Below are 67300 nucleotides of genomic sequence, written 5' to 3'. Positions count from 1 at the left end.
AATCAGATGAAACATATGTCCAAATAGATGTTATGTATAATTACATGGTTAGGAATGTAATACTTTCAATACTGCACATGAATTCATACAGTCACTCAGATCTGTAAAGGGGCTAATAAAAATAATAGATTCAATAAAACTTACAACTATGTTAATCATTGTTCAAACCTTTGACAAATACTGGAGAAAACAATAAAGAAAATTTATTTAATTAGAAATTAATACATTTTATGTTTGTAACCAAAAACAATGTGGCAGCAACATTATTAACAAAGACATTATGATCATTTTCGGACACAATTTTGTTTTACATATGGACCTTCTTGATTTTCAAACATTTAAAGAGCTGTACAGGTAATATAAACGCCCATTTAATTGTTGGTTTTTAGTTACTAATTACAAACCTTTCCAAGTAGAGATTCTGTCGTTTATGTATAGGAAATATCACATAGATACTTGTTCATCATAGATTTTCTATTCAAACAGTACATAGCAATTTACTCGGAATCTATTCAATTCAAGGAGGAGATCATAATCGTGCGATTCAGTGGGTGAGGCTGGGTCTGGTGACCGACGGCGGAGAGTGAGGATACTTAAAAACAAGGAATTGAATTAACTTGAAAGAAAATGAAATACAGGGGCTGAGAGTTTAGGGAATGGGGTATGTGTGTATATGAGGATACTAAGATGCAATATTAAGAGGCTGGGCTGAACATGAAGTAAAATCAGGGCCAGAAAGGTAGGGAATGCGAGGAGTGGATGCGGAATATTAAGATACAAAATAAAAAATTTACTGAAAGTAAATATCAAATACAAAGCCGGGAGGGATGGTGATATGTGCTTTTGGGAAATGGGTGGGGTGGAATGGGATATGGATGAGGGATATTGAGGTTAAATATCAAAAAAATGAACACAAGGTAAAACAATACAGGTAAGTAGAGGGGTAAGGAAGAAAATATATAGGAGGTGCGGAATGCGGATAAGCGATACCGACTTAAATACAATACAAAAAAAGCTGAACTGAAAGTGAAAAACATAAAATTATGCGTATTTCTGCGACGTTGACCTTTGACCGCAAAAGTAATAGATCCTTCTCAGTCTGAAAGCTGATGCTATCTACGAACTTTCTGACTAAGAACCCAGAAACGCAAATTACCAGTGGCTTCATTATAGAAACACTGCAAAAAACGTCTTATTTTAGATCTCAGAATAGTAAACAAATGGATTTGGAAAGATGGTTTCTCTTTCGAAGATTGGAAAGTAGATTTAGAGTATTTTGATAAGAATTGCTTTTGCTTCAAGTTTGACCTTAGCAAAGGTTACTATCATTTGGATACTTTACCCAGCCATCAAACTTATTTCGGTTTTTCAATAAAGGGGAAGTACTACGTGTTCACAGCTTTAGTTTTTGGCTTGAGTTCTGCCCCTTTTGTTTTTACTAAACTTATGAGGGAAATGGTAAAATTCTGGAGAAATAACGGAATTAAAATCGTGATGTTTTTAGATGATGGCTGGGGTACAAATAAGAATTATGATACAAGTTTAGAAGATTCGCATTTTGTACAAAATAGTTTACAGAAAGCTGGTTTTGTTATAAATCAAGAAAAATCCGTTTGGTTACCCGTACAGTGTTTAGAGTGGATAGGTATTTACTTGCATAGTATAGAATTTTACATCGGTATACCTGACAGACGCATAAACAAATGCATTTCTTCTTTGCAAGCCATTTTGAATGATTTGCCTTTCGTTTCCGCTAGAATACTTGCTCAGTGCACGGGGAAGATTATTTCGATGTCCGCTGTTATCGGAAATCTTACAAGATTAATGACCAGGTATTTGTACATGGAAATAGAAAACAGAAAGTCCTGGGATTTTAGATACAAGATTTCAGTAAATCATCAATGTATCGATGATATAAAATTCTGGATCGATAACTTAGTGAAAAGAAACAAAAGGTTTCTTAAAGATTACTCTCATACAAAGACTAAAAAAAACAAAGACAAATATCAAACAGGGAATGCCACGCATCAAAAACGCAGCCTCCCCAAAACGAAACCCACAGCAAGCAGACGTGCACACCACAAACACACACGCACAAACACACACGCGCGCGCGCGCACACAAAGCCAACACACCAGGACAAAACGAACAAACAAAGGAACACAGTGGGGCACCGCCTTGGAACGGTCAGTGGCAAAATCATCACTGGGGAGCTTAAACCGGTTTATGATGCGCACCCAACCTCACTCTTACCCGAACCATGTTCCAAAGACACGGGACAGTGTAAATAAAAGTAATCCCCTCCAGGTGATTCTCTAACACACGTAATGGAAACAAAAAGGCATGACATGTAAAACACAAAAATGCTCGTGTATAAATATATAAGCAAAATTTAAGAACCAAAAACGTTTGTACTCAATGCCTTTTCAGAAGACAGAGCAACAAGAGAAACACCCTTAAGGGTCCGACGAAACAGGCCAGAAAACAGATGTCAAAACAGTTCAGTCCTGGAAGGATTTAAAAACTGCTTATCATAGTCCTTCCCCTCTTCCGTCAGACACAATCAAAGAGGGAACCATAGTGTCCAACTGTAAACGGGTTGAACACTAAACATGCGGTATGTCTCAAAACAATAGGGTCGTAACCTCTTTTAATAAAATGTTTTATAATTTTACCAAATACATTTGGAAAATTACCATGGCCCAAGATCTTACTTTGTAAACCACATCCCCATAAAAAACGGGTTTAGAAATACCTTCTCACAGAAGTGTCTTTAAATTACTATTGAATTTTAAAACTAAATCAGAATTGCGATAGTAAAATTTAGCAAAATATTTACGCAATTTGTAATAACGGTAGCCTTGCTGAAGAAGTTTACTTGTAATATATTGGTTACGTTCATTGAAATGCCTGACATGACTTGACACGCTCTGGCAAACCGGATTAATTGAGAAATATATACCCCATAAGATGTAGCCTGAGGTACATCCCCATTCAAATGGGGAAAATTTACAATACTAAAATTAAAATCATCCCTCTTGTCATAAATTTTGGTATGTATAATATTGTCATAAATAGAGAGATGTAAATCTAAAAATGAAGCACCATCCGAATTGTTAGTTTTAATTAACTGAAGCTCCCAATGATAAATAGTACCTACCAATTGACCAAAAAACGGATTATCCATATTAAGAATATCATCCAGATAGCGTGATATATTATTAAATGCAGTTATAATATCTGCCTGCGTATCTGGAGAAAGGCTCAACATAAAGTCTCTTTCATAACAATATAAAAACGAATCTGCGACAAGGGGTGCACAATTTGTTCCCATGGGAATACCAACAACTTGTCTAAAAACTGCATTCCCAAACCTGATGTAAATGTTGTTCAATAAAAAGGAAAGGGCTTTACAAACTTCGTCACAGGTCCACATAGTATAATGTTTAATAATATTGCTAGTAAAACAAGCTTTATCAAAATTGCAAGCGATAAATGTAGCATTCTCTCTGGCAAAAGTCTTTTGAATTAGGGCAGTTAGTTTGTAATTTATTAAGTTATGTGGTAAAGTGTTATACAAAGTAGAAAAATCGTATGTACTGACTGTAGATACCTTGTAATTATTAATTTTAAACTTATTCAGGATTTCGCCAGAAAGTCTATTCAGTCGCATCTCACGTTGCAGCAGGCTCATATAAAGTTAGCTGTAAAGATAGCGTTTTTCATTGCATGTGGTCAGATTTCGAAAAAACTACAAGCTCAACTTTCAGAGAACTACGCGCAGTCAAATTAGCTTTAATGGCCTACGGACAAACTTTGAAAGATCAGTCCGTAAAGTGGCTCTCAGATTCCCAGTCATGTGTACAAATAGTTCAGTCAGGTAGCACTAAGTTCGAGCTTCAGAAGGAGTCCCGAGTTATATTCTCAGTTTAATATAGATTTGCACATTCAAATTTGCACATTCAATGGGTACCCAGGGAACTCAACCTAGTTGCTGACGATATTAGCAAGTTGAGTTGTACAGACGAGTGGGAAGTTTCAGAATTTTTCCAATTTCTTGATAAAATGTGGGGTCCGCACGACGTAGTTAGATTTGCCACTTTCAGAAATAGGAAAATTGAGAGATACAACTCCAAGTTCATTGATTTTCAAACCGAGGCAGTTGATGCTTTTACACAGTCGTGGGGATAACTGCAATAATTGGCTAGTGCCACCTATTAAGTTGGTGCCTAAAGTTTGTCACATTTACTTTATTTCAAAGCCGCAGGTACGCTAGTTGTTCCCAAATGGCCTAGTTCGGCATTTTGGCCGCTTCTTTTCCATAAAAATCAAGTGAAAAGAGACTTTATCAAGGAAATTATTCTAGAATTTTCTGAAAGTCATCGCATTTTCGTAAATTCAGGAGTTAAAAAATGTGATTTTGATTCAATGAGGTTCAGAAGCAAAGTATTGGCTGTTAGGATTGAACATCTATAGTACATAACTGTTTATAGTACTATTTGTTCTTCCGGGGAACTTCTTTTTGTAGATTTATATATGACAGTGTACATTGTATGTAGTGAAGGGGACGTATTTAGTCCCGAGAGGCTATGGTTCATTACACAATGTTTTGTTCCTCCGAGGAATATGTTGTTTGATAACCTTTTATGATTGTTCATATTGTATGTAGCGGAGTGAACGCACTAAGTTGTATGAGGCTACTGTATATATATATATATATATATATATATATATATATATACACACAATGTCTGTTCCTCTGGGGAACTTGTTTTTCATGTGTTTTGTTACAACAATGGCATCGGACTACAGTTAAGGAGCATTCTAGTACGGTATGGTGGTTTATATTTAAACGACAGTTAAGAGACTGTTCGTTAATGTTAAAATTATTTTCTTTCGTTTTTATACATTTAACAGATGTGTTTAAGTTGGTATATGGAGACAGGTCAACTCGTGTCCAGTTCATTCAGATCTGCGTGAAGCACACGATAGAATCAAAGAATTGTCTTTGAAATCCAAAGCCAAGAATACGGTTAAGTCTTACAACACGTATTTTAAGCACTTTTGTACATGGTGTAAAAAATGTGATTTCCCTTCTCTTCCGACTTCAGACTACCACGTAGCATTGTATCTGTCTTTTTTACAAAAGGATTTGCACTCAGATTCTAAAATTAACAATATTGTTTACGGGATTTCTTTTGGACGTAAGTTAGCAAATTTACTAGATCCAAGCTGTTCAAATTTAATCAAAAATGTGAAAGACGGTCTTATCAGATCAGTGGGCAAACAGCATAACGCGAAAGACCCGATTTCTATAAAATAGCTAGATTTAATAGTAAAACATTTTGGGACTACTGATTCTCTTATCAACATGAGATTCGAAGTTGTTTCACTGAGAAGAAGTATTAAAAAGGATCATGTCGAGTTATCCGTTGTTAAATCAAAGACAGATCAGATAGCAAAAGGGTCATTTGTCATTGTTAGTCGTACAGGACAGAATACTTGTCCGGTCACAGCTTTAGAAAAATATTTGACGATGGCAAAAATTCCAGATAATTCATCTGATTACATTTTTAGAATAATTTCATTTTTAAAAAGTCTGGTATTTTCAAACTGAGACAGGGATCTCATTTATCTTACACACGAGCTAGGGAAATATTTCTTCAAAATATTTCAATGTTAGGATTAGACAAGTCCAAATTCGGACTGCATTCATTTCGGTCTAGGGGCGCTACGAGCGCTAGTAACAGTGGAGTTTCTGATAGACTGATAAAGAATCACGGCCGTTGGAAAACGGATATTACTTAAGATTGTTATGTTAGAGAAAATCTAGAGACTAGACAGTCTGTGACTTTAAATCTGGGAATATAAAGTTAATTAGAGTTTTACCTTTACGGTTAAATGTTATGTTTTATTGTACGTTCGAAAGCAGGGTTGTATTACATGTATAAGTCGATTTCGTGCATTGGGCCGTGACTGCACTTTTATTTTTGGAAATAATTTGATAAAGACCGAGGAGAACGTGTAAGTCACGGCTCATTGTTCGAAATTCAGTAGTAGTAATTTACATCTTCCCGGACTTTTTCAGTCGATAAAACTATTGCCCGTTTCACCACTCCTAGTCAGTCGTTTGTTTTATGTATTTTCCCGTTTACTATAAATGGTAAAAAATTAATAAATTAAATAATTTATATTTGGCTGAATGAAATGAAAGAAAATATAAATTTATTTATTTTCGCTTCAGTAACATGTTACTTTTTGATATAATAGTTTACTTAATAGGAAACGTTCTTATATACAGAAATTTTATGGCCCGATTGATTGGGGGTAAGAGTGAGGTTGGGTGTGCACTATAAACCGGTTTAAGCTCCCCAATGGTGTTTTTGCCACTGACCGTTCCAAGGCAGTGCCCCACTGTGTTCCTTTGTTTGTTCGTTTTGTCCTCTTGTGTAGGCTTTGTTTATGTGTGTGTGTTCTTTTGTTTGTTCGTTTTGTCCTCCTGTGTTGGCTTTGTGTGTGTGCACGTGTATGTGTATATGTGTGTGTGTTTGTGGTGTGCACGTCTGCGTGCTGTAGGTTTCGTTTTGGGGAGGCTGCGATTTTGGTACGTGGCATTCCCTGTTTGATATTTGTCTTTGTTTTTTATATAAAAGCCGTTCCGCACGGGAATTACGTTATTCGAGGTCTAACGGGTATAGTGACAACAAGATTACCCTCCCTCCCACCCAGTTTTCTAACGTATGCTATAACAAAACAGTTTTCACTCTGTGTTAGTTTTCCAGTGTCTGACTTTGTTATATATTTCAGATAGTAACGATTTTCTGTCGTTATCCGCCGATTGACAATGTAAAAATTCAGAAATTGTTCTGTATTCATGGATGTGAAATGTTGGTTCCAAAGACAGTTAATATTGCAACACTAGTTTCTTCAGTTGCAATCAGTGTTTTCAATTTATCGATGTTATAAGTGCTTAGACACTCTAATAAGCCATGTTATAAAATGGCAATCATTTTTTCTTTTTGTTTGGAACCACGGTGTGTTTGAGTATGAATGAGAAATGAAATAAAACTATTGCCCGTTTCACCATTCCTATTCAGTCGTTTGTTTTATGTATTTTTCCCGTTTACTATAAATGTTAAAAAAAAAATAGTAAATTAAATAAATTATATTTGGCTGAATGAAATGAAAGAAAATATAATTAAAGATCATACGGGTTGAATTATTACATGGTGGTGGCTTGGGGTCCCAAAAAGTAACACATAGTGGCCATTGTTCGCATGATAAACCTCTTTAACTTTCTATTCCCTACTTTTAAAGAAATAAATTTGTTTCTAATCTTGATGAGAGTCAGAAAATAGCTATAAAAATGTATTAACTATTTCTTGCTAATACATAGTGATTAATGCGTGAAAATGCTCAAATATGGTATAATCTACATGTTTGTCTTATTCATAAACTTTCACGTTCAAGTATGGTGCCGTTCTTGTTAAAGCTCTCTCTCTCTCCCTCCCTCCCTCCCTCTCTCTCTGAGACAATCTGTAGTTACCGACTACTGGAACTTGTAAAACTATTCAAAACCTATCAATGTTGGACTCAGTATGGAAGTTCAGGACTGGCCTCTGCTCAGGATGCTAAAATTTAATGGATCTGCGATATAAAAAATATAATAAAATTATTCACATGACGGCCTAGGATCTTTAGATAGTTCATTCATGTACTTCTACAAGTCATTTAGCACTATTCCATCGATTTAGATACAAACCCAGTTAACACCAAAACAGTATCACACGAACCGAATATTTCCATTTGCATCTTCGGCCTGTATTATTATGTCTCTCACTGCTGTCCGTTTGTCCGTCTGTCTGTCTGTCACAGTTTGTCTGCTCAACTCCTCTAACGCCACAAGCCGGATTAACACCAGATTTCGAAGAAAAGTGAATATTGATAATCTTAGTTGTGCAAATCGTCGGCATGATTCAGTGGGGTTATTGTCCTTGATTCGTCAAATGTTATGAAATTTTAGTTTTTTCTCTTATCATGTTGGGCTGATTTCCAGCTAACCGTACAGGAGTGATCAGTGCAAAGCCTAACTTTGCATATTAGTTCCATGCTCCGGTTCATTGATTGTCATAGACACAGTAAAATCGAGACTGACGTAGTTGTGTTTAGATGTTTGTTATATGTTCCCAAAGGATTTATTTATTTAACTACATATAAAAACAAACCATAACACATTAACAGATTTTAATCACAAACATTTTTCGATATAAAAGAACTTTCAATTTCTGAATTGAAAGAACATATAGAGTATATGATATTACTACTATACCTTTCACACAATTTTGAAACGTATTCAAATTATATGCAAATAATACTGTAACAGTAGTTTTATATGTAAAAACCATCTATTAGACATGATAGTAGCGATGATAATGCAATAGAACTGACTGTTTCTCATTAATATAATGTACATTCATCACCATGTTGGCATGCATTTTTATAATACCAATGATACTTCACAGATAGAATTAAACATATGTATACATAGAACTACAGCACATCAGCATATTACACAAGTAAGGAAGGCAGTAGAACAAACGAGAACTTATATAGTTCACCGCCCTGAGTAAAAATAATATATTAAATGAATGACATATAATTATTTCAGTCAATTAATACAGTATAAAAATAGTTTTAAGAACAAAAAATATATAAAATAACAACAGATTTTACAGATTAAAATGTTACATGAACAAAACGTCTATATAGTATAACTACAAAACCTAAAGAATAATTTGGCTGTCAAAAAGTACGTGTAGCAAATATACTTAATTACAATGTAAATTTTGTCAGAAGAATTCTGTTCAAAACAAACAAACCGCATTTTGGTAGCCAGTCTATACTGGTCTATTCAATTTGCTCCTCCTCTGAAGAGAATAGGTCTAAGACTTGTGATATGAAAACTTTTCATCATTAGCGCTCACGTTCATTTTTTTAAGCTTTTATAACAAAAAATACAAATGTTTACATTTCGATAAAATAAAACATAAAGAAATACGACAAAAATGTTTGAGTTAATTAGTTCTTAAGAAAATAGTTTCCTCTGATTTACTCTGCTGTTTTCTCGGAAAAGCCGAAGTTACTAGTATTCCGTTTATAAAAATGGCAAAAAACAACAACTAAACAAAACAAAAGATCCGGTTAAGAAAGGTCTATGATCGTGAAATTATCTTAAGGTTGATTATTGCGCATTGGATATTACCTCAAAGTTATAGATCATTTATTGACAATCTAATGAAATTGAGTTTCGAAGTAATGGAACGCAGCAATAACTTAATTCATTAGATCAGTAAATAGTTCATATAGAGTCTCTTCTAGTAGAGATTTTCAGCTTACTTCGACGCGTACTGCGGACCACGGACTGCGAACTTACTATAGGGGTTTTCTCAAACTGTATATAAGCTTTTTATGCATAACGGAACATTGGCATATTTAGCATCCGGTTCTAATGCCGTAATACTGTTTCCATTTAACGTATCCGATAAAAGACAGTTATAAGATTTATTAATATCCGTTGTATTGTATATATGAATTACCGCTATACATACATTTTGTCTTACAAGCATTCTTAACAGCGTGGGCGCATTTTTAAAAAAATATCCTTTTACCTTTTATACCCTTTTTTATTAATGTATCTATACAAAACTTTCGACTACCATATTTATAAACAAGACATCCGCAAACTTATTCTTTTTTATCTGAAGTGTACCAACTTATTTATACGCTTGTAGTCAATTTCGCGAGGTCTAATTCCCTTATTTCCTTTGTTGTATATTATTCATGTAATGACTTATAAATAAAATATGTTTAAACCAATTTCGCGAGGTTCTAGCCAGTAATCGCTAGCAGTGAAAACGGCTTTTAATTCAATGATCAAAGATTTGAAACAATGACCACCTGGTAAGGAGACAGACACTCTTCCCCTGTGCCGCAAGAGGTTCGCCTATTTTTAATCAGGTAATCAAAACAACATATGTTACAAGTTAGTTGAATATTTGCTGAAGCAATGATATTACTATTTTCTTCCCAGATAGTTGGTATCAAAGAATGTATATAGTGATTTTGGAAACATAGTTTCGTACTATTGCACCCGGGTCGCTGAAATGCTACTGTACGACGCACAATTTTGAATATGCACGATACGATGTGTGACAATTTAATGCACCGCGGTAAAAAATGTCTTACTTGGTATTATACATGTATATTCTGAACTATTTCAAACCCTACAAATTAATTTTTATACGGTACTGAATTCATTCAGTTTTCCCGGTCACGTTATCAGGATATAAAAGATGGCTACATTATAAATTTTTAAACCAATATATACCGCGAGTTTCCTGAGATTAAATCTTTGTCCAAGTTCTCCAAAGCCGAATATCTACACATACCATATGTATGCATGATGATCGGAATTTGACCTTGGACGCGTCCCATGCCTACTGTTCACAAAACAATTTTTGGTCTCCGCTGGGTTTTAGACTGACATTTTGACAGGCGTTTTAATGTACTTAAAGATTAAACTAGAAAATGCTTTTGTAAAAAAACTCATGTCTCCCCCAATGCAAAGTCCTGTAGGCACGAAGTCAACAGGGGTCAGGAGCGAAAGTCAAAGAGACACTGATGGTTGGCTGCAATAGGGATCATCTACTTGGCATGTCCAGTCATCCCGCTAAATTTCAACGCTAGTGGCCTAGTGGTTCTCAAGTCACTGTTCAGGCTCCTGTGACCTTGACCTGTGACCTCAAAATAAATAGGGGTCATCTACTCTGCATGTCCAATCATCCTATTAAGTTTCAACATTGTAGGTCAAGTGGTTCTCAAGTTATTTCCAAAAAATGATTTTACATGAACAGGCCACTGTCCAGACCTTTATTAGACTGACTCCAAAATCAATAGGGGTCATCTACTCTGCATGTTCAATCATCCTATGAAGTTTCAACATTCTGGGTCAAGTGGTTCTCAAGTTATTGATCGGAACTGGTTATCAATGTTCAGGCCCCTGTGACCTTGACCTTTAACGGAGTGACCCCAAAAACAATAAGGGTCATTTACTCTGCATGAACAATCATCCTATGAAGTTTCAACATTTTGGGTCGAGAGGTTCTCAAGTTATTGATTGGAAATGGTTTTCCATGTTCAGGCCCCTGTGGCCTTGACCTTTAACAGAGTGACCCTAAAATCGTTAGGGTTCATCTACTCTGCATGACCAATAATCCTACGAAGTTTCATCATTCTGGGTCAAGTGGTTCTCAAGTTACTGACCGGAAATGGTTTTCAATGTTCGGGCCCCTGTGACCTTGACCTTTCACAGAGTGACCCCAAAATCGTTAGGGGTCATCTACTCTTTATGATCAATCATCCTATTAAGTTTCAACATTCTGGGTCAAGTGGTTCTCAAGTTACTGACCGGAAATGGTTTTCAATGTTCAGGCCCCTGTGACCTTGACCTTTAATGGAGTGACTTCAAAATCGATAGGGGTCATCTACTTTGCATGTACAATCATCCTATGAAGTTTCAACATTCTGGGTCAAGTGGTTCTCTAGTTATTGATCAGAAATGGTTTTCAATGTTCAGGCCCCTGTGACCTTGACCTTTGACGGAGTGACCCCAAAAACAATAGGGGTCGTCTACTCTTTATGACCAATCATCCTATGAAGTTTCAACATTCTGGGTCAGGTGGTTCTCTAGTTATTGATTGGAAATGGTTTTCAATGTTCGGGCCCCTGTGACCTTGACCTTTGACGGAGTGACCCCAAAATCAATAGGGGTCATCTACTCTTCATGTCCAATCATCCTATGAAGTTTCAACATTCTGGGTCAAGTGGTTCTTTAGTTATTGATCGGAAATGGTTTTCAATGTTCAGGCCCCTGTGACCTTGACCTTTGACGGAGTGACCCCAAAATCAATAGGGGTCATTTACTCTTCATGACCAATCATCCTATGAAGTTTCAACATTCTGGGTCAAGTGGTTCTCTAGTTATTGATCGGAAATGGTTTTCAATGTTCAGGCCCCTGTGACCTTGACCTTTGATGGAGTGACCCCAAAAACAATAGGGGTCGTCTACTCCAGCAGCCCTACAACTCTATGAAGTTTGAAGGTTCTAGGTCAAATGGTTCTCCAGTTATTGCTCGGAAATGAAGTGTGACGTACGGACGGACGGACGGACGGAAGGACGGACGGACGGACAGGGCAAAAACAATATGTCTCCTGGGGGAGACATAATTCCGGTTGAGACTGATAATCCATACTGATTAGTCACTTTAAGACAGTAAATTTAAAACTTACCCTTTAACATGCAATTCTGATATCAGATTTAATCATTATGAAAATTCGAAGTGGCTATTTCCTTTTTTTTTATTTCCAGACATGCTGATATATAACTAATTCAGGATGATTTAGTTAAAATGTGGTAACCGTAATGTATCGGATCTCGTTTCGACGGGTTGAAAGATACATGTATGAGAACTTCCTGTATGTTTATACAAAGTGTTGAACTAAATCATTCAAGATATTTCAGTAAAACTTCTATTTTATCGAACATTAAATACAGTTATCAAAATTAATGAAAAACAATGACCTTTTTCGTACAGAAGTCTACGAGAACACGGTATTTATACTATGCAACAAAAATTAAACGGACTTTCTTTTCAGTCAGAATGTTTTATTATTTTTTTCACAATAATATTTTGTACTGCGTTTTTTTTTTTCTTATTTTTTGCTAGGAAAAGCTAGTCTAGGAATTGTATTGACGGACACATATTAAAACCAGGAATCGCCGTTATCTTCAAATCCATGTTTCAAGTTGTATTTTTAATGCATGAACATATTAAGGTAAAGTATTATCGTAGAACAGTGGGTTCGAAACTTCACATGTCATGTCGTTCGATTCGCGGGGAGGTTAAGTAACGCCAGAAATGTCTCTAAATATAAAAACAAAATGTTAAAGCATACGGATAATTGAAGAACCTGCTTAACGCAAGTAAAGTGCGACAGAGTATTTAGATGACATCTGAAAATTGCGACTACGTGTTTTAAATGTAGCCTGTTCACTATCCATATATTTTCAAACGTATGTATTGTATTATAACAGATAATTATATCACAATACACAACTTTGTACAATGAAGGCAAAAGTTACTACACGTATAGGTAAAAGAAACATATATACCCTAAGTATGTTTTCTTTTTTGCGAACCTTTAAATATTTTGAGAAAACCCCTACTGTAAGTACGCAGTCCGCGTCGAAGTAAGTTGAAAATCTCTAGTAGGACACGCTTTTTTCTCAGACAAATGCCATACATGTGAAACGATATATGTATACATACTTTACTGGGTTAACTAACTTTTCAAGGACATAGGGTAAGTATGTTGGAGATGGGGTAATAAAAACAATTAAAATTATCTGCCTGATACATAATAGCTGCTTTTAAAAGTCAAAGTTTTGTACATGTAACTGTCAAAAATGTTTCCACTCTGTATTGCAATTCGTTAAAAAATACCCAAAATTGATAATGTAATGATAACGCTTTTAAATTGACAAAACAATACGACACGTTCCTGAAATCAGTTCCCAGCTGGACAACAAATAGCTTTGTGGATCAGGCATGTAGCTTTCAATCTTGAGGTCGGGAGTTTGAGTCTCAAGTCTTACAATATCGCAGTCATAGCCATATTCATAGCAATTTACTTGGAACATTGCAACGTTCAGCACGAATTTTGACGGGCGTTACTATTCAGCAGATGTAACTACAATGCTACCGTGCCATAGACAGTCTTTACTGATCTTTTTAATTAGTAAATCATTTTTTTTTCTCCGAAAAAATTATTGCATAACGTTACGATAACTCCCGAATAAATTGGCGGAGATTAATGAGTACCTAAATATTTGCGAAAGATAAACAATACTGATACACACGCAGATAAACACAACAAAAAATACAGTCGATGTTAACAAATAAACTGTTACAAACGATTTTATTGTATATTAAAGTCTAATCAAAGTATACAAATCAATATTAAAACATCATAAATTTCTATATACATGTACCTTGTCACTCTTTGGTAGAGTTATAAGAGATGATTAAAGACACAATGTAATATTATCACAGTTTTCAATAATTACAACACATTTAAAACCTAATTAACTTTTGTTAAAAAGTATTAAAAGCTACTTTAAAGAAAGAGGAAAAACAGCTAATAAGCAGAATTAATTACCAAAAACTTCTTATAGAGTTTGAAAGTACTTTTTTCTTTCTTATTTGTTTTTTTCCTTTTTTGTAACCTATAATCTGAATATTTAGCATGTCATAGATATTACACAACATAGTGAGTCCAAATCTATATTGTTTAAAATTATTAAATATTATGGGGTTATTTAACAGTGTTAAGTACAAAACTGACTATTACTGGACGTGTACAAAGCAGTAACAACTAATATTTGGACGAGGCGAATGCAGAGTCCAAATATGGGTTATTACTACTGTGTACGAGTCCAACTGAATCCAGTATTGTACTCAACACTGTTAAATAACCTCTTTATTTCATACCATAATAATAATAAACAATGACAAATATTCACACATTTCTAGATAATGACTGGAATCATTTCCAAATACAACACACATTAGAAATTGATATTCTTCTCTCATAATATGTAAGTTTTAATATCATGCCTTTACTGCAGCGCCAAACATAAAAACAATTCTTCATCAATGATTTAACCGAAACCATAATCATCGGAAAAGAAATGTTCTAACTTAGGAACTGACTCGTCACACTTATATGTTTCGGTCAGAAATAAGAAAGTTATCCCAGTGTTTATTTTTAATTTTACTGGTATCTACAGATGAAATGCATTATACAAGGGAAGTATTCCCTATCAACTCCTTGCATTAAAGAAGATTTGTCCTGTCCAATATGAAAAAATATGGATAATTTATACTCTAGTCCAATACGGGAATATTATGACCTTTCTAGACTGTAGGTTTCGGACATAGTTATGCATGCTTAAAATACCGCGAATACATTTAAATTACACAGTACAATATGTACTAATTTCTATTGTATCGTCACGTGACAGAAATTTAAGCAATCCAAAGCAAAGAGTTGAGTCACTTATTTGATTATTGAAAAGTATTTAAATAGTATATCTTAATTAACTACACTAAATACTACCATCCCCTTAATTTAAGCCAAACTAATTTTCACACTAGAATTAGTACTGCTTTACAAGCAACATTTATGTACTTTAAACACATTATGTATACATCTTGTTATAAATAAATTGATTCACATAAAATACATACATTTTTAGCCTACACGATATTCTACAAACGTATGCACATCGACCCGCAATATCGACAAATAGCCAAAAGTTAGATTTTATTCTTGGAACAGTAATGCAAATACAGAAAGATCGCGAAGGTCTCGGGCGAATGATAGATTCAAAATTGGACAGACTTCGACTCGAAATGAAAGAAACGATTGATGTGAAAGTCAGGGCCTTACGTGACGGGTTGTCAATGGATATTAACCAACAGAGCAATCGCTTAGACAACGTAGTGACAACAATTCAGTCAATGCAGTTTAGAGCAGGCAAGCTCGAATGCTCCGGGCGATAATCATAACGGTAATCAAGGGCATGATGTCGGTCATTCACGTGGTCCTATACATGGTAGGCGTCATAGTAATCCCTTAAACGATACAGACTTAACGATAACCGCAAGCGGGATACCAGCCAATGATGGAGAGGACCTTATTACCATTGCCAATAATTTAATTGCTGCATTTGGAGAAGACGTATCGCACAATGTACTGGTCACAGGGGCCTGTAGACTACCTACAAGATTTGAGAATAGACCACCATTGGTAAAAATCAGCTTCCAAAATGTTGAAGAAAAGATTCTAGTGCTCAGGAATGCACTGAATTTGAAAAATACTGTCGACTATAAAAATGTGTAACTTAAAAGTTGTAAGTCACATACTGAAAGGCTAATAGAACTAAATGCACGTGCAGTACTGAGAGAATTGCCACAAAGATGCTCATACAGAGTAAATGCAAATGGACGTATAATTCAGCGTGAGAGGCAACAAGAACACACTGCTGGGAACCAGCACAACAACATGGAATAGGAAACATCCGGTCCAAATGGGTATCTAAGAATAGCCCATTTGAACGTCTGTGGATGGACTAGGGACAACAGTGAACTTAGGTCGAAAATTATTCAATGCATTGATTCGGATATTCTTTCTCTTAGTGAAACACATTTAAGAGATCAGCAAAACTTGGGTGTTGAAGGTTACACTTGGTTTGGATTTAATCGAGTAGACATTCATAGAAATGCACCAAACGGAGCTGGCGGTGTCGGATTACTAGTTAAAAAGTGGCTTTCATCAGAGTATGAAATAAGCATATCAGACAAATCATACGATGGAATATTAATATTAAACTTTGTCGATAAGTCGAGTGAATATAACATTGTAGTCGCGTCATGTTATTTACCACCAGAAAATTCTACTCGACGCACAAGGATTCTTTGCGCATTTGTTATCCCAAATTTACTTAAACAGCGATAGTGACGCAATATTCGTGACTGGTGATTTTAATTCAGGAATTGATTCTTTGTCGGATTTTGTCAGTGAAATTGATTCTATACCAGAAAGACAAGTATTGGACAAATCTGTAAACCAACATGGCCACACATTTGTAGAATATTTTAGTGATGCAAAGTTCTGTGTGCTTAATGGAAGATTTAACGCTACAGACGACAATTTTACTTCCGTTTCACGTAAAGGTACTTCCGTAGTCGGTTACATATGCGTCCCCCACGATATATTTCAGCGTTGTACTACTTTCAAGGTACAGACTATACAGTCTATTATAATATCTGATAATGACCTAGACGGATTACTAGGGATAAGATCAAGGCCTGATTAGATCTTAAATTGACAAGGTACGCCCAAGAAAACCATTGTAGCGGCAACAGCGATCAAGAGATTAAATCACCTAGATACAATTTGAATAGAATACCGCAAGACTTCATGAGCAGTGAATTAAAGAGAATAGCTCTTACAAATATCTCAAGTATAGAAATAAATAGGGAAACACAGTTAGACATCGATACTATTAATGAAAAGCTGTGCGATTGTATTATCACAGAAATGAATAATTATATACCAAAATATAATTCTTCGACGAGAACAAGAAAGAAATACAAACACAGGAAACCCTACTGGGAGGAAAACCTGGCTAACCTGTGGAATGATATGAGAGCAAAAGAGAATTCATTTTTACGGTGCAAAGGCAATAGACACATAAAAACTACATTGCGTGAGCAATACATTACCACTAGAAACTTGTTTGATAAAACATTACACACGACGGAACGTCAGTACAGAACAGGAGTGGAAATGGAGATTGAGGATATGTCTTCTACTAATCCGCGAGACTTCTGGGACAAGATACGACGGCTGGGCCAACGGCAAAATAAATCAATACCTATACAGATCGTAAATGAACACGGACATACTGTATCAGACGAAACATTGGTTTTTTAGCGGTGGAAAAATGACTTTGAAAAGTTGTATAATCACGAGGAAAACAGTAACTTCGATGAGGAATTTTTCGATCGAAGCAAAACACATAAACAGTTACTGGAATTAAACTTGTTAGACCCTTTGTATACAGCGAATGTTCAGTTAAACTAAAATATTACGCTCAGTGAGATATCAACTATTGTTATGAGTGCAAAATCAAAATCTGCCTGAGGAATAGACGCGATACCTTGTGCTGTTCTGAAATTCCCAATAGTTATAAGTGCCCTTTAACAGTTATTTCAGTTGGTCTTCGATACTGGAATTATCCCTTCATTATCGTGCTGAAGCAAACTGTATAGTTCATTTCTTAATAAAAGAATTACAAAGTATTTGAACGACAATGAGCTTTTAGCCGATGAACATAATGGCTTCCGGTCAGACAGATCCTGTGAGGACCATGTTTTCACGCTTGACAGTATAATCAGGAACAATAACTCTGTATTTACAGCCTTATTGATCTACGTAAATGTTTCGATTTCATCGACAGAGATATGATGCTCTACAAACATCTCCTAAATGAAATTGATGGAAAAGTATACCAGTCTATTAAAACCAGCTACAGCAAATCTATATCTTGTATAAGGATAAATTGAAAACTTACTGAGTGGTTTTTGTTTGTTTGTTTTGGGTTTAACGCCGTTTTTCAACAGTATTTCAGTCCTCTAACGACGGGCAGTTAGCCTAACCAGTGTTCCTGGATTCTGTACCAGTACAAACCTGTTCTCCGCAAGTAACTGCCAACTTCCCCACATGAATCAGAGGTGGAGGACTAATGATAATCCCCGCCCGAGGATCGAACTCACGACCCCGCGATCTGTAGACCGACGCTGTACCTACTGAGCAAAGCGGGCGGGCTTACTGAGTGGTTCCAGTGTAAAACGGGCGTAAAACAGGGAGATAACTTGTCCCCGACAATATTCTCAATTTTCGTGAATGACCTTGTGAAAGAAAAAATGTTGGTAATACATCGGTATCCATGCTTCTATATGCAGACGATATCGTTCTTATTGCAAAATCAGAACAAGATCTACAACGGATGTTAACTAAAATGCATTCTTGGTGCAAAAGATGGCGTGTCCTTGTGAACACTGATAAATCAAAAGTTGTACATTTCAGAAAAGGCCGCTCCGCTAGATGTGATTTCGAATTTACTTTAGGGATTTACACCTTAGAAATAGTCGACAGGTATAAATACTTAGGTGTATTGATGCACGAAAAGCAAGATTTTAGATATAACTGTGAGCTGCTGTCAAAAAGTGCTGGTCGAGCTCTTGGGGGCATGATATCAAAAATCCATAATCTGAAACAGTGTGGTTTTAATACTTATCAGAAACTCTACTTCTCATGTGTAACATCAGTTTCAGACTACTGTTCCTCAGTTTCGAGATTTAAACAATACCAATCAGCCGACACTATTCATTATCGTGCAATGCGTTACTTTCTGGGTGTTCACAGTTTTACACCAACTTTAGCACTTATTGGTGAGACTGGGTGGCTACCAAGCAGGTACAGACAGTGGCTAATAATGATACAGTACTGGAATCGTTTAGTTAAACTTGACAATTCAAGCGTGTATTCATGGCGGATTATAGATCATTCAATACAAATACTTGGTGTTCTGAAATAAAAACGATATTATCCAATGTCAATTTAATGTCTCATTATAATAATCAGACAGCGGTAAATATAAATATAGCACGTGATAAAATGAACGAGTACTTTTCCTCCATTTGGGCACAAGATTGCGAAAACGTGTCGAAATTAAGAACATATATAACTTTTAAAACTGAATTTAGATGTGAAAATTATCTGTCATTAGACTTAAAAAGACACGAGAGATCCATGTGTGCTCAATTCAGGTGTGGAATTCTTCCACTAAGGAATTCTTCCACTAAGAGTAGAGACTGGCCGATATGTCGGAGAACCCGCAAATGAAAGACTATGTGTTATATGTAATAGTGGTGAAGTCGAAGATGAGAGACACTTCTTTTTAGTATGTCCGTTATATGATGCTACCAGGAGCGTTTTGTTTAGAGACATTATAACCAGTGTAGAATATATTAACCATGATGATAAGTTCAAATATTTGATAAACAACTACCCAAAGAAAAGCGCTAAGCTTGTTGTTAGAGCTTTCATGATAAGAAAAAGCGTGCTATATAAGTAGCATGATTTATACAAAAGGCTTATTCTGTAATATTAGTAGAACGCACTTGTTTTGAAACACTTCAGATAACAAAATTATGAAATGCATTTACATATTATTGTTATGTTCCCATGTTTATTACTTCTTATATATTAAGAAGATGATATAGCATGAAATCATGTTACTAGATCTAAATACTTATACATTTTTGTGTAAATCATATGACTTTGTAAAGACATACAGACAACAACATTTATACTATGCTTTCTTTGACTGACATCTCTACATTATTATATCAAATATATATATAAATGACGTACAATAGGTCACTAACAATTATTTGATCACTTTAAATTTGAAATGTCCATGTTCATTATTTGTTCTTTTAGTGTGTGTATCCGTGAAATATTGTTAAATAGTTCTTATAGGTGACATATAGGCCCGTTGGGCCGGGTGTTTACAATTTATATTGTTTTATATGTATATATCAATACTATACACATGTCACTATAATAAAAAATTATCTTATCTTATCTTACAATGTGGTCTAATGCTAATAAAAACAATTAAGTCTTTTTAACTATCAATATATAGTGTGAATACTATGTACTTGTTCACAATCTAGGATTAACAATTACAGATTTGTTTTCATTTAATTCTAAATATGTATACAATGATCGATCATCTCAAATGTTCAATCAGTTACTAGTACCAGTTTATATGCGCGAATTATAATTTTATGTCATATCTGCATTATTATTTTTACAATACAAAATCAACTACTGTAATCTAAAACAAAACAAATATACTGCAACATCTATATACTGCTAATTATGGAAGTAGCCTACTCCCTCAAATAATAGTGAAAATGCCATTTTCAACAATAGATGTAAGTAAATGAATATTTTCACCGAATGTCATACATTCACTTCAATCTATCCAATAATTGTCATTGGCAGTCTTTCAGTGAATGAAATGAACATTTCCTGTTTTCTATAACATCTCAGTAAAATAATATGATGGTCATTTGCGTAAACGGAACGGACTTTCTTTACACCCTTTACATTTCGAGTAATTCAGATCTGGAAAATAATACTATTTCTTAAGCTGATAATTATAAACTGGTATTTGTATTTTAACAATTTTTTGTACTCGGAATGTATGTATAAAGAGATCTGTTGTCCTCTTGAAATTGTACAGTTATTTATTCTAGTAAAATGTATAAAAGCTTATCAGGATATCTTACACTCATTCAGGTTATATAAATTTCCTTTCATTTATGTTTTAATATGTCTATACATTCCTGAATAAAAGCAAAAAGTAGGCAGTACGTTGGTGGCAAAGATTTGAAAGGTTTCAAGCCTAACATCTAAGTATAGATATTTGTACTATATATTTACGTTTACATTTGAATATTGCTATGACATTTAATATATAAACTATCCATATAAACAGTCAGTTGTATGCACTGATATCCCCAAACATACAATCATATGGAAAGACATGGCATTTGGTTATCACGGAATGTTTATGTTAGAACTTTTACAAACACACAGCTTTAACGTACTAATGGACGAAATGATTTCTTTACATAAATATGTGTATGTCAAATTTTCAATGCTGGCACAGTTGGAAACAAGTAGGCCGATAAAAGTAAAATGTAGATTTACTCAACATTTCAAACGTCACATTAAAACAAAATAGTAATGAATACAAGATATATGTGAACAAAATGTGTCTGCATTTTATACATTGCATGTCAAGTTTTTCAGTAAAAGATACTGGTTTTAGTTGTTCATTCTTTTCAATTAGTTTCTGCCTTTAGGAGAAAATTTAACATATCTTTAGTTGCATGTTTGAACCAATTTCAATAAAAAGGACATATTCCGCTTGAATTAACCTGTGCTTGCTTTATACACCTGTTCGCAATTTTCAAGCACCGAATACTCGAGTAGTCTGAGCCGAGACAAATCGACGGCGTGACCATCACATCCTTCCAGATTGCATTTAATATTGCATAATTTAAGGCGTTTTAGAGAAAAGGCTGTTGCCAAAAATGCATTAAGTTGACATCCTAGCTCATGTAAAATTACACTGTCACTGAGCGTAAACACTTCCAATACTTTTGAAGTGATATTTGTAACACATAAGTGTTTGCAAGACATTACGACAAGGCTCTGCATTACTACAAGTTTAGAAAAGCTTACTGTGTGACCCGTGCACTCATTATCAGACAAACATTTAACGCTGCATAGTTTGAGATGCTTTAAGAAAGCTGAGTCTGTCAGATTTGCTAACAGTTTTGAAAACGTTTGGTGCAAAATATCCAAGTCTTGAATAGTACACGATTCTAGGACTGTTGAATTTACCCCTGACACAGAAAAATGCTTACAAGCCACCAGTGCAAGATTCTTTAAATTTGTGTGTTTCGACAGGTCTAATGTATGACCTCCACACATATCTTCTGTACATCTGACATTGCTCAAAGTAAGCCGCTGTAAAGACACAGCTCCTGTGAGGAACGATACCAGTAACTGAAACTGTTTGTGCGTTAATTCGCAGTCACGGACTACACACGATTCTAACACGCTAAAATCAAAACCAGGAGCATGAAGATCCCAACAACCAACCAAAGTTAGACTGAGAAGTTGGGGAAGACTGGTAAGGTCAATACTATGACCACTACAGTCAGACTGGATACATTTTATATTGCGAAATTTTATTTGTCTTAAGTGTTTTGCTTGTCGTAATGATGAACATAACAATGAATATTGGTCGTGTTGCAAGACACAGTTTGTGAACGAGCACATCTCGAGTTTTGCCACATTTAATATCGGTATGCATTCACAAGCTACCATATCCACGCTCTGAAGAGACCTGCAATGTGCTAAATCCAAAGGCGCTTGATCTATTTTCGTCTGACTACTACATCGTGCACCGTTTAGCCGAAGCTGTCTTAAATGTATTGCTTCAGAAAGTGACGATAGATCCTTCAGAAAATGGTTTTGCTCACAGAAGCATATATCGGCTGAAACGCTTATAAGTCCAGAGCAGTTTATGCCCAAGAGAAACAACTGACCACAGCTTTGAAATGATAAGGTCTGGAGTTTTGTATGTTCAGTTAAATTGACTGTGTGACCTTCGCACCTATCTTGGCTACAACTGATATTCTCCAATTCTAGCTGTTTCAAACCTTTCGTTTGTGTTACAGTTGTTGTTAAAAGGGTACATTCTTCATGAGAAAGTGCGCATCCACGAACCGTAACAGATCCTAACATACTGCCATCGATGCTGGACGCACACATATGCTTACACCGAACAAACGAAATACTTTGAAGTTTGGCGTGCTTGGAGAGGTCAATGTCATGTCCGTCACATTCATTTTTGTCACACTGGACATTTGTAAGTTCTAGCTGTTCTAACAAAGTTGCTTCTTCTAAAGATGACAATAAAATTCTAAATTGCGCATGGGAAGTCAAATAGTTGCTGATCCGACATGACTGTATTGTACTGGAGCAGATATTTAAGACTGATAGCTGTTTACAATTCAATAAGTCTATGATGTGGAGTTCTTTCAGTTCTGACAAATCTGAAATATGTCCATCACATGTTGCCATCATACAATTGATGTTATTCAACTCAAGCCTTTTTAAAGACTTTGATTGCGTCAAAGATACTGCGAGACATTCATATGTTTCGTGCGGGAGTCGACAGTCGTCAAGTCTAAATGCTTCTAGGCGTAAAGGGCAATGGGATAAATAGAGATGCCTACAACGTATAATTTTGATAGATATCAATTGACCGGTTTCTGTTGTATCGATCATGTGGCCTTCACATAAATTCTCCCTACATTGGACATGACTGATCTTTAATCGCTTTATTGACACTGCGTGCTTAAATAATAATGACAACGTTAAACAATTCTGATGGCTGAGAGCTTGATTGCAAATCATCAAGTACCTTACACTTCTAAAACGAATATTTGAAAAAAATAGATCGTTGCATGCCATTAAAGTGATATTCTTTAAATGTTTTGACAAGTTCAGGGCTTTCACCTTAGTTTCACATCTGTCGAATCGAGTATTGCAAAGTTTAAGGTACCTTAAAGATACTGCCTGTTCAATAGACGACAATAAAGAATTACATTCCCCATGTGACATAGTATAGTTGTCGATCTGACAGAATGAGAGTGACTTCGAGCAGATATTTAAGATACGCAGATGAGCACAATTATGAATTTTGAGTGTCATTAAATGGGCTTTGTTTGAAAGATCGATAGAATGACCATGGCACTGATGATTTGAGCTACATCTTAAATCACTGAAACAGAAACTGGCTATTTGCAATGCAAATCGCAGTGATGATGTGAACGCTGTGTACTGCTCATGGGAAAAGGTACATCCACTTATATAACATTTAGTTAAAACTGAAGTGTTTATATTTGGCAAGCGTGGATTAGTACAGCGCATCATCACAAGCCTTCGAAGCTTCAACTGCTTCGATGGATCTGTTTGTTGTTCTTCACTGTTAGCTTTGTCAAATGCTGCATCATCAATTTCAAGTGTACTTGAAGAAATAACTTTGGACTTTGACGACAATAACTGTGTCCTAGGCTTGTCGGGAAAGATGCAATTTTTCACTACGTAAGATGATAGTTTCACTGAACACACGTGTGAAACAGATAAAGACTTGCATTTCGTTAAAGTAAATGCTTCAAGACCTGTGAACTTCGCTAGTTTGATAATATGACCATTACACATATTTTGCCCGCATCTAATATTGTGCATTTCTAGTTGCCGCAGACTTGCTGCTTCTTCTAGCTTCAGCAGTAAGGAGTCATAGAGATTATGAGAAAGATGACAATCCTTGATTGTGCACGACAAGAGACAAAAGTGGTCTACTAGTCCGGAACACACACGGTCAAAAAGTAAATAGGCAAGATTTTGTGTTTCCTTTCTAGACGAATATTCATTGTAAAACTCTTGGTTCTCATGGAGGTAGATAATTCTGTAATTGGATCTTTGGCTGGCACTTTCTGTGCCAAGTAAATTCTGTGGAGTTTTACAAGCATTCAGCTCCAGTTGACTTAAAGCAATTTTGCTATCACTACTTGATAAATACAGAAAATCTTCCACTGTACAATTTTTAAGTTTCCCAAAACAAACATTTGTGATAAATAAACGCTCACCATGATCAAGTAAAAGTGTGTCCAGTTGATCACAATGGGATAAAGCAACAGAATGACCCTCACATATCTGAGATTTGCACCGAATTCCACTCAGATCGAGTTGTCTCAAAACCGATGACTGAGAAAGTAAAGTTGAAAGTAATGCGTATTGTTCGTGTGCGAAAAGGCAATTCATTATCTTACATGACTTCAGATTACTTTGAGAGATGCTTGAAACACACAGATACTCACAGTTGCACATTGTAAGTGACTGTAGTTTCTTTGCATTTACCATACTGATAATATGACCTTCACAACATTTCTTATCACATCGTATGTGATTCAGAACAAGCCTTTCTAATCCTATAGATTTCTGCAGTGCTGATGAGAATAGTTCACACTGATTGTGTGACAATATACAATTTTCAATCACACATGACTGCAATGTAATAGAATACACATTGGAAATGCTCAAATATTTAGAGTCAGTAATTTTTAAGGCCTGTAATTCTTCATTTCCAGATAAATCTATGCTACGATGCTCGATTTCATTGCAACCAGCGTCCATACCTTTGATGTCAAGATATCTGAGATATCTAGTATCTGATAATGAACTTGACAAGGAACTTGAAAAGGAACGGGCAAAATTATCTTCATGAAACCCGATTGAATCAACTGTGAACGATTCGAGAGCATTAGAATTGATATCAGAGACACACATATGCAAACACTGGACGGAAACAGTCCCCAGTTCTTGGTTCTTTGATAGATCAAAACTATGACCATTGCACTCCTTCATCTGGCAAGTGACGCCTAGTAGATGTATGCTTCTTAAAGTGACAACATGCGACAGAAAAGATGCTAGAATATTGCAACATTCATGGGGCAGACATTTGTCATCTTCTTGGCTTATATATAATGACTGAATCTGTCTCATTTCAGATATACGCTCGATTTCACACCTCTGCAGTCCATATGCGAACATGTTCAGTGATAAAACTTTATTTGTAATGATTTTTTGCAATAGGCTAGTCTCAGTGAAGTCACATAGTTGTATATCACACAGCATCAGTGTCCTTAAATCTTGCAAACCATTCAGTTCTGCCTCAGCAGCACACTTCGAAATTAGTCGCTGAACCTGCAATACTTTGCGTGCTAAAACCATTCTATCACGGGGTGGCATCTTTCTATATTCAACTATTTGTTCATCATTCAAAACAGCTTCATATATGCGCTTAGACATCTGCGTAATTATATATGGCGAAAACCCACACACTAAAATTAGCATGTTTTCTAACTGCAGTATATCATCAACTGACCTCGTGCCTTTAAACAGCTTGTCTATGTTAGACGTCTGATTATTTTCAATTGATTGTTGGTTTTTCGGACAATGACTAGTGATACAAAGGGCAGCAAAACATTCGTGAAATGATTTGTGCGTAAAAGACAATTGTGTTTTTTCATAACTTGGGTCAAAACAATTTTCCTCACGCACAAGTCCTAATTTGAGAACTGTAGAAATGTCATCATTCGAAAGACCTTTCTTTTTCAAGTCCGATCGACTAAAGATTGCAGAAGAAAGGAGTGTTTGAAATGCTACCTCACTCAAAGGACAAATAATTGACTGACTGGATATACATCTGGGAAACCGATTAAAAAGCCTGGGCAACTGCCAGTTTTCATGTTGATCATCAGCATTTGCTCGGATGTTTATAGTCGGTTCCTCCTCGTTCTGCTTTCCATCATTCCATGCTAGCATAGTATTCACAATTCTGCTATAGACATCACTGGTAGAGTTACCTATTTTTTGTTCACAGCAGTACATCCAGAGAACTTGCTGCAGAAGCATTGGTGTTTTCTCTAGATTCTGTAATTTAGTTTCAGCAACCATATTTCGGAAAGTGTGGAGTAAATACTTCTTACCTAACTTTGCCATGTATTTTTCAACGAATATATTTAAATCCTCCAAACGTACACCTAACAAATGTATTTTCAGATCCGATTCTGAAGACTTCATGTTCAAGATACCTTTGGCTGAAGGCCGTGAAAGAAGAATAACAGTTGCGTCTTTTACCTTACTTAGGTTCGGGATTCCTTGTGTAGCATGCAGCAACACAGGTTTATTAAATTCTGCCGGACTCCATTCATCAAGGCCATCGGCAATGATGAGGCATTTTTCTGATTCTATTTGAAGTATTTTGTCAATAAGTTGTTTTGAAGCAATATCTTCTGAAACAGATGCAATCATGTCGAGAATATCATTACTGAAACCTGACATGCAATGCAGAGGTATAAAGAATAAGAACTGAAATTTCTTCATCTGTTTTTTATCCTCCAAATCTAAGTAATTATCGGAATCCATGACATCAGAATCATAACTATCGTAGTAACTATCAGAGTAACCAAAATATTCATAAGGAATATCAATAATAAACTTCCTGTCATAAGCACTGCAGTCGTAAGAGCTGATGGATGTCTGAGTGACAGTTTTCTTTGTTTCGCCATTTAAACATTTGCACCAGTTTTGAATCATCATTTTGCAAAAGGAACTCTTACCTGACCCAGCTTCGCCTAATATATAAATTCTTCTATTCTTGTGACCGTCTGTCTCAAATATATCTTCATATTGGTCAATGTGCGACCCGTACATAGTCTCTGGCCATTTCATTCTTGACGTTTTCTTAATAGTTTTGCTATATGTCGTATTCCGTTCTAACCTCATGTCTGGACGGGTGTACACCTCATTGATATCTATATCGTTCTCTTGGCTTTTCAGAGGACAAATCGAGGTTTTAACGTAATAATTCTGATAGCGTTCCACAAGTCGCTCTTGTAAATCTAAAAAACATAGTGTTAGAAAATCAACCAAATAATTATTTTTCAGATTACAGAACTAACGTAACGATTCTACGCATTTCTTTGGGATGGAAAACGAGAAAAAATATATCGATAAACAGTTATAAAAGATTATCAAGATGATGAAATAAAAACTGTTCGTGTCTGTGACTTTTGTAACATGCATGTAGAAACATTCCAGCGCTTATTCTGGATTCTACATATATTTATTCATTTTTGGTCAAAATTACGAAACTTTTTTTCACAACATAATTTGACAGTCGAGCTAAACTTCCGAAGTATTAGTTTTGGCCTTTCAAACATCACTCAAGCTCAAAAACGATGTTTGACTAATATAAAGTCTTCATTTTTAACATGAGTTGTCGGAGGACAGCAACGCTCGACTATTCAACAGTCTTGTCAATCGAATAACTATGAAAGTTGAAAAAAGGGCATAATTTTGTAAAAAATGCAAACAGGGTTATGGAACCTGTACAGTGCATATCAGTGACAGTGGACAAGCATGTGAAGTATTAATTCATTCCCGTTAGTGGGTAGTGAGATACCAGCTTACATAAAAAAACTAACCAAAAACTGCTAGGTCGAGAAAAGGGGCATAATTTTGTAAATTTGCAAAGTAGAGGTATGAAACCTGGACACTGCATGTCAGACCATGACAGTGAAGATGTGTGTAAAGTTTCAATCCATTCCCATTGTTGGGCATTGGGATACCAGCTTGCGTACAAAAGATAATAGGTAAGGGTAGATTTCTCGGAAGCACAGAGCACCAGCCTCAGGGCCGCGTATTTGCAAAGTAGGACCACAACAAAAAGAAGCTGTAACGGACAAATAGTACAGACGGGTCGCTTCAAAAATCCAACAAGTACATTTTAATTTTATGCAAAATATAGATAGAGGGAGGAGGGGTAAGGGGTAGGAAGGGGAGTGGGGAGGGGGGTGAAGGGAAGAGTAGAACAAGGATGAATATACAAAAGGGAATGTTAGCTTCCTTAATCACAGTTACACTACAACGTAAACAACAGAAGCGGAGACACTCGTGTACAAAAGACAGGCACATCCACACACAGCTAACTTACATAGATAAACAGACAAGTAAGATATAACAACACTGTAGGGCACCGCCCAAGTCACACAGACGCACAAGCACACATACGAACACATATAAGCAGGAAAAAACAACAATCGGGCACCGCCTTAGGATTCCGGCAGCCAAAAGTAAGGTGGGCACGATAACTTTCCTTTACCAAAAACTGAGCCCGTCCGCTTAGCTCAATAGGTAAGAGCGTTGGTCTACGGATCTCGGGGTCGCGAGTTCGATCCTCGGGCGGGGCGTATGTTCTCCGTGACTATTTGATAAACGACATTGTGTCTGATATCATTAGTCCTCCACCTCTGATTCATGTGGGGAAGTTGGCAGTTACTTGCGGAGAACAGGTTTGTACTGGTACAGAATCCAGGAACACTGGTTAGGTTAACTGCCCGCCGTTACATGACTGAAATACTGTTGAAAAACGGCGTTAAACCCAAAACAAACAAACAAATTTACCAAAAACTGCTAAGTTGAAAAGGTGGTATAATTTTATTAAGGAACCTGTGTATTGTAAGTCAGTTTTTCACAGTGAATAAGTGTCTGAAGTTTCATTCCAAGTGGTTACTGTGATACCAGCTAACATACCAGCTTACATACAACTGCTAAGTCGAGAAAGGGACATAATTTTGTAAAAAATGCAAAGTAGAGTTATGGAACCCGTGTATTGCATGTCAGATCATGACAATAAACAAGTGTGTGAAGTTTCAATCCCACCTTACATACTAAGCCTTAACAAAATTTTCTATGTCAAAAGGGGCATAATTTTGTAAAAGAAGTAAAATAAGGATATGACACCTGTGCAATGTAAGTCAGTGTATCATAGTGATTAAGTGTGTGCAGTTTCAATCCATTGCCACAGGTGGTTACTGAGATACCAGCTTATAAACGAAAACTTAACCAAATCAGTACGCCGGCGCCGTCGAACAGGTGATTTCAATAGATCTACATATTCTTTGAATAGTCGAGCTAAAAATAAATTAACCTTTTAACATTCCTCTAAGAAAAAAAGTAAAACAAAACCACACTGTAACTTTCCCTGGATAATCTAGAACTGTGAGAATAGATGTCGGTTTGTTGGAAAATTAATTCAATTAATTTTTTAAAACATAACCTTCATTCACATCATTCACTTTGTAACTCTTTTTTATACTAGTTTCTTTTTTTTTTTAAAAAAACTTCCACAAGCAGTACATGCTAAGTTTAAAAATACAATATGGAGTGTCTCATGATTTCCTTGTTTACATGTTGTATTGTATATTAAATTGATTACCTAATATCGCTTGATCATAAGAGGTCCGCTTAAATCTTTGCTAGTTGTTCAAAGATTGGTACACCTTCGCAATGTCAGGCAGAACGGGACCAGTTGAGCCGTGTCTGCTATTGTGTTAATTATTATGCTTCAAAAGGATATTCATTTACTTTACATAATTATTTTCATTATCCAACAATTTCATTGCTTGCAGATTACCTTCGACGCAAGACAAGGAGAAAAATATCATAGGATATGTTAACATTTTTTCACTTGACACTGATTAAGAACTATGCTATTTTGAAATTATGAATTAGGTGGGTGGGGTACATGATATGATATTTGAGGAATTTCGAAGTTACTGTAAAACAAAGTTTTTTCCAATGTGACAACACATTAAAACCATGAAGTGCTGAACTCTTACTTTAATTAAAAGACTAAAGTGGGAAAAGTTATCAGTATGTTTATGTCACAATTTTCGGTGACAGTATTCTATAACTTCAGCCTGCATAACTGCGAAAAACTATAACATACATAATAAAGCTGAACTATCCGTGTAAATGAGCTGAGAGTTATTTTTCTATTTCCATTTATTACTTTTCTAAAACAAAACACATTACACAATTTACAAGGTGTTGGCAAAATGTGTCATTTTGTGCACATGCTTTTACATATTAACGAAGTCCAAACTATAGGTATGGTGTGCGCGAAGGGCCCGTGCGCTTACGTAGTGCGCATTTACAGGGATTGTACTGCTCAGACAGATATATATAACTTTATCATAAGTCCACGAAGTGCAACAAAAGAAATATTAGTAATAATTATGTAATAATATTATTTTTTTACACGGTATGTCTTAACAAATGACATCAAGAATTCTTACTGACCTTTCAGAAAGCTGCATGCATTTTCAAGTACCTGATATTTTCCACTTTGCTTAAAAAAGCATTTTTACAATAAATAACTGACTACAGAAGGTAGTAAAAATACCCTTGATGTAGAGAATGCTACAACCTACTAAACTTCAAAGTTTAAAATTATATTGAACACGTTTGCTTTAATTTAAGGTGAAAATTAAACTAGTACTTTATGATAAAAATCGAATAGATCATTTCGGACATGTTAGACAGTGAGAAAGCAAACATATCGTACGTAGTAATTAGCATGGATGATTTGCACTGTGAATACATACTATTTACACTTAACATATAATTTAACGTGTACATAATCATGTACATATAAATGGGGGTGTTTGTCATGGGATTCGATCCGATAAGGCCGGTTCTTGAGCTGCGAGCTATATGAATGGTTACCGACTTCTATCCGCATGGCGCCTGGCATAGTGGTAGGAGTTGGGAGGTAATTGGAAAGCACAATAACGGTATCTCATAAGCCAAATTGGCTGGCCCTTTCAATAAAAGTGGCACTCTGATAAACAAGACCTTTTCTTTTACCTTTTAAACACTAGGAATATGTTTGTTTTATATATAAGATCAAAGCTTAACACTCGTGAAAATATAATGCATGTGACGTTTACTGTTGATATATAATTGTAATTATATATTTTCACATAAAACTGAAACAAACAAATACACTTTTGCATATTTATTTATATAAAAATATAAACAAACAAACAAACCAAAACGGGAACATTTGTTATTTTGTATGATGAGAGTAACACCGAAATGACACAATGAACTTTCCCCAGGTTTTGTTGGTGGGGAAAGACTCCAAGTGCCCCTCCAGACATGTTTTGGGGCTTAGACTAGTACCTAGATCGAGACACTAACCTCAGCTGGATGGCTTCCTTACGTGAAAAGTTTTACAGATCAAGTGAGGGTTCCATCCCACGTCGATAATGGGCGGGGAATTGAAGCTAGCGACCATGGCCATCACGTTTTTTTTTGCAAGTATAAAACTTAAATATTCAATTAAATTTCGTGAACATAAATGATACTCAAAATGATATTTACGGTCAGAAATTACAAATGGTTTGCCGAATACACCATACTTTTAATTACAAAAGTTTACACACCATATGGGTCGGAAAGCACGAAATTTACGTTCTTGAACGTATATGTGAACCGTCATGTTTGAAATGTAAACAAAGTAATAAAAGTTACTGTTTTCATGTTCGAGGAAAATATCGAACTGTGATTGTCAATGTTCCCGATACGGAATATATATGAATATATAAACATGAGCCGTGTCATCTTACAGAACTTACAAAAGCATTGTTAGCGATTGTTTATTTATTGTATTTATGTTCTAGTAACCTTTGACATTTTACTCGAGGACAAGCCGGGTTTGTGACATATACGTGTCTGTTGTTGGGCTGGAAAAAGATAGGTCCAAAATTTAAACTAAAAGCTTTATTGCATAAATTCCTCGTTATTTCTGTGCATACTATTCGATTGTTTAAAGGTTAGAATATCAGAAAATTGCAGAAAATAAAACATATCTTTGAAAAAGTCCCGATCTTTCATCATTTGTTTGGTTGGCTCATGATTACATATTTAATGTTAGTAGGTCGTGATGTCCATGAAGCCGTGTAAAGTGATAATTTTGATAACATGTTGGATTTATTTTATAATTGTGAGTGATCGTCAAGTGATCAGAAAGATCGGACGGTGGGATGTTATAAAAAGTGATGCTTTATTTAGATTAGAAAGTGAATCGTACTATACGATAAGGAAATCCAAGGTAAAACACTACTTTTATATCGTTCACTGAAGAAAACATGGCGGACTTATTTTTTGTAAAAAAGCGGTGCACGTGTGATTTGTATAACACAGTTTTACGACGATTATTTTAGAAAACTAACGCTCAGCTCATTTACACTGACATTTCCTTGATTTATTAATATATATATTGTATAAATATGAGAGACTTACGGTACCAAATACTTGCACCGAAAATTTCTATGCATTTTCTTCTAGTACACTGTTGGGAAATACTTTTGAGTGTTTTTGATACTTAATAATTTACTTGGAGATACATTTTCTCATTATGATTAGTTTCTCTTTGATCCCCGTGCATTTCTCGTGTTGTTACGACAATTTCAGTTTTACATAGGAATTTTACATATGTCAAAATAGCATAGGCTTTAAAACTTCCGATACATCCAACAACAAGGCAATCGGTACCACCGTTTGATCTTCCCGAAACAAATATCAGAAAGGTGGGGGTGGGGGAGGGGCAATTAAAAAAACAGGGTCATATAGATCTATGGTTCTTAGTTACTGCACTTACTCTCAAAGACCTTAATAAATGTGTTAAGTATAAAATGTATTCTCCGGACAATCTTTTATACATAAGGGAGAAAATAAAACAGGGTGATAAAAAGTTATTATTTATATGTACTGCACTCCTCCTCAATTTGTTTTATAAGGATTTGAAGTTTGGAGAAAGAATCTCTTATAGTTAAGGAGGGATGCTCTGTATAAAAATCTTAACAGAAAAGGAGACAATTAAAAATAAGGCAAGCTAGAGTTATGGTTCTTCGTTACTGCATTTCCTCTCACTGACCTCTATAAATAGATGAAGTATTGAGTCAATCATTTTAATACTTTTCAAGTAATATACCGGAACAGTTTTCATACGTAAAGGGAGATAATTCAAAAACAGGGTAAGCTAGAGTTATTGTTCTTCGACACTGAACTCCTTCTCACTGATTTCTATCAATTTTAAAGTATTAAGTTAATCGCTCATACAGATTTAAAGTTATGCTCAGGATAATTTTTTTTTCACATAAAGGGAGATTATTCAAAATGGGGTCAAATAGTGTTATATTTTTATATTTGGTTACTATTTTTCCTTTCAATGACCTCTATATTTGTTCAAAGTATTGAGTCATTCCTTCTTATAGTTTTCAAAATATGCTCTGGAAAAATATTTTTACATAAAGAGAGATAATTCAAAAAGGGACCAGCTAGAGTTATGGTTCTTTGACCCTGCATTTCCTCTCGCTGACCTCTATCAATATGTAAAGTATGAAATTAACCCCTTTCATAAATTTGGCCTGACTTAGGACTAGCTTTTTACAAAAAGGAAAATAATTAAAACAAGAGCTGTCCGTAAGACAGCCAAGCTCGACTATTCGAAATATTGTCCCAGAAGCAGGAAAATATTACCCAAAAAGGTTAAATATGAAAAGAGTTTTAAGTTCAAAAGGGGGCATAATTTGACCAAAATGCATATCAGTTATGGGACTTGCTGCTATCAACTAGTTTTATTACCCGAAAGGCACATGTGAAGTTTCAATTCAATATCTGCATTAGTTTTGGTGATAGAAACTCGCATGTAAAACTTTAACCAGAATTTTCAAAGTCCAAAAGGGGGCATAATTTGCCCAAAATACATGCCAGAGTTATGGGACTTGACCCAGTGAGGTTGGTAATTGATCTAGAAAAAGAAAAAACTAGAAAATGCTTTTGTAAAAAAGCGCATGTCTCACCCAATGCAAAGTCCTATAGGCAAGAAGTCAACAGGGGTCAGGAGCGAAAGTCAAAGAGACACTGATAGTTGGCTGCAATAGGGATCATCTACTTGGCATGTCCAGTCATCCCGCTAAATGTCAACACCCTTGGCCTAGTGGTTCTCAAGTCACTGTTCAGGCTCCTGTGACCTTAACCTTTGATCAAGTGACCTCAAAATCAATAGGGGTTATCTACTCTGCATGTCCAATCAACCTATTAGGTTTCAAGATTGTAGGTCAAGTGGTTCTCAAGTTATTTCCAAAAAATGATTTTACATGAACAGGCCACAGTGACCTTGATCTTAAATATACTGACCCTAAAATCAATAGGGGTCATCTACTCTGCATGTTCAATCATCCTATGAAGTTTCAACATTCTGGGTCAAGTGGTTCTCAAGTTATTGATCGGAACTGGTTATCAATGTTCAGGCCCCTGTGACCTTGACCTTTAACGGAGTGACCCCAAAAACAATAGGGGTCATTTACTCTGCATGAACAATCATCCTATGAAGTTTCAACATTCTGGGTCGAGAGGTTCTCAAGTTAATGACCGGAAATGGTTTTCAATGTTCAGGCCCCTGTGACCTTGACCTTTCACAGAATGACCCCAAAATCGTTAGGGGTCATTTACTCTGCATGACCAATCATCCTATGAAGTTTCAACATTCTGAGTCAAGTGGTTCTCAAGTTACTGACCGGAAATGGTTTTCAATGTTCAGGCCCCTGTGACCTTGACCTTTAATGGAGTGACTCCAAAACCGATAGGGGTCATCTAATTTGCATGTACAATCATCCTATGAAGTTTCAACATTCTGGGTCAAGTGGTTCTCTAGTTATTGATCGGAAATGGTTTTCCATGTTCAGGCCCCTGTGACCTTGACCTTTGATGGAGTGACCCCAAAATCAATAGGGGTCATCTACTCTTTATGACCAATAATCCTATTAAGTTTCAATATTCTGGGTCAAGTGGTTCTCTAGTTATTGATCGGAAATGGTTTTCAATGTTCAGGCCCCTGTGACCTTGACCTTTGACGGAGTGACCCCAAAATCAATAGGGGTCATCTACTCTTCATGACCAATCATCCTATGAAGTTTCAACATTCTGGGTCAAGTGGTTCTCTAGTTATTGATCGGAAATGGTTTTCAATGTTCAGGCCCCTGTGAACTTGACCTTTGACAGAGTGACCCCAAAAACAATATGGTTCGTCTACTCCAGCAGCCTACAACCCTATAAAGTTTGAAGGTTCTAGGTCAAATGGTTCTCCAGTTATTGCTCGGAAATGAAGTGTGACGGACGGACGGACGGACGGACGGACGGACAGAGCAAAAACAATATGTCTCATGGGGGAGACATAATAAGTTTCAAATCTATATGCCTTTTAGTAATTGCTGTATGTACTTGCACGCAAAACTTTAACCAGAATTTTCTAAGTCCAAAAAGGGGAATAATTTGCTCAAAATACATGTAAGAGTTATGGGACTTGATCCAGTGAGGTTAGTGAATGATCTAGAAAAAGAAAAAATAAGTTTCAAATCTATATGCCTTTTAGAAATAGCTGTATGTACTTGCACGCAAAACTTTAACCAGAATTTTCTAAGTCCAATTGGGGGCATAATTTGGCCAAAATGAAGGTCAGAGTTATGGGACTTGCTGCTATCAACTAGTTTTATAACCCCGAAGACGCATGTGAAGTTTCAAATCAATATCTGCATTAGTTTTGGAGATAGTAACTTGCATGTAAAACTTTAACCAAAATTTTCTAAGTCGAAAAGGGGGCATAATTTGCTCAAAATACATGTCAGAGTTATGGGACTTGACCCAGAGAGGTTGGTAATTGACCTAGAAAAAGAAAAAAAAGTTTCAAAGCTATATGCCTTTAATTGATGGCTGTATGAACTTGCATGCAAAAACTTAACCAAGGTGTGACGCCGACGCCGACGCCAGGGTGAGTAGAATAGCTAGACTATTCTTCGAATAGTCGAGCTAAAAATGGGACTACCTAGCCAGATACATGTATTATGATATTTCGACCTTGTACAGTCAGTGTACCAGGAATATGGAGCTTGATTGGAACATACATCTGTTCTAGACAATTCAAATTAGAAATATGGGAAATGGTTACTGTCAAAATAAAAATGTTCTGCTAAGTACCTTTCGACTAATTTCTGGAATATAAGATGATAACCTCAGGCTACAAGCCACAATGCTAATAAATGTGTCATATATGGAATAGGAAAAATGGTTCATAAAGATCTGGCCCGGATTAAGCGCTTTATCAAAGATAATTTTGACCTCATTTTACATTAATACATAAGCCATCAACGCGCCTTCTAAATATTCTTGTCAGTAACATTATAAATTATACATCGTTATTTTACATATATAACGGTTGATGGAAATAAGATGACATTTTTACGATTACAAATAAATACTATACCTTGCTTCTGTTTTAAGTATTCTAAATGGTCGTGTTTGAAGTCTCGAGAAGTGTTCAGTACGTCAACTTCTTTCTTTACTCCTTCTAACCTCTGAAATGAAAGTACACTTATATCAAACGACACTATGATTAATAAAGTTTTTCGAACATTAATGCTTGCAAAAAATTGATCTTCAGCAAAACCGTTAGCCACGAATAAAATGAATAATTGTTGACGATATTAAATTTTAATAGCAACAAATTGAAACATTCTTTTAATTACTCAATAGGGACAACCAATTTGAGACATGACTGTAGCCAGAAGGTTCAATACAAAATCCAAACATTTTTAGAAACCTTCGACATTATATATATAAAAATAAAATCTATCTATCCATCCATCCATACATCCGTCCATATCCACCCACTCCTCTCTCCCCCCCCCCCCCCCCCTCTCTCTCTCTCTCTCTCTCTCTCTATCTATTTATCTATTTCATAGTATAAGAGTAAAACACTAATTGAAGTAATTTTTCTCAGGTGAAATGAAATAAAAGCAGGAAATCTTAATTTACCTCCTTTAGTTCTGACATTTCTGTTTCTATCTTTCCGACACGCAATTCCAGACTTGACATACGTATATCTAGACTTTTGACCTGACTGCCTTGTTCTTGTTGCTCTTGCAAAAGATCAGCTCGTCTTGATTCAAGGTCACGTTTTGAGTTATTTATCATCGTTTGGATATCATTGGCCCTTTCATCAAGCTCTCTGGTTCTTTCATCATGGGCAGCCATTGCCTCTTTGCAAACGTCTGCTTCATTGCATGTTGTGATGTGAAAGTCCCTTTGCTTTAGCTTATCATGTACATTAAAAAGTAATTACAATGTATATAATTATGCATATGTATATCATATTCGTATATTGTATTCATAGAGTGTACAGTTTAGATAAGGTACAATCAAGGACACCGCTGTGCAGAGCAAATTACCCCTGAAGCAATATGCCTGTCAAGTTTGAAGATCAGATTTCGAAGATTCAGAGGTTATTGAGTATGGTTGTCTAGATTTTAAACTCTTTTTATTGAACTACACACTATTTATGCCACTAAGATTTAATTCGTTCATAATACGTTATTTTATTTCACGTCTTTTACTTCACTGTGTATGTTTCATACTTAGAATGATTTTTTACATTATTATGGTATAGGACCATATGTGAGACTGGCTATATCCAAATATGTTATTCGCTTTAAATCAAGTTATTAAAAAGCACAGAAGGACTGATGATCCAAAATATCAAATTTTAAGTCCATCCGAAAACTTGGACTAAGAAACTTCAACATTAGGAATAGTCCAAGGAGACCTTCAAAATTATTTGAAGTCATTCACTGCCCAAGTGTCTGCTAAGTTTGATTATAGTAGGTCATGTCATTTTCAAAATATTTATCTGAACGGTACTTATGGTCCAAATAAAATAAAAATGTGGAAAACCACAGGTCGCCCAACACGAAAATGTTGCAAACATTCTTAGGTGTTTTCAAGATACTGAGTGGAAACGATTTTTGTACTAGCAGTCACTGTGATCTTGTCATCGACCCACACCTGAGACTCAAAAAGGGTCCATCAATGTTAATTGGCAATGCGCTTGACAAAGTAGTGGGTCTTTTTGTCAAGCCGATTGTTTAGACATTGAGTGGGAACAGATTGGATTATGTACTAACAATAATTGTGCCCTTTGACCTAGTGACCTCATAAACAATGGGATCATTCACTGACCATGGACAATGTGTCTGCAAAGTTTGATGATGGTAGGTAATTGCATTCTGAAAACATTGAGCAGTGACATGAACTTTGAACCACCGATCTCAAAATCAACTAAGGTCATATATTACCAACGGAAATTATGGCTGCAAAGTTTGAGAGTTCTAGGTCAAGCATTCTCAGACTAACTGAAAGGAAAAGGTCAAAGTATTTAAGTTACTGAATGGGCAACGGAATTGCCAACAGACGGACGAAAGGACGGACGGGCGACCAGCGCCATTACTTAATTTATCACTTTGGGTGTATATGTAATAAACGAGCTACTTTAACGCATTTTTTTTTGGTATTTGAATGAGTAATTTGATCGTTATTTTTTCAAGGTACATTTGTAAAACAATTGTTCACGAGTAATGCAGTAGATCTATTATTTTAGGTGTATGATGATTTCCTGCATTCTTGCAGTTTACCAGTACATCAGAATATGTATATTAAACATAATAAGATTATAAGAATCTTTCACTGGTTGAAGAAGCGTATGTAAGCATCAGGCTCAAAGGTAACTGTTTGGGATGTAGCGAGGCTCTGCGGAATTACCGCAAAAAAAACAGTCACCCGAGAGCTGTATATTTTCATCCACACCTACAACCAATGCTAAATTCGTTTTCTTACATAAAGTATTCTTAGAAAATTAGAAGTAATAAAATAAAATGAATGCCCTTTTGAAGCACTGTTTTATCAAAGTAGCATACCATACTAAGTTACTAATTCGTTCATAAATTACAGTACATGAGTCATCTTACAACGGAGTGTAAGACGAATTTTTGGCATCGGCAAACACTTGAAAAAGCGCTGACACCAGTATGCTGTAATTTTAGTGCTGGGCAGAAATAATTCGAAGTAATTATGGATATGCAAAGGTTTGTTTTGGTAGCTGCATTCTTTGAAATATGTTTTTCTTGTTTGACATTTGTCTTAGAATTTTATACAACAGGGTTAAGTCGGATAAACTCCTCATGTGTTTAGACAATAAAAGACATTATGACATTCAAAATTGTAACATAATGCGACTTCATCGATTTCAAAACGCATTCCAATAAAAACAAGAAACTGTGAATACATTTGTCAACGTATATGCCAACATTAATGTTACCATAGTATATTGGATATCAAAATAATTAAAGGTATATTAGATCCAAATTTCATACTTAAAACGTGAACAATTACTTCATAAAGTGCATGTAAACATGTAATTAACAAGAGTATGTGTATTTACAGTAGGCCTACTATGCATTAGGTTTAAAATAGTACACACTGTATACATGTACAGATATTGTGTACTACCACTAAACTGGAAGGTTTTTTAACAATCAGCTGTTACTGCCTGGCGTTTCATTACAAATGTAGCTCTATATGCAAACTTAATTCGTATATTCAATAAAGTTAAAACATCTGATAAAGATTTTATATTTTTTAAGTAAATAACCAAAGATAAAATATTTTAGTGAAAGATTTTCATTGGATATCTTTAAGCTGTAAGTTAAAACCTGTTTGAGATTTGAGACTGCTTCTTTTGAATCCGATCTTCGCTTGAGCTCTTTTTCATCTTCAAGAATAGCAATGATATCATCAATGCATTTGTCAAGTTCGTTGTCGTCCATTTCCATCGAAGGCGAATGGAACAATGTGTTTCTTCTGATTAAAGTCTGCAAAGTGATTAAAATGCAAATAATATCAAACATCTCAACTACGTATGTAAGCTAAACAAACAAAATATCTCACTTCTCAAAACAAAAGTGTTCATCTGTTATTCAAACTCTTTAAAACCAGTAATTGTAATTAAATAATGATCGAAATATTACGACTGTTTCGTCAATTGTATAACGAAACCATTTGAATTCGTATAATAAACGAGAACATATGCTTTCACAATACTCCGGTATAGCGATACATCGTTCCTTCAACAAGTGATTTATCATGCAAGCAGACATTGATTTTACACAATGGGTTTATCTTTTTGATAACGCATGACTGCTTATGGCAAATATGTGTGCTAGTCGAAATGATTATGTTTTGTTTACATTGTTGTTAGCCTATTTGCAGTAGCCCTTTTGTTTGTCGGGGTTGCTGCCACAACACAGTAAATCTTTATCATTTTGTACCTCTTGCAACTTCAGAGCTTGCCATGGCATCTAATTACTGTTAACAAATAAAGCATACTATATTTTGTCAAGTGTTCATCCGCCAAGTTTGTAAATAAACCCAGTGTTATACATTAAATGTGATGTTACGCTTAATGCACACGAACAGTACAGCGGCACAGTACCCAGTGACCAAAAACATTAGTCTAGAACAACAATAATAAATACATATGTCGGTGGAGATAAGAAATATTTACTTTAACACTTACCCTATTAAATTTCTGTAATGAACTTGTCCATCTTTCAATTTGGACAGTAACAGTTAAAAGGGGACACCGTGCTTTCCAAAAAGATACTAAATGAATGGCGAACAGTGCAGATCATGATCAGACTGCATAAATGTGTAGGCTGATCATGATCTACACTGACCGCAAAGGTAGAATCTGTCGTGCCCAGCATGATAAGGGTTAAGTTTCAATCAAATCTATTCTTCAAGTAATTCAAACATCAACTTGCAATTCTTAGTTAAAAGCGGGAAAAAATATGAAATATCGTTGCAGGAGTTGCGGACCTTTTCATATAGGATAAAAGTTATGGCGAAGAACAATTATTTCAAGTTTGATTAAAATGTATTGCGAAATAACAACGATGTGGTGAACGTATGCCAAGACACCTGGTAACAAGGAGCATAATAATAGTACCATAGTTGCAAAGATATGTCTAATGTGATGTGGGTGACGATGAGAGACAAATGTATGAAAAAAACGCTGGCTAATGATAAAAGACTGCAAGTGCACCAAAAACCGAACCAGAATTTCAAAAGCGAACATAAGTTATGAGCTTTTTGGTGTCACAAATATGAAGTTTGTCATGATACTATGATGAGTGTGATGTGAGTGATTACACGGAGCAATAATTTTAAAGTCTGACGAGGCTTGTGGTAGACTTCATGGCAGTCTGTTCTAAATGTCACACGAAATTAGTTGATTTGATATTTATCTTCTTTCTTATTTCGTCGGGTCAATATTGGATTTTTTGGTTGTCCTTCTCCAAAATAATTGTGTGTATGGTTTGTCAGACTAATTGTTCTACTTCATTTGTATGAGCAGTTCTGTATGCGTGACTGCACACAAATACATATTCCGAAATCAAATAATAGACAACCTGGTTAGCAAACATACCACTAGTTTAAAGCAGTCGCGTAGGCCCCATCATATCCCAGAGTTACATGATAGTTTCGATACAAGGTATACCCATTGTGTAAATCCATAACATATGTAATTCTATTTGCAGAAATTGGAGGCCTCTTAAACAAATAAAAAGAATAATAAAAGACAGTAGACCTAAATGAAATACGATATTATAATTTCAGCTGGTTATATCACTATATAAATTATCATTGAAAGGGTACTGGAAAAATGAATTATAATATAAATGAAAGGTTTAAATAGTTTTAAAACGAGGAAAGGTTTGTATTGAAATCTATATGAAAACAACTGCAAAAATCTGTTCGGTCAGATAGTGTACTATTTTAAAGAAATGAAGTGAAAGCATGAATATTAAATATTACAGCACTATATGAAAGCTAATTGTCATGTCTTTTAAGGCATTTAATATTGATCATTGATTATAATGTAACAATTTCACAACAATCTTACCTTGTTGAAAATGTCATCGCCAGATATATTGCAATCAAAGTGTGATTGAAGATTAATACTGTGTATCAATATTTGCAACAGCCCTTGAACATCGATGTCGTTGATCGTTACTTTGTCTGCATAGCCTGGAGCTTTGATGTAGCATTTTGCGATCTCCAGAGGGTTTGAACACCATTTGTGTATATCTGTATTCTTCCAGTTTGGAGCCGGTGGTGTAGAACTGTGACACTTAAGTACTTCTTCAAAAATGGTATCGCATACCTTATTTGGACAAGGCTTTTTCTTTTTATCCAAACAGTTGCAATTAACTTGTCCCCAGGGACAACAATACTTGCCTGTTGTGGTGTCTGTAGAATGTTTATGTTGGGGTTTCAAATTTCTAAAATTGCAGTGAGTACATACTAAAACAGTCGTTTGTTTAACTTCTTTAATTATTCTGGTGTGCTCAAGTTTAACAATTTCATCTACAAATCCTACTATGCCATCCTTTAAATATTTCAGTGCAAGTCCGCCTTTCACCCAGTTTTTGTATTTGGACTTCTTCAGCTGGTTTTTGTGATCCATTTTACTTATTTTATCATCTAGCGTCCGAAATGTATTATATCAATATTATACGTGTAACATTAAAGACCACTGTCTTTCACCGTGCATTTCTCTGCAAATAAAAAAAAAATAAAATTATCAGTGCATATTGATTCTTGATCAAATAATTCATCAGTGAAATTTCCAAAAAAAATCTTACATAATCTGTTTTCAAAATGTAATCTTCTGCGATATGTTATTTTTATTTACTATCATTATGCTTTCACATGCAATAAAATAGTTAAAAGTTATAAAAATTTAAGAAGTAAAAAAACGCTACCATCGGCGTTGTTTAGAACTTTGGAGTTGGGAGTCAGCAAAAGTGGTTGTTCTATGTTATTGTTTCAGATGGAACAAATTTTTCTTTGTTCTTACGCCTATGCCAAGTGTGCATAATCCCTTAGGAATTCGTGTTTAATTTAATCGCACTTGTGGAAATCTCTATCATTAAATCACAATGCTGTTTTTCTTGGTTGCGAACAAAATAGCACAATTCCCAAACTATATATTTATTTAATAGAGATAACTGTTGAAGTATTCGGCGATATATGACCGTTTTGTGTCGATTCGCCGTAAAACCCAACTCACTGCTGAAGTATGCTTTTCAATGTATTAGCGAAAATGTGATAACTTCGCCTTCCATGTCATTGTCGTGAAGCTCATAGATCTAATTATTTTTTTTCAAAAGGCCAAATTAGTAAAACAGAGATAAGTTTATCTGATTACAAACTGAAAAAAGAAAAGTACAGTTGAGGAAAGACATTAGTATCCTACCTTAAATGTTTGTGTTTATCCATTTTGTAAGATAAATGTCGTTTATGTTGTCAATTCCGCATGCTGTCCTAGTCATATGATATTTATCAAGTTTTACCATAATGCATTGCGAAAATCGATAGCTTTAGAAAATGATAATAACGGGTAGTCAGATATCGGACTGACTCATATATCGTATGCAAAATACAAAGATAGATCAGTAGGTAAAATAGCATACACTTTGCGGTCAGGCTCCCCGCACAATAGTCAAGACGTATTTCTATCATTGTAATAAAATTGCTTTTTATTGCATTGATAGTAAAAGGAAAATTTCAAAACATGTTGAATTTGTAATAAACGAAACATTCGTTCGGTTTAGATATTGGCTGACGTTTAGCAGGGGCGGACATAACAGGGGGCATAGGCCTATCCGTGCACACTCTTTATATTTTCCGTATGGATAGTCACCTGAATTATCCAATTAGTTTTAATATAATTTTGAAGTAAAATTTTAAACCTTTTGGCATAATAAAAATCAGAAACAAGAGTCTTTGTGTTTTCGTTTTTCGACAAAGGCCGATTCTGATTTTACCAATTTTATCAAACTTTTATCAAATTTTACCAATCTTAACCAAATTTTAAACAAGTTAAATTAATGGTTAATAGTATAAGAACAAAGATAATAAAATCATGATAAAGGAAATATCAAATACATGTATTCTGTTTAATTAAAGTTAGGCCAGCAGTGTATATATGTAGTAGGGACCTATGGTAGCATAAACAACACCCAGTACGAGAAAACAGGTACTAGAAAGACACCACCATAGGAATATCCAGCAGTGATGATGATCAGTAAACATACGGGCGGCAACAGACAATGGTAAACAAACAACAGGTAAACAGGTAAATTTTAGGTAAAAACTCTCACGCGTAATTTTAGACGTCAGGTACACAGGATTCGCGTGTAAAACATTTATTAGTCCATAGTTCTGCTCCAAATTTTCAGTATCGCTAAAGAACATATATAACTAGAATACTAGGGCATTTTCAGTAAGATAATAACATAAAAAATAAGCAAAATTTCATAGAAACGGTCGAATTGTGATAAAACAAGCTGTTAAATTTCTGTTAGTTAATACCGGAATAATCATTAAATTTAGACTTTAGGCTAGAAAGTGCAATAAACAGATCTGAAAAAAAACACATTAAAAATGACAAATTGACAGTAATTTAAAAACATAGAATAAAACGGTATCGTTAAAGTACATTAAATGTTTAGGGTATATAGAGTAAGCATATTTATCGATATAACACAATTATGCAGTAGACGTGGCGTGTAATCTATAAATAGCCTGTGTATTGACAACAATCGGACGTATATAAATGGCTCTTTTTAAAGGTGTTTTTAAAGTTTTTAAAGTTTTAAGGTTAATAAAATAAAGCAGTAGAGTATAGATATAGTTCATGGTTAGTGGCAGTTCTTCCCTGGCGTTTCATGAGAGTAAGTAAGAAAGGTAATCGCGGTTTGAGTGAATATATTGCCTTATATTGCATTTTAGATTTACTCACCTCCGCTGATAATTAGATAAGTATATTATAGATCAAATTCGTGCACCTAAACTGGTAATCGATTGAATATTTAAGATGATTATTTTTTTGTTTTTGGGCGCTGCAGTAAAGGTATGATATTGCACACACCTAACAATAACATACAATAATAGGAGAGAAGAATAGCAAACATTATCAAATGCTTGTTTATTTGTAAATGATTCCAGGCGTTATTTTGAAATGCGTGAATGTTTGCTTTTCTGTCATTTATTATTATTATATCACGAAGGCCGTAGGCCTGAGTGATATATTGTTTCGAATAAGAACGGAAAACTTCGGTTATTCTACGATAAATCACACTCACAAACATTTGGGGCTCAAACAAGCTTATAGTTGTATATTATCATCACATATACGTATCTGACGAATATTAACAGGTTTCATAAGTTTCTACGGATATTTAAAAAATGCCCCCATATACTATCAAGCCTTAAATACTGAAGATACCAAACTTTTCCAGTGTTTTCCTCATTGTTTACATATAGTGACCTTGTTTGGGACGATTTCATTTAACTTAATCCGGCACAAACACACATACAATTGATGTCCATCCACTCAGCGCTTAATAATCTTTCCGGTCATATACATATTATTACCTGTCATGGACTTAAAACAGCTAATGTCTTCTTTATTTTCATCTCACGCAAGTAACTGTTCGTTTGCCACGTCAACTTTCCGTTGACCCGGCTGACATGCGCGTGCATGTATCGGCAACGCAGAGTGAGTGGGAACCAATAATGCATATGTGTAAACGCATTACTCAATGAATTTGCGTAAACTTTTTGCGCCAATCAGTCGAGAATAAGTTCCCATTTTTTTACCAGTCGCTGGCTGTTGCAAATGAGCAGCGTGTCACTCAAAAGAACAAAATGCTTATTTGCATTTGGAAATGCGGATAGTAGTAATGTAAAATGATGGTGCGAAAACAGTATGACCTCACTTGACCCCATATCCCTATTCTATAAGTGGACTTTAACCTTACCCTAAACTTAAAATACAAACTTGGTACCCTGAAAATCTTTAGTTAAACCGAATGAAAACCTATGATTTAACCAAATGAAGAAAACATATGTCTTTATTTAAAAATGGTTTCCACTTAAAAACTTTAAACACTACACCGAGAGATAAAATGTAGAATAGGTTTGGCCTAATATAACATACAGGTAAAATATAGTGTGGTTGAATTTAGACCACATTTATTTTCTGTTTAAATCACTCTTTTACTTCCTTGTTTTGTAATCCTTCTACATAGATAAAACAGCTGTTAAAGACATTAGAAATGACACAAAATGTACACAGTACATAGGCGTAGGAGCGGGGGGGGGGGGGGGGGGGGGCGGGGGCCAGGCCCCCCCAAAGCCAGGAGAGGGGGGGGGGGGCCAACTATAGTTTGCCCCCCCCCCCCCCCGCCAATATTTTGGAAAAGAGATATAACTTGCAGTCTAATATAATATTTACTTACTTAGTTAGCATCATATAATTCTTTTCAACCTGATTTCTGATTTGCATTTGGCCTTCCCTTGTATTCTTACTTGTCTCTTTCCGTAGTGTGAGTACTGAAATCTGTACGCGCCATGCCAAGGATTGTTTGATTATATTTTATAAAATATTATATCATTCAGCGCAATCACTACAGTTCCGGTTTGAGCGTCTGCAAAATCTATGTAACTATTAAGCCTGTTTACACATGTAAACGTTATGTATTTTTTTTTTTTTTTGTTGTTTGTTTTTCATTTTCCATTCTAGGGAAATGATATTTCCACAACTTTATATCACAATTAGACAAATGCAGCGCTAATTGATTGTATGTCCAGGGCTTCAACAGAACAATGTAAAAAAATAGCACACTTAATTAGAACAATACATAATATGACTGATTAAGACAGTTCAGTGCCTAGTCGTATGTGTATCATCAGAATAACTCAATGATTGCTAAAACATAGAGGCTTGAGAGGGCCTATGGCCCATTTTGCCCTGTACAAGGCTTTGTCATGAATAATGCACCGGGGGTACCTTGCCGCCCCCCCCCCCCCTCGCTGCCGGTCGAAAAGGTTTGCCCCCCCCCCCCTCCCCCAAAGTTAAACTCGCTCCTACGCCCATGCAGTACCAATAAATACATTAATTATTATCCATTAAACAAGAAAATTTCAAACTAAAAATAACACAGACCTGGAAACCCAAATGCTAAATATAACAAATATACCAAGGTCAGGTTATTTACAAATCTATCTCCCTTTAATAATTGAAATTAAAAAAAAACAAGTAATATCTCCCTTTGATAACTGAAATTCATACAAATTATTTTAATTAATATTGGAAGAATAAAATTACTTTAGGAGTTGTTATTATTTAAAAACAAAAAGTAATTGAATAAATTATAACACATGAAAAATAAAATTATGATAATTTCAAAACCATAACATTATTATAATAAAGATTATACACTATATAAAACCGGTTGAGTTGTGTTACGCTTTGTTCCAGAAGTTAAATCTGACGTTTCCTTGTCTGTTTAAAGGTAGCTTGCAGTATGGTTTGTGTACTGGGTCGTCTTGTCTGTTAACGGTTACAGCCTGCTGTTATGACATTGACTGGTTGTGCACATAAAGAATTCTTCCGTCAATGTCGTGATAGCACTGAATTGCTTTACTTCGTTCTTGTCTCTTGTTTCGAAGGTTTCGGGAGGCAACGAACAATGGGGTTGAAGGTGATTCTGGCTGCAAAACCGGGCAGGTTTGATGATTTAGGAAAATCCAGCTGTATGGTGAGCCTACAGATGAGGTCTCTTAGGAAAGACTAATGGTTCACCCCGGCGTCGGGTGTGCACGTAATAAATTCTACCTGGCGTCGGAGTTAAAATAAGTGTACGCAACACGGCTTTTGCACTTTTTTAACAACTATTAAACAAGTATTACAAGATTTAAGTACAAACAACTGAAATCACTCAACCGTTTGAGTATGCCATAGGTATATGCATGATTGAATATCATAATACTTTTATGTTATGAAAATCACTCAACCGTTTGAGTATGCCATAGGCATATGCATGATTGAATATACGCTTTTGAGAGTAGTATGGAATATTCCCATTATATTAATTATTCCAGTTAAATAAAAACACAGTTATTAATAAAACTAAAGATAAACTCAAAAGTCTGTTTCAATCATAAGATACATATTATTCATCCGATATGTAGAATCTGATGTAACTATCCGTCAAAAGCGTAAAATTTATTTCTGTAGATGATGAACTGTCATAAGGATGAATGTCAAACATTGTCCCTTGTATTAGATAAACTTTAATTCTTTTCTTATACATAGATATTGTTTTGTCCGATCCAATGTCAAAGTCCTCGGCTACTATATTTACATTACCGATAAATGTACTAAGAAATGGATCATCATTATTATTCCACCGCCTAAATATAAAATGCGATATTGGGCTTTTACTCGGTTTATTCGGTTCAGCTTTAAACCCGGCCCCCGCTAATAAAATCTTAATATCTATTATATACATTCCGGTTTTTTCGATCACAAACACACCCCTCAAAAGCACATCTGGTACAGCTATTTTATGTTGTTGGTTTATGTGTATAAAATCTTTAAAATCTATGAAAATTCCAGGTCTTAATTGAAAAGCATTTAAATAGTTCAGACCGACCATATCTTCATATGTTGAATATATCCAGGCACCATGACGGTTAAAATACTTTTTCATTTTTACGTAATCATAAAAACCGTATTTAAACCTTGGATCTGTTTCATAAAAACTGTTATATTCAAAAAGAAACACTTCACGTTTTACTCTTTCTATTTCTTTTTCCAATTCTTCTTTTATTTTTTTTTTTGTCTTTCTTTTTAAGTTTAAGAATTATTTCAGCTAAATCATCAAGTCGTTTTGTTGTGGCAACTTCAGAAGCAGATAGATTGTCAACAGTATTCTTTGTTCTAGCTAATTGTGATTCTTGTTTTAAGAAAACATTTTTTACTTTTGTAATTTCTTCAGCATTAGTGGTAATTTCTTCGACATTAATGGTTATTGCTTTAGTATTAGCAGTAATTACTTGGGTATTAGCAGTGATTGATTCTCCTTGTTTAGCTGATATTTCAACTGCAGTGTCAAGATCATTTATTATTTTTTTAATTTGATCATTAAATTCATTAATTTGATCATTAAATTCATTAATATTTTTTTGTAATAAACCTGTAAGTTTACTTAAGTCTGCGTACTTTATATTGTGACGTGCATCAACATTATTAATCATATCTACAAGTTTTTTCTTCAAATTTTCTAGCTGATTATTAATTATGTTAATTGCTTCAGTATTAACAGTAATTAACTCTCCTTGTTTAGCTGATTTTTCAACTACAAAGTCCAGTTCATTTTTATGTTCTTCAACTTTATCATTAAATTCATTAATATCTTCTTGTAATTTTTTTGTAATATTACTTAAGTCTGCATACTTTAAATTGTGACGTGTATCAACAGTACTAATCCAAATTCGAATTTGTTTTTTAAAGTCATCTATTTTAGAATTAAGCTCTTCTTTAAGGTTATCTAATGCTGTGTCATGATCATCACGTCTTTGTGAAGCTGCCTTTTCCAGTTCAGATTTATATTCTGCAAGTTTATTTGAAATTAATTGTAATAAATCTTTATGCTTATTTTCAGTTTCAGTATTTAGTTTATTTATTTCTGTTCTGATTTCTAACTGATACATATTTTGTAGCTTTTTCTCAGCTTCAATAATCTTGTCTTTTAGTTCTTCATGTTTAATCATACTATCTTTTAATTCTTGAACTTGAGTGTATAACTTTTCAAAATTAGTTCTAAATACTTTTTTTATGTTTTCATCTGTCAAATCAGATTTCTCTTCAAGTTCTTAATAGAATCAACCATAGCTTTCATTTCTTTTTCAATTTTATCTTGTAATTCAACTATTAATAATGAATTCTTTTTAAAATCTTTTGTTAATTCTTCAATATTCTTTACTTCTGCTTCTAGTGTTTGTTTTATACTTTTGACATCTTCAAGATTATAGTTATCTATTACACTTTGAACTTTTTTAAACACAAACCGTCTTGAAACTGCATCGTTGGGTTTATCTGGATCTCCTAGGTTGATTATTTCATTACCTCCCATATCTAATGCTCTGTTCATTGTGTTATCAAGTTCCTTATTTCTGTGAAGATACGATTCCGTTTCCTTTTTAAGTTTTTTGAATTGTTTTTTAGTAGCATAATCATTTAAATCAATATCAAATTTAACTTTACTTATACTGTCAGGTTCACTTATTTGTTCTATATTATTAAAAACTCCCATTATATATTACCAGTAAAGTTTTTTCTAAAAAACTTCCTTGGTTTGTCAATATATAAGAAATCATATTTTTTATTTGTTGCATTAGCAAAAGAGTTAGGGTTAATATTTTGTTCATTACAAATCATATCATTTTCTCGTTTACCTGGACTTTCAAATAAAATATAATGTGAACAGTTAATTCGAATATCTTTTGGTGTTTTATAGTAAGACTGACTTAAATAAATAACACAACAGTTTTTGTGACGTCCTTGAATAAAGTATTTTGTTATTTCATTTTGAACTTTTTTATCTTCACATACAAAATCATCAAATATTACTACTTTTTGTTTTTCTGATTCAAGATTCTCACAAGGTTCAATTTGGTTGGAATAAGCTGAATATTCAAGTATTTCATTTGGATCTACTTTAAATTTTTTTGCAATTTCATTTAAGTGATTTATTAAATCCTGATATTTAGCTTGTTCTAGGTTTTTAGCATACAAGTATAATTTATCATAATATATAAGAGGTATATGCATTAATGTATTTCTTTTTCCAGATCCAGAAGATCCACATATTAACATTCTAAAACATGAATCTGGCATAAAAGGATAATGTTGTTTAAAGTTATTGGATTTATCACTTTTTGTATCATAATTTGGAATTTCCATTTATATAATATTACATTATTTTACATTATTTTACAATATCTTACATTATCTTACATTATTATATAAATGAAATCAAAACTTAATGAAATAAGAATAAGAAAAAACTTAGTCGGGCAAAAGATGAGAGCTCCTAGAGAAGAAATAATGAAAGAAAAAATAAGAAAAGCTACAAATCGGGATATGTACACTGAAATTTATAAGCCAATTACTGAAGGAATAGAAAGTCAAAAAGAACAATTATCAAGTCAGTTAAAAGCATTACCTGGAATAAAACAACAATTAGCGTTATTAGGTGATGAAATGAAAGACATACAAACATCAGGGTTCACCACAGCTATTCCAAGAACCATCACCATTATTACCATCAAAACCGGCTCCCTATACATCAATAGATTGGGGAGATGAATTTCGGAAATTAGAAGATTATGGAAGAGAAAAGATGGGAATAACTGAAACAACTGAAGAATTTCCTGAAATTGTTGTTACAAGACCGAAAGAAAAGGAAATACGTACAGTAGATTTAGATGCTTTTCTGGATAATAATGTTTTAGAAGAATATAAATATTACAAACCGTCTGAAATGTTTGACTTTTTTACTGCAGATGAATCTAATCCAGATAAAATAAGTAAAGACGTACTTAAAGCTACAATAGATGGTGTTACTGAAAATATTAAAAAATTAAATGGTTCAATAGCTAGCAAATCAAGATCAAAAGATCCAAATAAGCAAGAAGAAGCAAAAGAATTAAAACATGATCAAGGTGAACTCATAAAGTACAAAGACCGGTTAAATTATATTCTTGGTATGGCTTCTACATATGGACAAGGAATAAAACATCATAATCCATATAAAGTTTCACAAAATGGACAATATGGTAATTTAATTATTAACTTAAATAAACTTTATGGTCAAAACAAATTTATTGCTAAGGATAGAACAACTGGATAAGAAGTCATTAACACTAAAGTAGATGGTGATTTAATTGATTTGATTAATAAAAGATATAACAATAATAAAAAACATTCAATTCATTCTAGAAAAACATTTAAAGAATTAACAGAAAAATCAGGATTACCTATCAATAAAAGATCTTTGAAATTTAAAAAAGTAATTAGAGGACAAGGTTATGACGTTTGTCCATGTAATACAAAAGAATTGGTTAATGACTTGGAGTTAATTTGTGGTTCAATTAATGCTGGAAATAATAATGAAGAACTAAAAATGAAGGTATTAGCATAATTGATGAACTATTAAAAATGAAAAAATTGTTACCAGAACAACATGAAATGTTATATAAAAATTATTTTTCTTGAATATATAAATGGAACAAAAAATAGTATTAAGTTCTAAAACAGTTAAAAATGGTAACAAAAATACCGCGTGATTTTACAATCAGATTTAGTCGTTCTTTAATTTTAGATAAACATAAAACTTATGTTGTTGGTTTGGATAGTATTAACACTATGACCTACTCTTGGCATAATATTAGTGATGAATATGACAATAAAAGAATTCGTTATAATAATGGTAAGGGTAAGGATTATAAAGATATCATATTTACAAATGGTTCTTACAGTTACACAGATACTAATAATTATATTAGGGAAACATTAATAAGTAATGGTGATTATGAATTTGATAAATCAGACATTGCTCCAATAAGTTTGGAATTTGATTTAAGTAGTTTTAAGATTTTGATTTCAATTAAAGATAATTTTATGTTGGATTTAGGAATGTCAAATTTTCATACATTGCTTGGATTTGAGAAAAAAGAATTGAGAAATACTGAATGGGGAACTACAACACCAAATATAACTAACTCTGTGGATACAATTTACATTCATTGTGATCTTATTGATAATTCACTTGATGATGGTAATTTCAGTGATATTATCTATGCTTTAAGTACTGCAGATTTAACAAGAGCTTATCCATTTACAAAAGAACCACAAAGAGTTGTATATTTTGAAATCAAAAAATATATTATAAATTCAATAAGAATATATATTACAGATGTATTTGGTAGAATAATTAATTTTAATGAGGTTGAAACAAGTTTTACACTAATTTTAAAAGAAATATAAATTTTAGTTTTATATAATGTACAAAAAAGTTTATGACAAAAATAAAGGAATATTTATTTATGTTGATAATCAAACGGGAAAAGAAATTATACGCGGAACAGGTATCTTTGACACTTTAACGAAATTGCTTTCAAGTTCAGCCGCATCTTCAATTAGCACAGCTGGAAAAAAAGCTTTGGAAACAGCAGGAAAAGCAGCACTAGAAAGCGGAACAAAAAAGGTTGGAACAGAAGTTGGAAATTTAGCTGCTAATAAAATTGTTGAAAAATTTAAAAAGAAACCTTCTCCAGCAGTTGGTAATTTAATTGCTAAGGAATTACAAGAAAAGAATAACAGTAAAAATAATAATGATAATGAGGAGGATATTAATATAAGATTGAAAAGATTATTGTCAGGATCTGGGACTTCAGCTCAGCGTAAACGTATTAACAGGTTAATTTATAAAAAATAAAATAATATATAATATATACATGTTTAGAACAAAACAATATTGTTAAAGATATGAATTAACTCCTATTCAATTAGATACAGCCTTAATATCTAACTTGGGAAATAATGTTAAGCAACAACAAAAACGGATATCACTTTACAATTAATGATAGAAGCTCATATTTTGATTGGTTTAATGGTTATTTTGAAGTAAGTTTTAAAGTAAATCAGCTTGCTAATGGTAATAATTATGCTGATGGAGACCAAATTGCTCTAATTAATAATGCAGCTTCATTAATTGATCAGTTAGTGGTTAAACAAAATGGAAAAATTGTTTATGATTGTAACAATTTATATAAGGTAGTAAATGTAAAGAATCTGGTTGAATTGTCTGAAGATTATGCAGAATCAACTGGAACAAATGAATTTATTTATTTAGATGAAACTAATGTTGCTGAAAGTAGAAAAGATCAAGATAAATATAATAAAGGTTTTGGTCTTAGAAAGGCATTAATCCAAGGTGGTAATGAGTTAAATGCTAAAATTCCATTAAATAATTATTCATTTTTTCAGAGTTTAGAAACTAATATTATACCTCCAAGTCAAATTCAAATAACACTGCAGCTAACGAATGATGATGAATTGATTTTTAGAGTTAATGCCGCCGATGCTGGTAGAGTAATTGTAACAAAATTAATTCTATGGGTTCCACGTTTAATTTTCAATGAATTTGGACTTAATTTAATTTCTGAAAGAGTTACAAAAGTCAGATGGTCATACCTTCGGGAAATGGTGACACAATCGAATGATACACAACAAATTAATACAACTTTTAGAATAACGGCTGGTGTAACAAAACCACAACATGTATTTGTTTATTTACAACAACCTGACAAAAGTAATTCACAAGAACATAACCCACATTTATTAGATACATTTAAAGTTAATGCAGCAGATAGTGATTGCACTTTAAGCTCCTGTCGTCTTGAAGTTGGTAATGGTGTTTTTTATCCAGAAATAGAATACACAAGTATATCAAGAATATATGATGATGTAATTAATTATTATTATAAACAAAATAACAAAACTACTTGAAGTCTCTTAAATAGATTTAATTTTCAAAGTTTGTTTTGATTTGTTCATTTTAACTTGGAATATAAAAAGGAAGTAACAACGGAAGATCCTAAGCATGTTACATTACACTTTCGTTTAAATACACTTCCCACTGCAAGATATCGTGCTTACGCAATTGCATTGTATGAAGAAACAGTTGAAATAAATACTATTGGAAATGAACTTGTTATTGTTTAAATAAAATAAATTTTAAATATATAATGTCATCAGATTATATTGAATATAAAGTTAACCTTACAGATGTACAAAAGAAAAATTAAGCACAAGCTTATAATAATAGAATTCCACATACTTTTAGATTAAAACATGAACAATTACGCGGAAACTTTCCTTTACTTTTAACAAAACACAAATTAATCAAATTGAAAAGTCTATTAGAAATAACAAGGGATTAGAAATTACAATTTCAAAAAAACAAATGTCCAGTCAAGGTCAAAATGGTGGATTTTTAGGAGCTTTGGCTGGTTTGTTAGGAAAAACAATTCTTCCAATGGCAGCAAAAATAGCTCCAAAAATATAAGCCCCTCTAGGCATCGGAGCCCTCCGGGCTGGCCAGTACTGGTGTTAGTAAAATACTTGGAAATGGTATGATTTCAGTAGCTAATGATAAGAGAAATATGATATCACCATATCTTACACCTAATCAAAGAAAGAAACTAGTAGGATCTGGAGTGATTAAAATAACACAAAAACAAAAACAAAATGGCGGCTTTTTAGGTATGTTGGCTGCTAGTCTAGGAATACCTTTGATTACATCTTTGTTAAGTGGTAAGGGACATGGCCAGGGTATACAGATTGATTCACAACGGAGACCTAACAGACGAATTCCTATAGTAAAAAGAAAATAAAATTTATAAACAAACCAATTTCTAACTTTGAAATTGAACAATGGGTAAAACAATTAAAAATTAAAAGCTTTAGGGGTGTATTTAGTAGAAATAATTTACCAAAAACGAAAGAAAAGGACGAGTGTGGAATTATAAATTTGGACGACTCTATTGGTCCTGGAACACATTGGGTTTGTTACTTTAATACTTTAGACTTTGATAAAACAAGAGGTTTTCTGAGAAATGTTTTGTATTTCGATCCATTTGGACTTCCTCCACCGAAAGAAGTAATTAAGTATATACCAAATGTAAAATACAACAATGTTCAATATCAAGACAAAACAAGTACACTCTGTGGATATTATTGTTTATTTTTCATAAAAATGTTACAAGATAAAGTACCGTTCTATGATTTATTGTATAAAATACTAAAAATTAATAATGTAAAACAAAATGAACAAACTATTATAAATTATTTTAATAAAAAAGGTTAAAACTATTGTTTTAATTAAAACTTATTAAAACTGTGTTTTTATTTAACTGAAATAATTAATATAATGGGAATATTCAATAATATAAATGAAAAAGTAAATAAAATAGAAAGACAATTAATAAGAAAACCTCCATTGTTTTTAACATGTTATACCCAAGATACCGATAGTGGATTATTTCAATGGAAAACTGTAAATGCTAGTCCTGGTTTAGTTCAAAATGGTAATAATGTAACAATTAAACAAAGTTGCATCTTAATTATTCTTGTTGATGCAATTAAATTAGATAAAGGAGAAGCTAAATTACAATTAAAAAATAAAGAAAATGTAATTCTTCAAAGTTATAATGTAAAAAATAATAGAAAAAATGAATCTATTTCTATTAATTATGCTAATGAATTTAAAATAAATGATGTTATTTCTATTAATTATTTAAACGTTATGAATATTCAGTTAACAATTTATGGTTCTATAATTTAAGAGTTAATTTAAGAATTAATTTAAGAATAAGCTAATGTATCAATACCATTATCAAGAATATATCTTTTATCGTCATAACATGATAAAGATGTTTTATTTATAACATAACTGGAAAGATTGTGTTTATCAGAACGAATAACTTTAAAGGTGTGATTACTTTGGGCTGAATTAAACAAAGTATCTTTGTAATTTTTATGAACTATTGTTTTCTTAACAACAAATTTTTTAATTCCTTTACATTTTTTAACATTTACTCCGTTTTCTAATAAATATGAATACATTTTACTTCTTAATCCGACAAATTCAACAATGGGAATGCCGGCAGCTTCATCTTTAAATTTTCCAATTACTTTTTTATTATTGTCGAAATAAAATTTTGAGTTGTTATCGGAATCACTATTATCAAATAAATCTTTTTCCTTATAAAAATCCTCATATGCATCTTTGGTTTTTATTTCATAACATAATGAATCAGTGTCAGTGGATAGTAATTTACAATTACCCTCGTACTTTTCCTTAATGTAATTATAATGAAAATCATACATTAAATATTTTGATAAATCTAGAATGCACATTCCAACATAACAAGGTCTGTTTAATAACAAACTTTCTTTTATTCTATGAATACCAAACAAATTCTTCTTAAACATCGTTGAACTAACAAATGAAGGTTTGGCTATGTATTTTAATAAAATACTTTCATCATGAAATAATTTAATATTAACCCTCTTGCGTAAATTCTCCATCGTCTTACCGAATACAGAATTGTTCATTAACTTAAAAAAGTCCTTTTCAAATGAATTTTTTGCTTTAGATCTTTTTTGAGTATTAAAATCAATATACTTTTTTTAACCAAGGACTTTCATTAAAAGTTAATATTTTGTGTATTTTTGTTACTTTTAACCCTAATTGTGTATATAGTTCAAGATTTTTAAAATGAACTACATAATTTTGTTTTTTCATTAAAGTTGGAACTAATTTTTTACATTACTTTTTCCTATTTCAAATTCTGTTTTAATATTTTTACTATAATCAGAAAGCCATTGATCTGGTATTTTAATTTTTTCAGGAGCTAAAGGATAATCGTTGTGATTTTTATGTAATTCTTTTGGATATTCAAGATCACATTCAACTATAAAGTTAGTTTTACCTTTTGCAATTAATTTCTTGAATTGTTTTTCGGATATAAATTTAAAGTTTCCAGAGGGTAAAGGTTGACACATAGCCCAACCGTAAAGGTTATTGGCGTCAAGGTACATAATGTATTTGCTGTCAAGTTTAGGATTATAATCTTTCATATATTTATTGTTTGCTTTACTGTATCTGTTTGAAATATAACTTATTCCTCCCCTCTTTACAATAAAAAGATACATATCAATATCAGTTATTAAATCTAACTTAATTCCAGTCATTTTTAACATTGCATCCCAAGCTAAACCAGGGCTACTAAAATAATGACAAGGATCTAATTTGTAGTACTCCAAACATAGTTTTCTAAAATTTTTAAATACATCAGCTAAAAGTAATACGTCAGTTTTTAAATATAGATCATGATATTCTCCCATTGTTTTAATTTTAAATTTACTCCAAACATTTTTAGCATGTTCATATTCGTTGTCAGATGTGTGTTTATTTTAAAATTGAATAAAACTCTTCTTTAGGAGGTAATTCTGTTTCTTTGATTTTTTTAAATGAATCCATGAAATCATATGGATAAACACCTTTTGTTTTTAATAATTCTAGTGTAACCGAAGGTTCTATCTTCGCAATGTAATCAAATTCTTGAGATAGATATTTAAATTCCGGAATATTATTTACTAGGTTATCCAATGATTGAGACATAAATTGAAATGAATCAATAAAAACCAAGTCGGAAATCATAAATGCCATATATCTTTCCATATTGTTAGGAATAACATTAATTTCTTTTTTAAATTTTCCTATTTGTTGCATAATAAAATGACCGTCATAACCTCTTAAATTATGAAAAATAACAGGAATTTTGTGTGTTAGTTTAAAATTAATATTACATTCTGAGTGAGCGCTTCCTCTAAATTTTCATGTTATATGACAATGGTCTCTTACTTTGATTGAATCTTCTATATATTCTTTTTCACAAATATGACAAAACTTTTTGTTTTTTAAATTCACTTTCATCTTTTTTAGACATTCTTATTTCTTTGTTAAAGTGCTCTTTAAATATTTCTTTACAATATTCCTCTTCCTCAAGCATTTTTTCAATAAATTTATAAACTGCATTAGGGCCTCTATAAATCTGGGTTGGTTTAGTATATTTATCGTCATAACAACAAACAACTTTATAGCCGTAACCACAATCTATATGATTTTGATATGGTTCAGTAAATGAAGATTCAGTTGATGGTAAAGCAGTTAAAACTTTTTTAGATATTGATTCAAAATCAGCATAAATTACAAAAGGTACTGCTAAACCTTTATGATAATTTTTAAATTGTACTTTACTTCCCTCTTTTGGCATTTTTACGCCTTGGGTACCATTAATAGCTAAACAATTTGGTATGTGTTCATTTAATATTCTTTCTTGAGAAAAATGTTGCAGACAGCTTTTACAGAAGTGTTTTTTATTTGCATGTTTTGTTTTGTTAAACATTAATCTATTAAAGTCTTTTATCCAAACATAATGTTGGACTACAACCCTTGAGGGCTTACAGTCATCAGTTATTTTATCATTAGTAATTAGCAACATGTCACAGTGTTCTTCGTATTGATATTTTGATATGTACAATGAATAAATACTATTTTCTTCATAACCAATATATTAAATGATATTTCATTTAAAACTTCTATTTTAGGTATTTGATTTAATGTAACAGGAAATTTAATTCCAGTATAATCAAGATCGTTTATATGTTTTTTATATTTTGAAACTCTATGAGGGTTTTCTTTAAAAGGAAATTTGTAAGCTAAATGACACCATCTAAAACATTCGTTATCATCATTCTTTATATTTATTAATCCTTTCATTGAATTTTGTAATGGTTTTGGTAATTCTAAATAACTTGAAGCAGCCAATGGACTATACTTATATCTATTTATATAATGGACATCAACTGACTCTATTCTCCAGCCGCTTCCTTCAGAAATCCAATTACCAATTCTATTTATTATTTCATCAAAAGCTTGACGTAAAGTGTTTTTTATTTCGTTTGTGTTAATAATTTCTAAAGCCTTTGATTGAAAATAAGCTGATTTATATATTGTATCAGTTTTATCCATTTTTGCAAAAGTTATTTTTAAAACAACGTTTATTTTTATACCTTTTAAAGTTTTAAGTTCAGATTTAAGTATTTCATAAGAACCGTTTATAGTTAAATATAATTGATTCTTTGGATCTTGTCTATATTCAACTTTAATTTCAAATTTCTTATAATATTGATTTTTTGATCTCTCGATTTCCATCTATATATTATATTTAGAAAAAAATCACTAAGGAAAAAAGGATTAAAAAATAATAAAATAAGTAAAGTTTAAGAAGAACTAAAATATTTAAATTTATATCTTTTTCCGCTGGTTTTTGATATTCCACTTTTAACTTGGGTTTTTGGTTGCGGGTTTATCCCGCAAACATAGTTAAGTGTATTTCTGACAATCATGTAGCATCTTTATTTGATTCCAAATCACAACTAAAGGAATATGTTCATGTGCTACACAAAGTAGTCCCATTCATGAACATCAATGATCAAGCATTTCTTATTCATCCTCTATCCATTCACACTGGCCATTTAGATTAAATAAGATTTGTCAATGATTAGGTATTCCAGCCCATGGTTACATCACTGACTTCCAGCTGTTCATGTAAGGTCAGGCAGAGTTTATCTTAGATCAAGGCATATTAGTATTTGTTTCTTATACATGTATATTTAAAGATTGGCGTTTAAAATGAAAATAAACCTAGCAAAACCCGCAACCACAAGACATCTCAAGGCTTGATTTCCTTTGCAGCACATTGTTATTAACCCTGAATTAATATCAAGGTCTTTGGATGCTGCATAAGTGCTTCTATATATTTTTTCTTCATTAGTATCATAATTGGTTGCAATAACTTTTTTAGGATTGTTTCGAATATTATTTGGTCTGGGACAATCACATAATCTTTCAGCATTTTCTTCTTCAGTTAACAGAAAAACCACAGTTCCATTCAAATAAATTATTTTTTAAAAGATAAGGATCTATAACACTTTGTAATTTATCAATAACGTGATTTTTATATTCATCACTAACTATTTGATCAAGTTTTTATTTAATAACATTTCTTCTTTTAAGAACTTTCTTATATGAGTTTTTGTCTGGATTCATTATTTCTCCTAAAGTGCTAGATAATTTTGGTATAATCATTCTATCTACCTTTCTATTAACCATCTATATATAATATACTTATAGAAAAAATCTCTAAAAACGCACGTAAAATTTAATACAGCTCTTCTTCTTTTTTACTTTTATATCCGTTAAGTTTAAATTCCTTCATATACGTTTCAAAAGGCATTGAATATTTTTTTCTTTCTGCATTTCTAATAGTATTGTAAAAATATCCTGAATAACTTGTTTCTCTTCTCCTTTATTTACTTTTCCAATCCGTGCTTTTGTTATTAGTTGTTTTATTTTGTGATGATGTGCTTTTAAAATAAATTTCTTGTCGTCAAGATTTAGTCTGTTAGTAAATATGGTAATTACTGATGGAACAGCGCCAGCAACTGCTACAAATATAGGAATAGCTGGAACAAGTGCTAATGCAGCTGAGCAACCAAAGATACCTGCTGTAATATATAATCCGGTACTTACTCTCACACAAAATTTATAACTTTTTCTGTAAGCAGCAGCTAGTTTAGTTAAGTGAATAATTAATTGACCTATTGTTTCTATTCCATTATTAGAAATTAGATTTTTATGACTCATTTATATAATATATCTTTTAAATTAAATTTCTTCCAATTCACTAAACGGAACCCAACTATTAAATTTTTCACTATAACCTTTCCATTTTACTAAAGCTTGTTTTTTCTTATAGTCTCGTCTAATAACTTTTTCTATTCTAAAAACCTCTTGTGTAGTAGGTAAAAGTTCTTGTTCATAAAATGAACCTTGAATTATTTCATCATTTAAATCTTTTATAGTGTATGTTCTGGGATTTGTATTATTAATTTTATAAATCATAAATATTTCCTCTGTCCAGTTTGGTAAATATCTTTTTAGCTCACCTGAGCAATGCTCAGGTGAGTTTTTCTGATCGCTCGATGTCCGGCGTCTGTCGTCCGTCGTCTGTCGTCTGTCGTCTGTCGTCTGTCGTCCGTCGTCTGTCAACATTTAGCTTGTGTATGCGATAGAGGCTGTATTTTTCAATTAATCTTCATGAATATTGGTCAGAATGATAATCTTGATGAAATCTAGGCCGAGTTCGAAAATGGGTCATCTCGGGTCAAAAACTAGGTCACTAGGTCAAATCAAAGAAAAACCTTGTGTATGCGATAGAGGCTGTATTTTTCATTTAATCTTCATGAATATTGGTCAGAATGATAACTTTGATGAAATCTAGGCCGAGTTCGAAAATGGGTCATCTCGGGTCAAAAACTAGGTCACTAGGTCAAATCAAAGAAAAACCTTGTGTATGCGATAGAGGCGGTATTTTTCAAATAATCTTCATGAATATTGGTCAGAATGATAATCTTGATGAAATCTAAGCCGAGTTCGAAAGTGGATCATCTGGGGTCAAAAACTAGGTCACTAGGTCAAATCAAAGAAAAACCTTGTGTATGCGATAGAGGCTGTATTTTTCATTTAATCTTCATGAATATTGGTCAGAATGATAACCTTGATGAAATCTAGGCCGAGTTCGAAAATGGGTCATCTCGGGTCAAAAACTAGGTCACTAGGTCAAATCAAAGAAAAACCTTGTGTATGCGATAGAGGCGGTATTTTTCAATTAATCTTCATGAATATTGGTCAGAATGATAATCTTGATGAAATGTAAGCCGAGTTTGAAAGTGGGTCATCTGGGGTCAAAAACTAGGTCACTAGGTCAAATCAAAGAAAAACCTTGTGTATGCCTTAGAGGCTGTATTTTTCAATTCTTCTTCATGAGTATTGGTCAGAATGATAACCTTGATAAAATCTAGGCCGAGTTCGAAAATGGGTCATCTTGGGTCAAAAACTAGGTCACTAGGTCAAATCAAAGAAAAACCTTGTGTATGCGATAGAGGCTGTATTTTTCAATTGATCTTCATGAATTTTGGTCAGAATGATTGCCTTGATGAAATCTAGGCCGAGTTCGAAAATGGGTCATCTCGGGTCAAAAACTAGGTCACTAGGTCAAATCAAAGAAAAACCTTGTGTATGCGATAAAGGCGGTATTATTCAATTGATCTTCATGAATTTTGGTCAGAATGATTACCTTGATGAAATCTAGGCCGAATTCGAAAATGGGTCATCTGGGGTCAAAAACTAGGTCACTAGGTCATATCACGTAAAAACCTTGTGTATGCGATAGAGGCTGCATTTTTCAATTGATCTTCATGAATTTTGGTCAGAATGATTACCTTGATGAAATTTAGACCAAATTCGAAAATGGGTCATCTTGGGTCAAAAACTAGGTCACTAGGTCAAATCAAAGAAAAACCTTGTGTATGCAATAGAGGCGGTATTTTTCAACTGATCTTCATGAAATTTAGCCAGAATGATTGCCTTGATAAAATCTAGGCCGAGTTCGAAATTGGGTCATCTGGGGTCAAAAACTAGGTCACTAGGTCAAATCAAAGAAAAACATTGTGTATGCAATAGAGGATGTATTTTTCAATTGATCTTCATGAAATTTGGTTAGAGTGATTGCCTTGATGAAATCTAGGTCGATTTTGAATATGGGTTATCTGAGGTCAAAAACTAGGTCACTAGTTGAAATTAAAGAAAAATCTTGTGTATGCGATAGAGACTGTTTTTTTCAATTGATTTTTATGAAATTTGGTCAGGTTGATTGCCTTAATGAAATCTAGGTCGAATTTGAATATGGGTCATCTGAGGTCAAAAACTAGGTCACTTGGTCAAATCAAAGAAAAAACTTCTGTATGTGATAGAGGCTGTATTTTTCAGTTGATCTTCATGAATTTTGGTCAGAATGATTGCCTTGATAAAATCTAGGTCGATTTTGAACATGGGTCATCTAGGGTCAAAAACTAGGTCATATCTAAGAAAATGCTTGTTTTATCGCAAGAGACCAATTTTTTGGTCCAATCTTAATGAAAATTGGTCAGAATATTTGTTTCCATGAAATCACAAGGTCAAACATGTTTTACACTGTTATGGAGTGTTTCTTAGGTGAGCGACCTAGGGCCATCTTGGCCCTCTTGTTTCAAAATGTCTTTTAAGTTTGCTTAAGCGAACTCGATCACCAATTTTAAATTTTGTTTTACTTTTGGTATCTTTTAATCACCATATAAATTAAAGTAAACAGTACCTTTATTTAAGTTTTTATTAGCTTCGGTTGGTGTCATTTTTATACAAGAGTGTTTTGTTTTGTTATATTTATCAACCATTTCCGGCAAATTATCTAAATAAGTATAAGTATTATTTGCTGTAAAATATTTCCACATTATTCTTTTTAAACTTCTATTAAATCTTTCTATTACTACAGCCTTTCCTTCATTAAATGTATGATACATATTAATCTTATATTTATTTAAAAATGATTCAAACTTATTATTATAAAATTCTTTTCCTTCATCTACCCATAAATTTGTTGGTGTTCTACCTTCTGAAACTATTTTATTAAATGCTTCAGTAACAGATTCTCCAGTTTTATTCTTTAATGGAATAACCCAAGCATATTTACTGAATATATCAATAACGGTTAACAAGTATTTTACTCCTTTATTGTATTTTGAAAAAGCTTGCATGTCAACTAAATCAGCTGACCAAGTATCATCAATATCATTAACAATCACTCTTCGTTTCCTAAATTTTCTTTTAATTGGTTTGTGTAATTCTTCATCGCTCCATGTGATTCCGGGGGTATACTCTACCCCCTTTTCCCGTTTTTTGACTTTTGTCCCAGCCCAAGTTTGTATTTCGTTTTAATTATAGGTTTCACAACTAAATGTTTTGCAATTTTTTCTCCAAATGTTTTTGATTTAGTGTTATTTAAATTGGAAAGCATTTGCTTATCACATGTACCCTTTTTTACACCACTGTCATAGCAAAAATCATGGTCCATACATACTGCATCCAGTTCATTGACAGGGGGTCCATTATCTAGGGGATTTCCTGGCCCACAATAATTTTATCCTGAAAGTGTTAAACCTTTCTTAGGTTATAAAGGTAACATTGCTTTGTGAATATCTAAATTACCCCCTGTACTTTTAACAAACTTTGATTTCATTTTTCCACAAGATGAACAAGTAGCCCTTATTATTTTTCTCCCGTTTTTTGTTGTAACATAATGAGGATTTATATTATCAGTAAATCTTCTTTCTTTCAAACAATATATTCTATTCTGTAAACTCATCTATATCATATGTATTTAAAACTTTTTACTGGGTTTAAAACCTGTGGGTTTTAAATTGTCCGGCATTAGTTGGTTCGGACCGGGGACTGAATGTTTTTTTGGTTAAACCAGAGGTTTTCATTCGGTTTAACTAAAGATTTAAAAGATTTTCAGGGTACCAAGGGTACCAAGTTAGTATTTTAAGTTTAGGGTAAGGTTAAAGTCCACTTATAGAATAGGGATATGGGGTCAAGTGAGGTCATACTGTTTTCGCACCATCATTTTACATTACTACTGCGGATAAACTGACACGTCTGTCACCGCGATATTTTATCAGGAATGCAAAAAGAATACTTTATCAGCTCTTTCTACTCTGTCATAACGATTGAAACGGGCGGTTGACTTTTACTCGATTGATGAAGTAATTATAGCACGAGTTTTGAGTTATAAAACACAGACAGAGAAGTTTGAAAGCACATATTTAGTAAGTACTAAAATTATTTAGTCATGCTAAGTCGTAGTCAAAGCTTATTTTATGCCATGACATTAAATGGCCATAATGTTGTCCTAACTGGTCAAGGTGGCAGTGGTAAGACCTAAGTATTGATGATGCTAGCTAAAGAACTTGCCGCACGTGGGAAATGCGTATCTATTACATGTAGCACTGGAATTGCAGCTACACAGTATGAACATGGCAAGACTTTGCACAAATGGTGCGGTATAGGTGATGGCCCGGGGGTATTCCCAAAACAGAATTAAGTAAATTGATTGTAGAAGACGAAAGGTATAAGCAGACTCGGGAGAACATTTACCGGTGCCAAACTCTGATTATTGATGAATGTTCTATGGTTAGTCAGAAAATGTTTGAAGCTGTTGAGTTTTTATGCAGATATGTTAGGACAAATGATAAGTTTTTTTGAGGTATTTAAGTCATTCTGTCGGGAGATTTTTATCAGCTTCCACCAGTCCCAGATGTATTGTATGTGGAGACTGGAAAATATTGTTTTGAAAGTAAGTTTTTCTTTCATGCTATCCCTCACAGTGTTTGTTTAGAGACGGTATTTCGTCAGGTAGATAATGATTTTATATTATGTGTTAATGAGATTGAGAGAGGAACCCCTTCAAAAGGTACTTTGGAATATTTAAAACAGTTTGAAAGGGAAATCACTCAAACTGAAAAAACTATTCATCTTTTTTCTACACATTATTAAATAAAACTTTTTAATCATGATAAACTGAAGTCAATGCCAGGTGACATCAAAATTTATCGTGCAAAAGATGAAGGCGATTCTTATTATTTAAATAGATTCCAAGCACCTGTTACTTTAGGCCTTAAAGTAAATTGTCCAGTTATGCTTGTAGTTAACCTCAGTGAAAGTCTTGTTAACGGTACCTGTGGTAAAATTAAAGAACTAAGCGACGATCATGTATCTGTGCATTTTGAAAAACCAGGTAAAGTAGTGAAACTAAATCGACATTTATTTATGAAAATTGACCCCGTGTCTAGGCGCACTCTGTGTAAAAGATGTCAGTTTCCACTCATATTAGCATTCGGAATAACAATTCATAAATGTCAAGGAATGTCACTGGAACCTGTTGTTGTTGATAATTTACAGGTTAAAAACTTTAAGCCGGCTTTACTAACAGAACATCCTCCTATAGTAAAACAGTTCTATAGTACAGTGTCCAAAACAATTTGTATTGATTGCAGTTGCTGCAGGCGTGATTTCATTCCTTTAGATGTTCAAAAAGATCTTTTCACCCCCTTTGGTGTAGAGCAGGAAGATAATTTCTTTCCTGTAGATGAATTTGGTGATGT

The 67300-nt window shown here is 33.6% G+C and overlaps 1 protein-coding gene across 2 annotated transcripts; it reads right to left on the bottom strand.

Moving 5' to 3' along the window:
• Positions 1–8230: 8230 nt before the first annotated feature.
• Positions 8231–46285, bottom strand: LOC128554179 (uncharacterized). Of its 2 annotated transcripts, none has more exons than XM_053535427.1 (6): positions 46153–46285; positions 42614–43268; positions 40362–40520; positions 37633–37911; positions 37082–37172; positions 8231–27809 (listed from the first exon to the last, which is right to left on the bottom strand). In XM_053535427.1, the coding sequence occupies exons 2-6, from the start codon at positions 43175–43177 to the stop codon at positions 21700–21702; spliced, it is 7203 nt and encodes a 2400-aa protein (XP_053391402.1). In that variant the 5' UTR covers positions 43178–43268; positions 46153–46285; the 3' UTR covers positions 8231–21699. The 2 variants fall into 2 exon arrangements, with proteins under 2 accessions (XP_053391402.1, XP_053391403.1); XM_053535428.1 differs by lacking the exon at positions 46153–46285 and adding an exon at positions 43970–44097.
• Positions 46286–67300: the final 21015 nt, after the last annotated feature.

The sequence above is a fragment of the Mercenaria mercenaria genome, unplaced genomic scaffold (genome assembly GCF_021730395.1).
Source record: "Mercenaria mercenaria strain notata unplaced genomic scaffold, MADL_Memer_1 contig_4800, whole genome shotgun sequence".
Taxonomy (NCBI): Eukaryota; Metazoa; Mollusca; class Bivalvia; order Venerida; family Veneridae; genus Mercenaria; species Mercenaria mercenaria.
Note: the sequence above shows the minus strand (reverse complement) of the source record. Positions and strands in the feature narration are given on the sequence as shown.

What these genes read in the sequence shown, in the direction of transcription:
- LOC128554179 (XM_053535427.1), bottom strand. Translation starts at nt 43,177, where the DNA reads ATGGATCACAAAAACCAGCTGAAGAAGTCCAAATACAAAAACTGGGTG. An exon ending in CAGTCTCAAATCTCAAACAG is followed by an intron (nt 37,912 to 40,361) that starts GTTTTAACTTAC and finishes GTACATGATAAG; the next exon opens with CTAAAGCAAAGGGACTTTCA. An exon ending in ATACTTAAAACAGAAGCAAG is followed by an intron (nt 27,810 to 37,081) that starts GTATAGTATTTA and finishes TATGTTTTTTAG; the next exon opens with ATTTACAAGAGCGACTTGTG.